Consider the following 72089-nt stretch of genomic DNA (forward strand, 5'->3'; position numbering starts at 1 on the left):
GACCACAACAAAACCCAAATTAAGGGCAAAAACTCCTACAGGCATCATACACAAACAAAGATATCAAGGAATTTCATCATTCACTCCCAGGTGACATTCTACAGGTATGATATCCTTTTTGTGTTGGCAAGTTGAATAGATACCCTGTCTTTTAGAAGATGAATTAAGAAAATCGGAACCGGAACCGGACCGTTTGCACCCTAGAACCGAATCGGAACCGGACCGTAAGAACTGGTGCACTTCAGAACCGGACCAAACCGTGCAGTTTGGTCGGTTCCAGGCCGGTTGCAGTTTGGTCGGTTCCGGGCCGGTTTACCGGTTCCATGTGCACCCCTAATTTTTGGTGAATCCCCACCTCCACCCATCCACCATGGGTCCCATCAGATCCTCAGCCTTGGTCACCAAGGCATGGACCTCACTTAAGCTCAAGGATACTATACTCACTTTGAAAGTGCCCTTGACAGAAACTAATTAACCATCTCCATTATCCACCATAACAAGAGACTGACTAATTTTACAGCTATATTTACAGACAGTAAGATCAGTATACAAATAAAATACAGGCACAAACTCGGCTCTGCTCCTTGTTAACTTATAAGCTATAGAAGGAAATAAAAAGGGAATAATTTAGAAACGAAAAAGAGAAGTTACCAAACAATGGATGAGCAGAGCCGAGCATAAACCAGGGTAGAATTACAGGGTAATTTTGGTACCGTTGTATCAAGTGCTTGTGGGAATCACAACTCCGATTTCATAAGCTTTACTGTGGGCAGGATATTGATATTGTTGAATGCATTTGGCTGCTCAACATGGATGTAGTCTTTTGTTTTCAGAACCTGCAGGAGAAAAAAAAAAAAAATCCCCCAATCAATATAGCACAAGCATAGTGTAATTAAACAAAGATTTTCAGTGTGTTGAAGAAAGGATGATTTCTGTGAGGAAATAAAATCAAAATTTGGATGATTTTGATGCTACAAGGAACAAGCCTGTCTGGAGATCTCTGGAGATCTGCACTAAAGTGGGGGCAAGAATGACAACAGAAAAGGTCTATCTTCAGAAGTTTGCAAGGTGTCTTTTGAATTGGTCTCAGAATGGGTGATTGAATCTTAAGTGATAGTAGCGGATCAGTTTCCTGATAATTGAGCAGCTTTGTAGCTTTTGTCTCTCTTTCATTTTGTTTTGTTTTTTTCTTGTATTCTTCAAGCTTTTGGCCTCTATGATATAAAATCATCACCGTTCAAAAAAAAAGAATGACAACAGAATACGGATCCATCTATGAGCAGTGGCAAATTGTGGTTGGTGGGGCCAAGCAATAATAACTTAGGTGTTTGGAGAGATACGGAAAACATAAGCCACAGCTTTTTTCGTGCTACTTGTTTCGCTTCTGTTCTCTCACTTGTGATTTAAAAGTACCACATTGTGTCCGACTAGGGATAGGTGAGTACCCATTTGCACCCTAATCTACTTTAGCTATGAAGGGCTGAGAATGGAAAATTTGAAGTTGCGCTACACCAAAAAGAAAGGAAAGAATAGCAAGATTCTGAAGAGGGAATGGCCCCATGAGTAGGCAGTTTCGTGTAACTAGTCATAACATTACCCGAGTGGGCATGATATCTGCCCAAAGTATCTTTCACTAAGCTGGTCATAGGGAAACAGACCGAAGAAGAATGATTGAAGGAAGCATCTGAATGGGCATTGGTACAGCAATTTTCTTACTTTCCCTTGGCAACCACAATCCATGTTTTAAACCCCGTCTTGTCAGATTGAAGCGTCTACGGCATGGATGAGAGAGACAGGTCTCATGACTTTGTATTCAGTGTCTATAAAAAGCCACCGTGTAGGATCACCGCACACATTGCACACATTAGATTCCAATGTTGTGCATGACTGGTAGAAATTATCTATTTTGGGCACACCAAATGTGACCAATGCACTGTTTGTGGGTGTGATCTTGTCACTTGGTGCACCTTTGTTACTCTTCATATCTAATGAATCAGTGGCATTTCAAATTCCAATTCCCTGAAGAGGTTGGAGCATGTGCACACACCTCCTTTTGAATAAAAACACCCAGAAATATTCACGTAGTTGGCTTCACCAAAGCAAAAGTGTAACGTGTAACATGAAATAGGCATACCAGAGTCTCAAAAAACATCCTCGATGCTTCCTTCCGAGTCTTGCCCACTAAAAGGTTGTCTATTGCAACATTTTTTCTTCCACGTCCAGCTTCATTGTCAAACAACGAGTGTAGGTACCTTGCAACAGCCCTATAACATTCAATAAGAAAAAAGTTAACAGGCTTCATTTTGTCAAACAAATATTCCAGGTACCATGCAACAGCTCTAGAAAGAAATAGCATGAGAAAAATAAGAAATTTTTCTACATATTTTATGAAGAGGAGCCATATGATCTGCAACCAAAGGATATACATGGCACAGTTGGATTATTAGTATGCACAAGTGGTGCCAAAAAACAGAGACCAGAGACGGCTCTAATAGGGATGGGAAAATAGATTAGGGTGGAAGGACCTGAAAATAGGATGAGAGGAACACCCGAAGAGGACTTGGATTGAGTGAGAAGTGATAAGAAGGCTTGTACACTTTCCAAGGATTGGGTCTTAGATAGGATTGACTGGCAAAATGGGAATCTTAAAGCCGACAGCAAATAGCTGGGACAAGGCTATGATGATGACAAGGACTTGGATTGAGGTGGCGGGGGTGATATGAAGGCCTATGAGCCTCAGATCACAGGATTGTTGGGCAAAATGGGATTCTTAAAGAAGACCCCTAATAGCTGGGACAAGGCAATGATGATGTTGCCGGTGGTGGCGATGGTGATGGTGATGGTGCCGGTGACAACTATGCCTATGGTTAATGATCTAGACCATTGATTTAACGAAGTGGCGAATATGGATGGACCATGCCAATAGGACAGCCATAACCTTTCAATTCGTGGCCGGGCAAATAGAAGGTTAAGAAGAGAAACTGTGACAAATTGACAGTCCAATTCAACAGGAAAGAGGCCAAGATTGGTAGCTTGAATGTTCCAATTGGGGAGATAATTTGGGGCACAGTCCGTCCAAAGGTGGGGCTTGACCTTGGTAACAGAAACTTCTGCTTAGGTGCCACTCCTGTTTCTCATCGGATGCGGATTTCCTGCGAAAGGCTTTTGCAGGAAGCTCCTGTGGTGGGAACCTATGTGAGCCTTCCATGATGTTTTTTATAAATCCACCACGTCCATCCGTTTTTTGAGCTCATTTTAGGACCAGAGGCCAAAAATGAACCAGATCCAATACTTAAGTGGGCAGAAAACATGAGAATTAAACGTCCACAGTTGAAATATTCGTGGGGCCACAGAAATTTTGAATGAGGCTAGTATTTTTGTTTCCAGTTCATCTCAGTAGGAATGACGTTATGAACGGTATGGATGGCATGTAAGCATCATTGTCGATCCCAGGGAGGTTTCAACGGTAGGAATTTCCCTACCCACCTTTTCCTTTACTGCGGCCCACTTGAGTATTGGGTCCGGCTTATTTTTGGACTTTTGTCCTAAAATGAACTCAAAAAACGGATGGACGTTGTGGATTTATAAAAACCATCATGGTGGGCTCCATGTAGGTTCCCAGCGCAGGAGCTTCCTGCGAAAGCCTTTCGCAGGAAATCCGCGTCCTTTCTTATCACACTTTGGACTTGCACACCTGCTCCCGGGGCAGTCAATGGGCCAGGTAAGGGCTGGGCAAAATCAATTTTTTGAATAGGCCCAGCCCATGAGGCCAGGCCAGAACAGTTCCAAATCCAGGCCAAGGTGAACCCAGGTCAGCAAGTCAACAGCCCTACCTGCTCTCACTTCCTAACCGTTCATCTGAAACAGACAATTCCTGGCTCCTGCACCATCTAGTGCCGCTTCTGTTCACACTACATGCAGCTATAGGCCTGATAGACCAATGGCCTTCATCACTAAACCATGGGCCTAATTGTGCACACCGAAAAGCCAAGTATGCTGTGTATATCCTGAGGCTCAAGATTGTATAATTCATCTTTTGCTGATCACAAGAAAATTTTCTATATTATCTCTTCTTTTTTTCCTTTTTTCTTTTCTTTTCTTTTTTCTTTTTTTTTTAAAATAAAAGGTCTAGTCTCTTTCATAAAAATACCCAAGAATAAACATAATGAAACTACATATACCGGAAGTAAGGAAATCAAAGGAAGAGTGTGAAGAGACACTACTATATGAAGGCTCCACAAATAAAACAGAAGCTATCAAATTGAGAACCCACCTTGTGCGAGAAGACCAACCACTGTTTTCGATAAACCGATCCTCTTCAGCACTTGGCATACCGTCATCCTCCTCTTCTGCAGGATCCACCTCATCATAATCATCTACGTTCAAAAATCCTGAAAGAAAAGCAGAGACCAAAACAAAACATTTAACTGTCAACAGAATACCACATAAGCATCTCATTGACCATCGGGTCCATCACAGTTCATCCCAGGGTAGGCCTGTAATGAATCCACGGTATGGATACAGTAACTGTAACGATTACCTTTTCCAGCAGTGTAGTCCAGTGGATTCCAAAAAATAAGGGGGCGCTGTTTGGATAGCAGGAGGAAATTCGAGATTCATTAGACAACATCACCCCGTGTCTCGCATTAGATAACTGCGCTATGGATAAAGATAATGATTACTTTAATCCATAGTCTTCTTCACAATCCAAACAGCAAGAAACATCCAATCAATGGAAAATGTTCTTTTCCCATGGATTCCTCATATCCAAACAGGCCTTAAGATTGAATAAAGAAATAAGTAGCTAGGAAAATAACAGATCATGGAATAGCTAACATGCAAATGAATCTGCAACCAATTGGCAGAGAAAGATGCAGCAATTATCAATCCTAAGAGAAATAACACACCTGTATCGTTCTCGTCCAAAATGTCGTCGAAATCCTGTACCACCAGATCAGAAATCAAAATGATTAGCATGAGAAAATTAATTTTGAACACACTTGAGAATAAAATATACTAAATGAAATAGATCGAATAATTCAAAAGAGACGAGACAAAATTCTCCATAAAGAGGCATAGCTTAGACACCAAAGCATGATGTTAGAGCTGCAAAGACGAGGATGTTGAAATGGATGAGTAGGAACACTAGGAAGGATAATATAAGAATGAGGTAATCTGAAGCAGCTAAGGCAACCACAACAGGAAATAAAATGAGGAGGAGCAGTTTGAAATGGTTCGGTCATGTGCTGTGAAACCACAGTAAAGAACATCAAGGTTGAGAGAGAGAGAGAGAGAGAGAGAGAGATCAGGGGAATAAGGACTTGAATCAAGGAAGCGAGAAGAGATTGAAAACTTCACTTACCAAGGAAAAGGCCTGATACAAAAATGGCTGGCATAGCAGGATTCATTAAGTTGAGCCTAAAATATAATGCACTCCTGGAAATATGAGTGTGGTCTGGTCACATTTGCATGTTTGTAGCTATATATGGATGCGGTATGGAGGTATGTTTTAGGAGAACCAAAAACTAAGAACAAAGCCCACTCAACATGAGATTATCTCTAGAGACTGATACACACCTTCATTAAAAGAGATTTGAAAGACTGAAAAAGGTAAAATCAGGAAAATCTCAGGAAGGTTAATGATAAAAGGAAATGGAGAATTATCCCAAGTCAAGACCACAACTTACACCAGAATCTCCTGCAGCAGCGTCTGCAACTGGCATTTCTGCATCGATAACATTTTCCTGAATTATTCCTTGACAATCTAAATTTACTCCATTTGAGGGAAGGTTTTCCAAGTCTCTACTAATTTGCAATGAACATGACGAATCCATTTGAGACCCTTCTGCACAAACAAACTGAGAATGACTTTCATCATCATTTGACACCTTTTCAGCACTAGGCTCACCCTCAACCACATTCTCCAACTCGCTGCTTCTGATTCCCTCTAGGCCATCTTTGACATTAGCTGAATCACCTGGCTCACTGCTTTCCACAACTACATCTGGAATAGAAGGATTTGAGTTTTCTACTAGGTTCGAGGAATCCATTAACATATCTGCTCCAGTTTCAACTGAACAGTTATCTAGCAAAGGAGTCAACATCCCATCATTAGTAATCTCTCGAACAACATTTTGACATTCTTGAGGCAAGCATGGTGGTACTGCCTCAACTGAAATTGCACCTTTGCTCCCCTCCACAATGGAATCATCTGGCACAATAGATGGATCTTCATCTTGATTCAAAGTTCCATCATTCACCTCAATGGTAATGAAAGCAGCATCTTCGGTCGTATCCACAATAAAAGCATCCTTTCCAGCATATATGTTTTCAGTTAAATGCAGTTTTTCATTATTCATTTCCACGAGCTCATCAACAGACAGAGTAACCAACTTTTGACCTGGAGACAAACATGATGCATCATTCTCATGAACTGCTTCTTTTTCATTATTTTTACCTGTGGAAGATGGTTCTATTCTAGAATCAGCTGATATATTACTACCATCTTCACATTGCTGAGCAGCCAATATGGGCATCTCAACCCCAGCAATCACAGCCTGATTTGCTACATCAGTATCTCCTCTCTCAAGCACATCTACTTCCCTAGCTGTGAACTCCTGCAACTGGGCATTTGATGAATCAGGTAGAGGTATGTTAGTTAGTGCTTGCTCTGGCATATCATATCCAAGGGAACTAATAGCTAATTCAGATTGCTGGTTTGTTGCTTCAGTGTGTTCCTGGGTGCCATCGTTTTTCAGTGGCATGACTGCAGTAGGCTCACCCATCCCTGCCACACCAGTTTCCTGGTTGAGCTCTGGTCCTTTAGAAAGCTCCAGCTCCTTTGGGACTCCAAGAGGAGAATTATTTGCATCAGTGAGGGCAAGCACTGTCTCAGCCTGATGATACATTTTCTTCTGTAAACCAGTCAGCTCTGCCGAGATACCTGAAAGAAGATGAACAAAGAGAACTACTATTAACTTCCATGTGTCAAAACTCTTCCATGAATAAAAATAGGCATGTGACAGAACATAATGAAAATATACAGTAGCCTTATATCTAACCCTCCTCAAAGGAGTTGCAGAAGATAGGAGTTGAAAAACAACGGAATACCAACGCAGCACAATTTGCATGATTACAAGCCTATTTGCATGTGCAACTAACAACACCAAACTACCTTCTTTCAACTATTCACCAAACATTAAAAGCCAACAGAACCTACAGATGAATGAGTTCATAATGACCAAGTTAATCTGATGTCATCATTAAGTGACATTATGAGTCTTCAATGAAGGATGGAAAGGAGAATATTTGTTTTTTGAAGGATGCGTGGGCAGATGGGGTTCCCCTTCAGGATTTGTTCCCAAGACTAGCGTGCACAGTGGTCAACAGTGAAAATTTTGTTGCTAGGTGCTCTCCGGTTAGCAGCAATTTGGTGGTATGCTCGCCTCCATGCAGAAGGAATTTAACGGAGGAAGAAACCAAAGACTTGGCAGGTCTCTTACTCAGAATTCAGCACTACTCTCCATCTTCGGGAGAGAGGAACACTATGGTGTGGTGGGTGGATAGGTCCAGCCAATTCTCAGTCCAATCACTTCATAAGAAGCATCAGGCTCCACAAAGGATCGTTAGTCAGGCTTGACTTCCATGGTATGGAACTATGGGGCCCACCTCAAAGTATCAGCTTTTGCATGGCTTGTTGAGAGAAATCGAGTGCTAACTATTGATAATCTCCAGAAACGTGCAATGATCATCCTTAGCATGTGCTTGATGTGTATGGGAGACGCTGAATCTGTGGGCCACCTGTTTATTCACAACCTGTTCACATTCGTGGTGTGGTCATGCTTTCTCAGCACTATGGGTGTGGATTGGGTGATGCCGGGCACAATGGCAAATCTGCTTAGTGCTTGGGAGGTGAATCTCAGGAAGAACGAGAGCGCTGAGTGGAGACTAGCAATGTTGGTGGTAATTTGGGCAAATCTGGGGGGAGAGAAATGGAAGATGCTTCAATAACACCAGCATTCCTGTGTTGCAAGTTATTCGTAGGGCAAAGCCTTCTTTAGCTGAGTGGGCCTCTTGCATAAATGAGTTAAAGGACCGTAATCTTTTATTTGCTTAGAAGGTTGTAGTTGGTGCGCCGTATCGGCTCTTTCAATAAGGGGGCGTTTGGCGCATGGTATTAGATGGGATCAAGTGGGATGGAATTGCATTTGGTCCCGTGCCAATTCCACTCAATGTTTGGGTAGACTGGAAAAGCTTGGAATTAGATTAGATGGAATTGCATCGGGTCCGTACCAATTCCACTCAATATTAGCAAGTTGTGTAGGTCCCACCATGATGTGTGGGCTATATCCACACCGTCCATCCATTTTTCGAGATCATTTTAGAGCATGGGCCAAAAAATCAGGTAGATCTAAAGCTCAAGTGGACCCTACCATAGAAAGCAGCGGGGATTGAATACCTACCATTGAAAACTTCTTTGTGCCCACATAAGTTTTGGATATGCCTCCTTTTTAGGCCCATGCCATAAAATGAGCTTACAAAATAGATGAACGGTTTGGATATAATACATGTGTTATTCTCAATAGTTTCAAATGATGGTGGGTATATCCATTAAATGTACCACCGTATTATAAACATAGCATGCAATTAAGCTTATACCATGGTAATAGGGAACAATTCCTGCCATAGGTAATAAATATGTTTTTTGAATGCCATCCCACCTAATCCTTACCAATACCATGCGCCAAACACCCCCTAAAATTTTCGTAGATTTAAAAAAAATTGAAAAAAAAGGCACACCATGCCAAGCTGCATCTTAGAAAGTAATCATTTGCATAATAGCTCACCAGTAAATAAGGGTTCGCTGAAAATTTCATCTTCCAACAAATATTTCTGAATCATCCTAATTTCGTGATGATTGTTGTTGGTGCGCCATCTCGGCGCTTTCAATAAAATTTTCATCAATTAAAAAAAAGGCACACCATGCCAAGCCAGATCTTAGAAAGTAATTGTTTACATAATAGCTCACCAGTAAATAAGGGTTCCATGAAAATTTCATCTTCCAACAAATATTTCTGAATCATCCAAATTTCATGATGAGTACAAGGAGCTTTCCTCCGTGTGCGACGAATGTCTTCAGTGTTTGTTAGTTGTTGTCGTATTACACTGAAAAGCAAAAATATAAATCAAGATGAATGCAAATGTATGATTATCAACACTAAGAAACATGACATGTGTTTTGAACAGCTTCAACTATTAACTGTAATGAATAAGTCATGCATGACAGCATTCAAGTAATGACCTAATAGGGTCTAAACTACAGTATGTACAAGAGCATGAACTGTGAAGTAACATATATATAATTAAGGAGCAAATACAGGAAAGGAGACATACTCGCCATGCAAGACCATGGTGTCATCCAAAAGCACCTTCCTCTTGGAAGTCCTGGGTGTCATTCGGGGGCGTTTTGAAGGAGGTGGAGTGGACCTCATTTTCAAGCCTGGAGTTCTTCTTCCAACTATAGAAACAAGTATCCATTTCAAGTCACAAGTATATTGCAACAGAAGCATAATATGGATGCAGATGACGCAATAACTAGATAAAAGAAAGAAAAACATTGACAAGAGACCTCAAGTACTTCTACCTTTCCATATTGAAAAATATTCATGTAATTTTTTATGCAAGCAAAGAAATGGTTAATACCTAAGATGGATGCCAACACATCATCATCTTTGGGAACATAATCCATACTTCTTTTAGATCGAGACATCCCAGATGGCTTAGCTGAAATGTTATTTTCCAGAACTGGTGTACTCTCCACAAAATGGCGTTTTCTTCCAGAAAGACTTTCGAACCTGTCAATAGTTCCATCACCTTCCACGGCAGCTTCTTTGTCCATGGCAGACTGTATTGCTAAATCATTTGGTAACTCAGGGACCCCGGCTGGGGCTAAAAGCAATGTCTCAGGTTCTGGAAACTCAGAAGTTCTAGGACTTTTTGAGGCCTCTAACTGAATATCTTTTGAAGTTACATTATCCAGGCACATATCTGACTTAGTAAGATCTGTCTCAGATAGCATGAGCCCTGACATTTGTTGTGATTCTATGTTTGTGGCTGTAACATCACCGGAATGTTTGTCTTCACCTGGACAATGATTAAATGTTAGCAGAAAACCAAGTACAGTCATTCATTTAATAATAGCCATCTTGCCCGCAAGGAAAATTCAAAGCATGTTAAACAAACCTTGCACCTCAGCTGAAGATACACCAGTATGTGATGCCTCCTTTCCTTGTGTCCCCGACATGCATAACCCAACTTCTGCGGATGATAAATTAAGTGTATTTTCTACTGATACACCACTTTCCACAGGTAATGGATGCAGTTGATTCAGAGATGAACTACATGCCTGAAGCACATGGGCGTGAGCACATGGGTTCTCACCAGGATCAACAGGGTTTGGGGGGCATGAATCCGCTGCCCCTGCAGGCTCCACACTTTGATCAACAAACTTGATATTTTGTGGCCCATTACACACATCATCATTCTGTAAAGGTTCCGCCTCCAGTACAAATTCCAATGACTGCTCATTTGATGTAGATAAAAGATTGTCCGAACACCCTGGTGCTGAAGAAATAGCTTTTGGTTCAGTTGAAACTGAAGTTGGTGAATGCACAGCCTGGACAAACTGACCTTCAGCTCCTGAAGGAGGTGGACCATCCACAGGTAGCTCTATTGGTATATTCTGCAGCATGTCACAAGGGGACTCATTTTCCTTGTCCTGAACAGGGTGAACATCAGATGTGGTGCCCTCGTTTAGAGGGAAGTCCATACGATTTGTATCTCCACCATGAGAATCTAACTCGTTTAGTGGACTGCCGAAGTTCTCATCATGCATCGGTTCTGTCGAATCGAGATCCATAGGTTCCAAGTGAGAATTGTCATTCATGTCAGGTGTAAGACCTTCCACGGCATCATGTAGTGAATTTTTCCTCAAAAGACTCAAAGTTGGGACTTCTTGAACACTGGCAAGGATTGCCCCTTCCATCAATCCAGGAGTAGATGGAGCCTGAGCACACTCAGCCAAGTCTGACAATGGAACATGAGCGACATTACCAGGAAACTCCATAGGATTTGGATCTGCAGATTGGCCTTCAATAGGTTCATAGGGAAGCTCTTCATTTAAATCTGGAGTTTGAATTTGGTCACCATGTACGTACACGGAATCATCAGCTCCCCTTGGATCTTGGACATTTGAATCAACATGGATTCTGCATTCACCAGAAAGGGGTTCTGACTGATCTTTTGAAGTTTCAACACCATCAATATCCATTAGGGTGAAAGTTGTCTCTGGTTGACCAGCTGTCTGAGGATCCGCACTGAGATGAGAAGAGTACATTAATATGAATGAGGAAATTCATGTCACTTAGGGCTATTGTGATAATGGCACCATTGGACACAGACTAACAAACAATAGACAAGTACATACATCATTAAAGCATTTTAAGTCCAAACAAAAACTGCCACCAAAGATCGTGCAACATGAAACTAAGAAATTTCAAAAGCATGTATATGAAGATGGAATAAATGACAGCATTTCTAAAAACCTCACCCAGACTGGCTGCTTTAACCTAGTACATAGAAACAAGGTTGGGAGGTTTAGCCTGCTGCTAATAGTCATTTTTGCAGTTTTGAGGTGCTGAGCCAGCCAGATAGATGGCCTGACTGGTTATATTCTGAACCGGCAGTTTTATCCAGTTTATTGAATTGGTAGATCAGAGTAATGATTTTTTTACCCTTTTCTGTTGAACTATAAAGGTGCTCAAGTTTGAGATTCCGGCCCCTCTTTTTGTCTTCTTTCTACAATTATTTTTATTTTTATTTTTTGAAATTTACTAATTTGCATTAGAGGGTTCCTGCTAAAGGACAATACAATCAGTTCAAACTTTCCTTTTAGCTACTTTTATCTTTTTGTAGATAAGGAGCACAATTTTTTTCTCACTACCTGTCTTTTCTTTCAAAATTTTCCTAGCTTCTATTGATCTTGATCTTTATTGAAGTTTATGATGCACAATAGAATTAGTAATAATTGGTATTGAACTATTCAGCCCGATTCTAAGATACTTGATTAGCAATAAACTAATGATTAATTTAAGAAACATTTATGATTTACTTCGACTTTGACAGTATATATAAAAAGAAATATTTTACTTCTCAGAATTTAAAAAAAAATTACAATTTTTTACAGGTTCAACTCTGCCATCAATTATTACTGCATTTTTTTATTTCATTGTTTTCCTTTTTCAATTAAACTTATCCAAATTTGTCCCTTCACCATTTTTCCGAACCAGTCCTAATTGCTCCAGTTCAATCTGATCCAACTGGACCGTTTTTTTCCAGTTTGGTGTCTGGGCCATTTAAAATATTAATGATTACCATCATACAATAAATTATAAGCAAAATAAGTATGCTCAAAAGTTATATAAGATAGTTGCATGCAGTGTTGTCAAAATCCTACAACTGACAATCGAATCTTAAGTAAAACAAGTAGAATCCCACCTTGAATCCCTTTTTATATGAATCTTATGATTCTATGATTTGACTCTTACAATTTACGATTCAAATTATACTTGTTCTCCTCTATTTTAAGCTTAACTTGGCTTTCATGTTATGTTTTTAAATTGGAGGGGGCTTTAAGAATCATTTAGAAAAAAACCTTTCAAAAAGATAGAAAGATGAATTGTTTAGAAGGGTAAATTATTTTATTTTGTTCTTTATAAGAGATTAAATAATATATATTCTCTTCAATATTAAATCATAGAGACCTTTTTTTTAATGATTTCTTACTTCCTAAATGGTCAAAACACCATAATGATGTATGACTTATCTAGAATGTTTTTATGGATGGTTACAATCATGTTGACTTATATGTAGTGTGGAATGAAGGTTAGAAATCAAAATATCTTTTTTTGTCGGTCTACAAAATCAAATGCCGCTTTTCTAACGTGATTCTACATTCAAGAAAGGCAACAAGAACATAAATTATTAAAGGATTGATGCAGACATCCGAGCACCATACCAGATGAGGGTTGACCCAATCTCCTTATTGCCAGACGACCATTACATGGGGCCCACTTGGCCCAATTCACATTCCTAGCTACGTTGAAGACCCCATGTGTATGTGCGTACATCTTTTAAAACCCAACACTAGGAAGATGCATGTGGGCTGCATATATGAGCTTGATGGACACATCTAACCATTGGATCGGATGGACACGATGATCGGACTGTTGGATCATCATCATTGAACATCTTGATCGTAGACCCCCATGGGTCACAAAATAATTTAGTTGTTTAGATTGTTTACATGCTTCGTTATTTTTGTATAGCCTATACTTATATTGAGATTAGGGAGTTGAGAACAACTTTTAATTTATTAAGCATATTTATGTTGAGAATCTTATCTGAGAGCACCTTTTTGTAAAATATCTTTTCTGAGACTAAAAGAGAAAGGTGGGTGTGTGGAGCCCTAATGCCATTATTTTGAAGAAAAAAAAGTTGCACTTTCTCTTCTTCATATGATTTGAAGAATACTTCATGTGATTTGGAGCTTGGGTGGTGTGATTTCATTCCCCATTCAACGGATGTGTGAAGCTTCCATTTATCATCTTCCTTCTCTCTTCCTATCCAAAAGAGGTATTTTCCCAAAAACTTCATCTCTCTTCTTCCCTTATTCAAATCATTTTTTTCTTCAACTTTTCATCATCCAACTTCAACCCCAACTGAAATTAACCATTGAGGACCCCAAAATCCCTAACTTCCATTCATCCAAAACCTTAATTCCCCTCTACCAATACCTAAATCCATCAATCCCCTTAACCAATTCACCCAATTTATTCCTAATTTCATCTTTTTCCTAAATACTAAAAAACCCTAATTCCAAAATTCTCAATTCCCAATTCCCATTAACCCTACTTTTCCAATTTTCAGATTTTCCTCTTCCTAACCCTAATCATAGAACCTGCAAGTCAGTCACTTGAGTGCAGAACGTGCATATACTAAATTGGAAGTTATATCCTTCCATCGGGCCAAAATTTAATTGATTTATGTGATTTCTTAGCATACAGGCATGTGATTTAGGTTAAATCAGATTTTATTTCATATTATTTACTCTTAATTATGTGGTGAGTTAGCATATTTTGTTAATTGAATTACTTTATAGACTCTTTCATAATCTCTATGTTGCATGCTAGAATTAAATCATGTGTCCTAAATCAAGGATCCTTGTATGTTTTTCAAGGAAAATTCCTTGAAAAACAAAACAAAAATTTCCTTTAACACTATCATGACATGGTATTATTTTGTGCATATTGATGGCAAAATGATGATTCATGAGTTTTAAATTTTTTTCTGATTTATTTATTTATTTTTGAAAGATTTTTTTCTGATTTATTTGTGTTTTTCATAATTTTCAATTTTCTGAGAAAATAAAAATATATATATTACGATTTACAATATGATTTGTGATTCAATACGATTCAACTCCTATTACAATTTGTGATGCAATAATGATTTTGACAACATTGGTAGGATGGTTATTCCAAAAGAATCGCTCCAAATTTTACCCGGCAATGTAGAACGTCAGAACATAATGAGAACTTTCCAAAGGCTTTAAGTAAAATTAATCAAAAAAAAATAGTAGATGATGTAAAATTGATGAAAGGAAGTGCAGCATGCGGTTGGCAATCAATCTTCAACTATCAAATGTAACCACAATAACTTACAAACCAAGTACCATTCAAACCAATAGAAGCAGAATAAGACTGGCATGGGAAAACTATTATATATAAGCAAGAGAGCTTACTCCTCTTCTGAGTCCAATGGGACGGAAGCATGTCCAGGTGAAGGAACCTTGTTCAAGAACAGATCCTGCTTGTAACCAGCCCAAGAGAAGGGAGAATAAGTAGCTAGTATGAGCAATTAAAAATAAATTAAAACTGTCTACAGAATTATCAAAACTGTTTCAGATACCAACCAAAGTGAAAATAATGGAACTAGCTAGTATCAGGAGTTACAGGATAAGGTAGTGACTTGGACTTTTATGTGACAAAAACACCAGAACAATGACCACAACAAGGCTGAGCATTTTAAACAATACAGGTGAATAACTTTATACTTCACATAAATTTCTCAGGGGAAAAAACTGTATTGGTTATACAAAAGATGCATCAGTGATATGCATTCTGATCCAAGGACGTGAACAAATATCTACATCTGAATGATTAAAGTAAACAAAACAACAGCCAATAACATTTGCATCTTTTTGGATGCTAAAGTCACTTACGAATAATGACCAATAACCACAGACGCACTGATAGGGAGGGACTGGTGGAGACACAGTTGGGGACTGAACAGGACACTGCCAATAATTACGATCAATAGTACAAACTTACCTCGTCGAGGTCTAAGCCAATTTGAGAAGCATCTCCATCGCCAAATCTCTCTGAATCAACAATAACAACATACATTTTTAACTACCTTCCGTGTGGACCACAAACTGGTCAAACAAATACCAACCATGTGATGCAAGCTCAGATAAATACTGACCATCCAGTCCAAACTGTGATGTTGAGAAAACCATGCCGTCCATAGTATCCTGCAATGTAATTTGTTCCCTTGTACTAACATGGTGGTCGACAAAATTACTGCACAATTTTCATCCATAATTACAAAAGGATAAAAAAGGAGCAACAAACTAGGACAATTCAGTGTACATAAACAAGATAAATCAGCTGAGATATTAAAAACGAACCCTTGAAAGAAGGCATTATCTGGAAGCTCGAAATCATCAAGATCAAAAGTCTCTGGAAGGGTGATGGAATGATATGGTGCAGTAGATTCCTCTGGTGGGAGATCAACCGCGGTGGAGCGAAAAGCTTGCTTGATCTTAAGCAAAGCCTCACTGCAGTCATGGAAAAGATAATTCACCTTTCGGGAATATATCCTCACCACACCAAGCAGAAGATGGCTAGACAATCGTAGTGCAATTGGTACTTCAGGGAAAAGGATCGAGTCTGTAATACATTAAATTGAATAACTGTCAGACAAGACAAGTGAAATTTTCAATAAATCAAAGACAGAATGCTGCAGATCAGAATTTGAAATGAATATCCTGAGTACACTATCCTTAGATTTCTTTCTTTCTTCATGAAAGAGTTATACTTTCTATTCTATCAATAAAGCACGTAATATGAATTTCTTCAGATAACTGAAAATGGTGCTTTCCAGTTAATCAATCATGCAACTCCATGTGCAGGACCAGCCATTTTCTTGTTGTACATATGCTAGAAGTAGAAAATAATGTACACATATTCCAATTTAGTCAATAAAATAATGACATTTTCTTATCATCTATAAAAACCAGAAACTAGTTGCCATAAAACATCTCTTCAATTGGCTGACCTCACAAAAATAATTTAACCCAAGTTGGAAAAAGCACAAAAGGGTTACAGCTATCAAAGCTCGATTGCCAAGAGACTGACCTGGGATGAACATGGCAGCTCGATCGCCACTTATCATGCATCTAACATGGCCCAAAAAATAGGCTATTAAGGACAAGCTGTTCTAAATTTTCAAAAGGGACAAAAAATGTGGTGTGGCCCACCTGAGTTTCAGAGTCTGATTTTTAGGCTCGGACCAAAATTGGAGGGCACACCTGATGGCTAAAGTAGATTTCAGGCACAAGTCCCCCCCTCTGTGCATGTGTGTGTGGAGAGCGACCGTGGTGTATGGCGTCCAACCCCTACAATTCTTGATGGTAGAAAAATTCAATTGTGGGGTATGGACAATCCAAAGCATCCGAAATATAAAATACCTAAGGATATCCTCCATCATGCCCACAACAGAAGATGGGGGTTTTGGACCAAAATCAACTGCTTTGAGCTCTGTGCTGCACCTATGATTCATCCAAAGGTTCAAAGTGCACCAAGGGCCAGACACACATAAAGAGGAAAAGCCAAACGAGAGTTTAAACAATAGATCTCCCCCTCAGACAGCAACTCAAGCCTCCAAGAATCAAAACCCTGGATCCAAGCAACTGCAGCATCTCTTGGGAAACAAATCAACTCTTTCTAGATGCCCTTGATCTCTTCGGGAAGTAAAGATCCATCAAGTGAAAGCATAAGCACAGCAAAAATAGTATATAACTGGTTGCGCAGCCAGAAAACTATCGCATGACCTCTGTTCTTGTAGGGAGCAGCCTGTTGCACAGCCAGGAGAGCAGGCACCATGAATGTGGAAACATGGCTCCCTCGCCTTCCTGTGCAACCAATCCACTCCTTTGGCCCATAAATAGAGGTCATTCCCATTCGAAAAGGGAAGACATTCGCAAAAAAGCACCCTGCCATATTGAATCCTTGAAGATCAGGGACCAAAGCAAGGAGCCAAACTGCAACCAAGTTCTCTTTTTAGTTTTTACTTTGTGATACAGTGTATCATGGTTTTGAAAATGAGTTACAAACTTATGATACACTGTTAACCATTTCAGCCTCCTCAGTTAAGCAACACAGGAGTGAACCAGTCTGTTTTTAAAAAGAAGAAGAAACAGTGGGGGCCTTATCAGCCAGTACACCCATATTGGCACTGATATGAGGTCGATACAGACATTAAAAAAAAAAAAAACCTTCTAACTTTTCTCTATTTTTATTTTTTTTGTTTTTAACTTCTTTCTTCATTCCAACCATCAAGGAAGCTTCAAAACTCACTTTATTCTAGATCTAGACTTATTTTGTGGATCAAAACACAAGACTTGAGTGAAATCCAGTAAATTGAAGCGAAATGAACCATTTTAAGAAAAATTTAGAAGGGAAAGTTGTCATTTTGTTCATTTTCGCATCTGCCTTTTTTTTGTATTTAAATCTATCGAGGCATGCTTGATTTCTGTTCAATTAAGACCTATTTGGTAGACTTTCAGCAGGTCAAGACAACAAACAACATTCTTACAAAAGAATGGTCTCATAGACCATTGAATATATGTTAAAAACATTTTTTTTTAAATGATAGATTCCAGTGTTTTATTTTATTTTTTTCCTAATTTCCTGATATTTTTTCAATTTTTTTAGGCAATGAAGATGTAAGCCCCCGATCATCCAATGCAGGTTGACACAGTCCAATTAGTGTTTAAATAACTACGATATACAGCACGTAGCTTACTCTACATAGCGTAGCTTAGCCCTAACACTATGTAGCTCATGAAAATAGCTTAAGTTGGTTGTAGCCTACGCTGCATGCTAATTTGCATATGCAACACACTACATAAGCTATGCTACATGCTACGTAGCTCACAATACAAGTTATTTTTCACTACAACATTAAAATCAATTAATGTGTTCAATGATTCATTACATTTTATATTTTCAATAAAAATTAGTTAATCCTTTCAATACTCACAGCAAAATAGTATAATTAACAGTACTAAATCAGTTTCATTACTCTTTCTTTACCTTTATACTTAATCATTGTCCTTTCCTATTACTTTAGGTTGTGTTTGGTTGAACCAAATATCATGAAATTTTGTTAAATTTCATTGTTAATCAGTCTGATTTGGTGCAGAATATTATGAGAATATTATGAAATTGGTGCAACCAAGCACAACCTTAAAAATCTAGAAATAGCACATAGCTTACACTACATGCTATGTAGCTTACGCCTTACACTTCAAAGAAGTGAATGCTAAGCCACACACTGTTCACTATTTAAAACACTTAATCCAAAAGGTCCTGTATTGTATCATCTTTGGGACTTGGCCCTGGTTGATACACTGAGTGGTACTGTTATTCAAAACCTTGATTGTAGTTGTGTTTTAAGTTTTAGGGGAGTCTAAGACAAGTTCACTCTCATCCTTCGATTAATCAAAGTGTTTAACTTGTGTGCAAGCCAATTGGGACTCACTTTTTAAAGGGGCTAGACTATTAAAGTTTATTTTCTTCTAATCTTCTCTTCTTCTTTCACTTTTAAGATCCACAGGATTTTTAAGCCCCAGAAGTTTGTGGATTGAAACCACGAATGAAAATTGGACGCCCTAAAAATAAGCCAATCCAACCATCAAGTGGTTCACACATGAATTTGGAGGTTTTTGAGTGGTTTTCCATTGTTTTCTATGGTGTGGCCCACCTGATGGTTGGTTGGCCTGATTTTTGGGCTGTCCTATTTCATAGTGGGGTGACCTTGCTGGATAGGTGAATACCATATGGCATGCCATGGTGGGAACCACCAGCAACTAATTGCATGAACTTTTAATCTACGACTAGTAGCATATGCCTGATATATTATCAAAATACCCTTGAAAAACATAAACTACGCAGGTCGGGATGGGCCAGCAAGCTTTTAGAGAAAACCAGAGCGAGGGTAGATCGATAAATAAACATGAATCTTATACTCAAGCATGGCCCTTGCGCTTGATATACCAACCGAACCTAGTGAAGCCTACCAAGCCCAAAAGCCCCATGGGCTAACCCCAAGGTATTCTGCAATGGTAACAGTGGCTGTGACGGCCACAACCATTACAATAAGAGCCATAACGACCGTTATGGTCTCTTTTACAAATATATATATATATATATATATATATGTATATATGTATATATATATATGTATATATGTATATATGTACGGGTGGGGCCGTAACGTTTTTTTTTTTTTTTTTTAAGATGAACTTTTATTAAGCCAACAAAAACAAAACACACAAAACCAAGACAGAAACTAGAGGGGAATTTTAAAATAATAATTAAAAAAAAATTCCAAAGAAAAGCAAAAACTAAACAACCACCAGCCCCACAGTTGGCTACACCCCAGGAAGATTCCCAGCAACTTATGGCACCCAATCCCTAAACAAACTCAAATCTCTGCTAAAGACCCCGGCTGCATATATTCTCAGATTCCAGAAGCAGCAATTGTTTCTCTCGAGTCAAATGGACCAGAGAACATCAAGAAAAAAGATGTGTCGCTTCTTTCTGCCTAGGAGACCTCCATCTTCCACATGCCACAAGCAAAAGAGACCCTCCACATCTTCTGGCATAACCCACGACAAGCCAGCCATCTGCACGACTCGGCTCCAAATCTCTAAGGAAAAGCAGCAATGAATGAAGAGATAATTGACAAATTCTTCATCTCAGAGACAAACTACGAGCATTGGGCAAAACCATAACCCTTTTCCGAAGATCATCAATGGTAAGAATACGGTTCTTTAAAGGAGCCAGGCGAAGGCTGCCACTTTAAGAGGGGCTTCATAAGACAACTATCCCCATATGGCAATTGGCTCCATTTGAATCAATCAAAGCAAGATAACTATAAAAATATTTAACTTAGAATACTCTCCAGCTCGTCAGATTCCGAGAAGGGATGTCTTCTTCAACGGGAGATGGGGATAAACCCTGTAGCCGAAAAAGAAGAGACATGAGATCCAAAAATTCCACATCAGAGAAATTCCTCCGAATAAGGGTAGTTTTTTCATAACGGCCGTTACGACCCCGTAAAGCGTAATGGTTGCCATCATTACCTTTGCGTAACAACCATTACGGTACACCATGGCCAGCCCAACTCATTGACAGCCCTACATGGGACCAGTGTATTAAATAGCGTGGTAGCATAGCGTGTAGCGTACGCTACATAGCGTAGCGTACAAAAAACGCTACGTAGCATATAAAATAGCGTAAATACGCAGTAGCGTACGCTACACATATGTAGCGTGTAGTGTATATTGCGTACGCCTCAGGACTACCATAAAAATTTTAAAATAAAAGTCATTTTAGTTAAAAACTTGTTTTTAAATGGTGGTGACTAGGCATCTTTCCTTTTGAGTAGGTGGTGGGGGACTCATATTAGAAGTCTTTTTTTTATATAACTTAAAACAATCACAATAGGGCTTTCGAACAGCCCTATTGCAATGCCGCAGCAGCCGCAGGTTCCCCATTTTTGAAGCTTTGATTCCAAGATTTCGAAGAGCTCTTTCTCAAATCCAATCTTGCTGGAATTTCAGGAGCATTGAAGCCCAAACAAGGGAGAAATCGGGTATCCCTCTTTTCGCAGCCGCGCAGACACGTAGCTCCCAAAAATCAATTTTTAGTTGATTAAATCTCTATTTAAGGTATGTTTTGGCCCTTTAATCATTGTTAATGAGTTTATTTTTATTTATGTGAAATGTTGTGTTATTTTTTCATTTTTTCAATTTTTTTTCTTTTTATGAGGGCTATGGTGTGTATGGCATGGATTTGACCCATCCAACCATCACGTGGGACACATGCGTGGGGTCCACTGTGGTGTTCTATGCCACAGCCCACATGTGTGGGGGTCCTCTGTGATGTTTTATGCCATGGCCCACATGTGCAGCCATGGCCCACATGCGTGGGGTCCATTGTGGTGTGTATGGCATGGCCCACATGCATGGGGTCCATTGTGGTGTGTATGGCATGGCCCACATGCGTGGGGTCCACTGTTGTGTGTGTATGGCATGGCCCACCCACACGCGTGGGGTTCACTGTGGTGTATGTATGGCATGGCCCACACGAACACCATGTCGTCCAACGCAGTCCCAAATCCAAAGGACAATAGGGTACCAGCGTTTGTAATAATCATTCCTTTTTTTCTCAGATTATCGATTGTCAGAACCTTCTTCTTCTCTCTCTCTCTCTCTCTCTCTCTCTCTCTCTCTCTCTCTCTCTCTCTTCTTTCCCTCTTTTTTCTTCTCTTCTTTCCCTCTTTTCTTTTTGGTTTCCCTCTCTGTTTTCTTTTTCAGGCGTACCGCACACCAGCTAGGGGTACATGTCACGCTAAGACGAGCGCTGACACTCCTCGAGCTCCGAGTTGTACGAACAGTTCAAAGGAGATCAAAGTTATATGGGCTCCACAGTGATTTATTGATTACATCTACACCGTTCATCTATTTTCAGAGATCATTTTAGAGCACTACCCAAAAAATGAATTATATCCAAAGATCATCTGGACCGCACCAAAAATAGCAGCGGAGATAATATTTTCACCGTTAAGCCATTCATAGGGCCCACGGTGACGTTTATTTTCCATTCAATCTGATTTGATTAGACCCGAGTGGGCCCATGATGTATATATTTTATCCATGTCGTCCATCCATTTTGCCACGTCATTTTACGTCAGGATCTAAAAAATTAATAACATCCAAATCTCATGTGGACCACACCATAGGAAACAGTGGTTATAGAATGCTCACCATTAAAAATTTCTTAAGGTCCATTGTAATGTTTATTTTCAATCTAACCTATTAATTGGGTCACACTGACGTGGATGAGGAGAAAACACACATTTCAGCTTGATCTAAAACTTTTGTAGCCCCTAATAATTTTTTAACGGTGAACGTTTAATTAGTGTTGTTTCTTATGGTGCAGTCCACCTGAGCTTTCGATGTGCCTCATTTTTGGGTTCATGCCCTAAAATTATTTGGCAAAATGGATGGACAGTGTGGATATAACACATTCATCATGGGTGGGGCCCAAAAAACTTTGACACGTGTGCTACACTTCACAATCCAAGTCCCGCCTAATTCGAGCCTTAAAAAATTGTACACAAGACATATATTAACTTAAAATTTAGCAATTAAATTATGAACTGCAATTGCTAACTCACAATGCCAAAACCAAATCGTTTGAATAGTTTTAATTGTTAATTTGTGGACTTTTATTTTTTAAAATAGGGTTTTTTGATTTTTTTCATGATTCACTATCCAATAAATGTCCACCAATTCATAAGTGGGATAATGACAATAAAGTGCATGAATTTGAGGCTGATTTGGTGCATGGATTGGTCCTCCAAGTCAGCCCCAAATTGGCAACGCCATCTACCTGAATTTAATTTCATTTTTTTAAAGAACTATTGGGAGAAATGATATCAAGTTGTTAAGTATATAAATTAGATATTTAGAAAATTAAATATATAAATTTTGTAGTCAAATTCAGGTTATCTGGTTCATAAATTCATTAGACAGTCCGATACAACTTCTCACCAAAGAGTGGACTGTTACACCACCATAAACATGTTCCAACATATAAATAAATGCATATTTGGAATGCTTAGAATATTTCGGATTTAATCCATATTTTTTTATATTTTTTTGGCAAAAAAAATTTTGCGCCGTTACGGCCCCGTATCGCCGTTACGCCCCCATATCCGTATCGGTTTCGGAGGGCACCGTTACGCCAACTGATACCGATACGGGACACCTTGTGTAGAACACTCAAAAAAATCAACAAACTTATGTAATTCTCCTCCCTCCATGTTCACACCAAACATCTTCGGCTTTTCAAGATTAACTTTGAGCCCCGAAGTTGCCTCAAAACATTAGATTATAGTGCGCATGTTGCTGATTTTATCGAAGTCTACCTCGCAAGAAAGGAGCGGGTCATCTGCGAACTGGATGTGAGATATTTGATAGCTCATGCCTTTGACCTTGAAGCCGCTAATGATACCTACGTCTTGCCCTTTTCTCAACATCCTGGAAAGGGCTTCCCCAACTATAAGAAAAAGAAAAGGGGATAGGGGATCCCCTTGTCGAAGACCTCAGGAGGCGCTGAAGAACCCTTTCGGTGATCCGTTGAGAAGAACGAAGAATAGAGCGGACCCGACGCATTCCTTCATCCAACCGTTCCACTTCACCCCGAAGCCCATACGATGTAACATATATTGAAGGAAATTCTAGTGTACGTGGTCATAAGTTTTCTCTATGTCGAGCTTGCAAAGGAGGCCCTTCAAGCCGGATCTATGGCTCGAATCCAAGCATTCATAAGCTATAAGAGCTAAATCAATAATGTCTACCCGGAATAAAAGCACTTTGAATGTCAGAAATGACGTTGTCTAACACCCCTCTCAGCCGGGATGCTAAGACTTTAGCCAAGATTTTATACAGGCTGCCAAGAAGACTTATCGGCCTGAAGTCTATTAGTGATTTTGCTCCTGAAATCTTTTAAATAAGAGCGATGAAAGAAGCCCGAAGATCTTCGAATAACCAACCTCGATTGTGGAATTCATTGAAGAACGCCATATCATCACCTTTTAGCATTTCCCAGAACGTTTGAAAAAAAAATTTTTATCAAAAAACTATCAGGGCCAGGAGCCTTATCACCACCCAGCGTGTCTACCGCCCTTTTAACTTCTTTAAGAGAGAATTCAGCTTCAATGGCACTGGCATCCTCATTAGATATGCGATCAAAGTGCAGTTGGTCAAGAGTAGGCCTTGTCCAACCTTCATTGTGCAGCAGCTTAGAGAAAATGCGGACAATTTCTACAAAAATATGGCCCATGTCCTCTATTCTAACCCCATTCACCATCAGACTGTTGATCCTGTTGTTTCTTGCACGGGCGCTCGCAATGCTGTGGAAATGTTTTTTATTTTTGTCTCATTTAATCCATTTAGTTCGATTTTTTTGTCTCCAGGAGATTTCGTCTTCGATCACCCTTGCTATGTATATTTGGATTAGTTGTAATCTTCTGAACCGATTATCTGAGGACATCGATTGCAACTCATGAAGGATTTCGATCGTTTGTCTCCCTTTTCCAAAGTTCTACCGCTCTTCACCCTTAATCTTCTCTTTAAGAAGTTTCAGTTTTCTGCATAACCTGAAATCTGCATACCCTTCTGCTTTGAATCCTGACCACCAATCTTTTATCGTTTAGTGAAAGCCTTCGATCTTCAACCAAGAGATTTTGAATCTAAAAGGCTTTGGACCCCAGTTTTGTATCTCTGCATCCAAAAGCAATGGACTGTGATCTGACGTTGGCCTAGGTAGTAAGGATTGCGAGATGAGGGGAAAGGCATCGATCCAATCCACTGAAACTAGGAATCAATCCAACCTAGCGAGAATCGGATCAGCCCTACCATTAGACCACGTGTCCAAGCCTATCAGCAGGAGATCCACCAATTCCTGAGCGTCGATCCATTGAGAGAAGGAACGCATAGCGGTTGAGAGTTTCCCTCCATTAGATTTGTCTTCCACATATCGAGTAATATTGAAATCACCCCCTATGCACCACGGCCCACTGAACTGCAATCTAGCCACATCCAATTCCTCCCAAAATATCTTTCTGCTATCATCTTGATTCGGACCGTAAACAGAAGTAATAAGGCATTTGAAATCAGAGCATACTTCTTTGAGAATAGTGGAAATAGAGAAAGATCCGGCCCAGGAATTTTCTAGAGTCCAGGCTGAAGATTTCCATGCCACCACAATACCCCCTTTACTTCCAATTGCATATAAAGCCACCCATTTCGCATCTTTTTCCTTCCACAACGTTGCCCTTAACCTATCGTTGAAATTTTAGACCTTCGCCTCCTAAAAGCAAATAACGTTAGCCTTACTTCGACCTGAGATGTCTTTGATGACCCTTCTCATGTGACTGGATCCCACCCCTCTAACGTTCCACGATAGAATCTTTCAACTAAGAAACCGACCTGCCCCGAAGTCCTCCTTTGACCTTACCTAGACACTCCCCGTTGGAGTAATTGGCCCTTGACTGAAGATTGTGAAGCTCCTTATTGGTGGTTGTCTTCATAAGAGATCTTTTTGGAGATCTAGAAGTTGTCAGGGGTCGACCATGAGATTCAATACAATGAAAGAGGGCTGCGAAATCTTTTGGGTAGTCACCAAAAGATAAACCAATGGTCCTACCAACGTGGTCCATTGCGTCCCTGATCCATTTCTTCTTTTAGATAATATTGACCAGCTGTGCCCTGCGTTCTGCATTGCCTATCTCAGGTAAATTGTCTTCCTCCATATCTTCTAAAGATCCTCCCGTTCTAATCTGAAGAGGCTTTATTCCTTCCCTAATGTCTTCCTAGAAAAGAGCTAGAAGGGAATTATTGGAGAAATCTTCGTCCTGTGGCGTGGGTCGAGGCGAGCAGTCAAGAGAAAGCCGAATATCAAAATACTGTCGGATGGAGTCATTGTCGGCCATAGAAAAATCTTCTTCATCAAAAAGGACGATGGGGGAATCAATTGGACTGAGCAGTCGTAGCGAATCAGAAGAAACATATTTTTGAAGAGAGAAATAAGGCATGGAGATAGATCGGCTGAGGCTTCAATGCGAGGTTCGACTCCACGTGTGATATTGTCTAACCGGGAGTTATCCGAATCGAGGGGTGGCTGGTTCTCGAGAATCGGTTCGGCGACCGTATTCGAAGGTTTCGAAGCGCCCGAGGTGATTTCGAGGCTATTATGAGACTCCCGAAGCAGAAAAGTCAGTTTCCGCGCCTCTCGAAAGTCGCCCCATGTCGTATCCTGCTTGCTGCAAGCATTGGGAAGAGATAAAAGTCTGACTGTCGTCCTCTGATCTCAGGAACAAAGGTGTACGTGGCAGAATCTCCATCGTCTGAGAGTCCCGAACCTCCCAATAGTCGCCACGCATCATCACCTACCTACCGAAGGCATCGGGAAGCGATAGTACCTGACGGCCATCCTCAAATCTCGGGAAGTGGGGCATATGTGTCAAGACCTCCGTCGTCCGAGAGAAGATGGGAGAGTTCCTTTCCTCAAAGACTTGACACGTGGAGTCCGCAGGGGGCTTGCGTGTTGAGCTGGTGTGAAGTACGTCACCCTCGATGACAAAGTAGTCCACTAGAACACGGCACGTAGCCTGAGAGTGGTATGGTACTCCCATAGCGCAACCTTCGTTTGAGACTCGCAGGACTTGTGTTCCTGCAGAGCATGGGATCCGAACACCTTTGTCTGCAGCTCTAGCTACCTTCATATGGGTCGGCAACCATTACGTAATCTTTGGCACGGCTATTGCATAAATCGGTTTTTAATACCTTGATACCAATCCATACACTAAACAAAGGGTTATGCCTACGGGTGCAAATGGATCAGGTCAACTCAACAGGTCAATTGACTCAACCTTATAAATGGGTTTGGATCTACAATTTGACTCACTAGGACAAGTTTGGGTCCAAAATACCACCCAATTATCAAATAGACCAAGTTTAAATTCCAAAACCTCTCAAACTTATCGAATGTAGGTCACCTTGGAAGTTTTTAATGGGTCAGTTTTGTACTGCCCAAAATAGACTAAACCCAAACTCGACATAGATTCATAGAAACAACCCTTCATCATCATCATCTAAACCTTATCCCAACTAATTGAGGTCACCAACACAAAATCCTATTCCGCCATTCCACTCTATCAAGGAACCTAATTTTAGTTAGACCATAGGTCATCAAGTCATTTCTTACTACCTCCCTTGCCCTTTTAAAGCCTTCAACTTGCACGTCCTCACTCCCAGCAGGTGCATTTCTTGATCTCTATTGCATATTACTAAACCATCTAAGTCTACTTTCCCTCATCTTATTACCTATTGGTGCTACTCCTGAGCTCCCTCAAATGCATTCATTTCTAATTCTATCCTTCCTCAATAACCTCATTTCAGCTACATTCATGCCATGAACATGTTGTTACTAAATTGCCCAACACTTTGTCCGAAAAGCATGTCTGGCCTTATAGCTATTTATAAAATTTCCCCTTCAATTTGATTGGTACACAACAACGACCATATAAAACCCGAGAGGCACATCTCCATTTCTTCCACCTATGTTGAATTCTACAGGCAACATCCTTCTTGTTCTCTCCACTCCCATGAATCCTCAACCCAAGATAGCGAAAGTGGTAAATTTAGGATACTTCTTGGTTAGCAATCTTAACTAATTCCTTGCTTCCGACTTTTTTTTGTTTTTTGGTTTTTGAACAACAGCTTCAATCAGAATAATTGTAAATCTCTAGATTTTAAAGCATCCATCCATAAATCTAGCTTTGTGCTTAAGCCCTCCCTCGTCTTGTCAATCAAAACTATGTTGTATTCAAACATGTACCATGGGATCTCTTCTTGCAAATACCTACTTAACTCATCCATAACCAATGTAAAAAGATATAGGCTCAATGCCAAGCCCTAGTGCAAGCGTACAACAATTAGGAACTCACTCATCTCTCCACTAGTAGTCCTCACATTTGTTATTGATCCCTTATACAAATCCTTAATCATGTCAATATATCCTCTTGATACTGCTCCCTTATACAAATCCTTAATCGTGTTGATATATCCTCTTGAAACTCATTTACCAACACCCATCAACTCTCTAAGGATTATATCGTACTCTTTCTCTAAGTCAATAAAGATCATGTGGACATCCATCCCCCTAGTGTATTTCTCCATCAATTTTCTAAATAGGAAAACAACTTCAGTGATAGATCCCTTGGCATGAAACCATGCTTTAGTCTTTGATCAATCACTCTCTCCCAATCTTCCATAGTATGGCTCATAAGTTTAGTCTCAAGATAGTTAGTGCAACTCAATATGTCTCATTTAATCTAATAAATAGTACCACGATACTTTCCTCCATTAGCTGACATTTTCTCTGATCTTACGATCTTATTGAATAACTTCTCAGCCAAACTAACCAATTTCTCCCATGCACTTCCAAACCTCTATGGGTATACCCAATGTTTTCCATATCGTTATTGCGTAATGTATCACACCCTTGGGATACAAATACATATCATTTATCACATGGGATATATTGGTTACATCACATAATGCATCGCTATTGTTGACAAACATGGGGAAACATTGGGAAATTAGTCGATTTTTTCAACAAAACTTCAGGGATTGTTAAAAAATGACATCAATACACACCTAGAAATCAAAACATCACAAAAAACAAGTTCACATAATTGGTTTCCTTTTTATAGGGTCCTAATCTCTGTGTTGTCTAACTGAACTAATGCAAGTATCTTCAAAGTCAATTCATATAATTTACAAATGCAAGAAGACATGTACGGAAACACAAGCAATACATTCAAAAGTAAATGGAGTAGAAAACTAGAAATATTCATGTGAATGATGTGTGCGGCTATAGCTTAGACCCACATAGAGTTGCGCATACATTAGCAATAGAATTTTGAAAGAAAAAACTATGAAATGGGGGTTGATTGACTACTCATTGAAGTGAAATTTTGAAGAAAAAAAAATTGTTTTATATTTTTAAATTAAAAAATTATTTTTTCTAAAAAAATCCCCAAATTACCAAGAATCACTAGATCGGGTTCCACAAATGTTTGACTTCATGTTTAGATACCGAGATTGCAACTGATTTGGGAAATTTTGGGAAAGTTTTGATTTTTTTTTCAATTTTCCACAAATCGATCAATCTTCCCCAAGCTCCTCTAAAATTAGAGTGTATGTGACGATGATTTCATCAAACACTCTTAAATACTCTGAAATAAGGGGCCAATTGACCGTTGATCTAAGTGAAATTTTGAAAATTAATATATATATTATGTTTTTTAAGGGTAAATAATATTTTTAGTTAAAATATTTTATATTTTTATTTTAAAAATATATTTTTTCTGAAAAATCCCCAAATTACGAAGAATCACTAGATCATGTTACTTACAATTTTGATTTCATGTTTGGACAGTACAATTACAACTAATTTGGGAGAAATTTGAGAAATTTTAACTTTTTTTCCTAATTTTTTGCAAATCAGCCAGTCTCTCCCAAATCTTGAAATCAAAGCTCAAAATCCATGATTCTCCATGCATAACATGAAGAATCGCGGATTTCTAACCATTTAACATTGATTTCACATTATTTTACAACAAAAAATGGATCGAAACTTGAATATGCTAATTGGATCGAAAATGTTCCCAAATGAACTTGAATTTTGATTCCGACTCGAAATTTGTGTTTTTATTCAAAGGGATTTAAGAGGAACGGTCGAAATCTATAATAGATCTAGTTAGAATTGAAGAGGAATCAAGAAAAAGAAATTTAGAATGCATTTTTTTGAATTTTCTAAAGAAAGCCCTGGACTTCCCACGTTTATGTGCAATATCAAAAATTTTATAAAAGAAACTATCTTGCGTTATTTCACAATATCTGAGATAAATTGCGATATCACACAATATCTTCTGTGATACGAAGAATTTCAAATACTAACTTGGGGTTTTACTTCGCCCAGATGGGATACAGAATATATCGTGGGATGTATCGGCCGATATTGTTGATGTTGAAAACACATGGTATACCATTAGTTCAAGAGCTTTTCCTGTTTTCCTCTTTCTCAAAGCTTCTTTCACTTCAAATATCCTAATCCTATGAAAGTACCAATGATCTGTGACATCATGCGATTTATGGTTCCTTCTCTCTCTCTCATAGCATGAAATTAAAAAAGGTCATGTATCGATCGTTACATAACAGTAACGATGGGATCCATTACACGTTATAGGGCTATAACGCCCATTCTAAACAAAATAACCCATAAATGGCCTATAACAGCTGTGACAGCCGTTACTGGCCTATAACAGCTGTGACAGCCGTTACTGGCCCATAACAAGCCAATACAAGGGCTTAACGGGCCAATACAAGGCCTATACAGTTTCTTCCTTACAAAACAGCCACCACTACCATTATTGAAAACCTTGTCTCATAATGGTTGTCATTTAACAAGTTTTGAAAATATCTTCTCCACCTTTCCTTGATCTCATTGTCCTTGCATAGTACCCTATGGTCTAGGTTGATTAAAATTAATGATTTGATCTAGAACCCACCCTTAAATGATTTAATTGAGGTAACTACCATAATTGACTAATGTAAAGATTGGCCAGAAGAGAGAGAGAGAGAGAGAGAGAAAGAGTTTCGTGCTTAAAAGGAAATATATATTAAGTAGAAAAGAGAGAGAGAGAGAGAGAGAGTTTCGTGCTTAAAAGGAAATATATATATATATATATATATATATATATATATATATTAAGTAGAAAACTAAAATTAGACCAACACAACTTAGACCCTACCCATGGATAAATGGGCCCTGTCTAGATTGTCTAGTCTAGACCCAACCCAAACCCAGCTTATTTATTTTAGACTTGAACCCAATCCATATGCTAATGGTTCAGGTTTGGGGCTGAAATTTGGACACTATTATTAAACCGGTTGCAACTGGAACTCCCCTCAACCTGATTCAACCTAAGTCCCTGACCCATTTGCAACCCCAGTTTTGCCTTAACAATTTCCTACAAACGGTGAACATTGCTAGCTGTGTGTAAATTGAAGTGGTATCTCTATGGCAGAAAAGGGCATAACGCATGGTTACTCACTGGGGCAAAGATGCAGGGAAAGATGAAACTGAGACTACGCATGAACTACCAGATATCATTGCGACATAAAAATCAGGTTAGATATATGGCCAAAATTTATATATCAAAGCTGGATCAGCATGATTAGCTACACCGTGAGACAAGTACCAGTTTTTAGAAGAGGCAACAACAGAAAATCTGAACTACTTGTATGCACTCCTTTGCCACGACCTTGAGACTATGCAATTCACAAATCGCAGCAAATTCGTAGATGTGAAGAAAATGGTCGAACAGAAAACATCTAATTCACAAATTTGGGTGGAAACCTAACTGAAACAGTAATCAGAATCGTGCCTTTGTGATTGACCAAACATGTCCGCCACCCCAATTCGAGATAAAGATCTTTCAAGAATGACCAGTTTCACGGGCTCGTGCACGTCCAAACAGGCCCTACCATTCTAATTTTCAAATATTGGGTTTTACATAAAACCAGAAACAAATCCCCACCAAACCAGTTTTCCCCCAATAATAATTTCACCATAGGTTCTGAAACTTCAAGTTTCAGCGCCAAAAACCTAAAACTAAAACAACTGAGTAAATGACAGAAATTCCAATTCACAGCATAAAAGAAAGCAATTTTAGACAGAAAACAATACCAACCTACTGAGACGCCGATATCTGTATCAGCAACCTGATTCTTCCTTAGCTTCCTCTCCAAATGGGCCGCGATCCATATCGTCCCCAGCGGGCCCTTCTTCGCCAATATAAACTGCGAATAAAACATCTTCTTCTTCTTCTTCTCTCTTTCTCTCTCTCTCTCTTCCCCACCACCTCTCACTCAAAACCCATCCAAAACCCTAACCCTAATTCGACTCAAAACAACCCTATCTCGGAAATTCACGATAAGGCCACAGAACCCTAGAAACACAATCCTCTCACTCAAACGCATCAAAAAACCCCAACTTCAGCTCCAACAAACCCTGGAAACCCTAATCTCCCAAAACCAACACCATTTCCGAAATTTTACGAAATCGCCACGAAACCCTAGAAAGGCAATTCCGGAAGCTCGGAGCTGCTTCAGCTAATGATCGACAGTCCGTTGGCGAAATTGAGGAGAGAAATCTTAGCCGTAGAAACCCGATCCGGTCTGGAATCTCACGATTCGAGATCGGGAAATGAGAATTTGGGCGATTTTCTTCTGAAGTCTACGGGAAGAGAAAAAGGGGGTTTCTCGAGGACGAGGGAGAGCGAATCTGCGGGTGTTAATATTAAATAGCCGAGAAAATCGGGAATTTGAAATTTCGGAATCTTCGCGCGAGAAATAAACGAGATATCGGGGAGCTGCGAGTTGTTGAACCTTCGAACAAGAGAAATGGTGGGTGATTCGATATACTCTGGCTGCGTATGACGCTTGATACACAGCCACTTAGAACTTGTACACGTAGAAAATATTAGCTTTAAAAGATCACTTATCCTGCGGAACCCATCTTAATAAATTCAAATTATGCTGTATAAGACTGTTCAAATAATCGTATCCTCTGATCCGTGGACACTTGTTTTGTGAAATAAGGCCATTGGAATTTATTTTTTTAACCGTCCCATAAATATCGAGCAATCTAATTGTTAGATAAGCAAATAAAAGTGGTATTTTTCGTACATAATAGATCTAAACTTTTAAACATATTTGGACGGTTTATTAAATTAATTGCATGCCACGTATGAAACTGCTCATGACTGACTGTCTATCATCCATCACACTCTGCCGGAGTATTTCTCCGGAAGAAAGCCTGCCCAGGATCACGTGGTGGGGGCAGCGGATTGCGTACCGAGTAACTCAGCACGCCAACCGTATTTAGTAAACTCGGTGGGCCCAAAGTAATTTATATATTTTATCCGAGCCGTCCGCTCCTTTTACCTGATAATTTTACCCCGTTAATCTTAAAAATGAAAAATATACAAATCTCAAGTGGACCGCTTGAATGTCTACCATTGAAAATTTTGCAGGTACTATAAAATGTTTCGTAAAAAGCTGATATCTGTGTTTTCACTTCGTTCATTTACGTGGGATCTTATGAATGGGAAACGGATTGCCTACTCCCCCTTCCACTAGCCCAGTGGCTAGCGGTCGGTGCTCTGTGGGCTCCATCATGATGTATGTGTTTCATCTATTTAGTTCATCCATTTTTATAAATTATTTTAGGCCTTGATCCCAAAAATGATAGGGATAAAAATCTCAGATGGACTACACCACAGGAAAACAATAGTGATTGGATATCCACTGTTAAAATCCTCTTAAAGCCCACTGGACTGTTTATTTGACATCCAATCTGTTAATTAGGTCATACATAATCGGATGAAGGGAAAAAACAAAGATTAGCTTGATCTAAAACTTTTATGGCCCCAAAAAGTTTTTAATGATCGACGTTCATTCAACACTGTTTCCTTTAATGTGGTTCAATTGAGATTACTCATTTTTTGTCTCATAACATTAAATGATTTCGAAAAATAAATGGACGACATGGATGAAACACAAACATCATGGTGGAGCCTACAGAGCACCGACAATCAGCCATTAGCTGGTGGCAAGGGAGTAGCCAATCTGTTTCCTGAATGAACAGGATTACATTTATGGTGGGCCCAACAAGGTTAACTCGGTATGATAAAAGCCTGCTGAATGACTTAGTACGTAATCCAATTTCGTGGTGGGGGGACCACAGGTGGGCTATCTGCTTCCACGTAAGCACGTAATGGGTGGGACCCACTTGGAAGTTTGCTGGGAATGGACTTTTTTCTGGCGAAGGCTAGGCCGGTTTTAAATAGGGGCTAAACATCTTGATGATGACCTGTCAGATGGAGAAAGTGATGAGTTGGAGAGCTAAGATGAGCAGATGCAAGGGATTTTTGGGGCACGCATATCTGTTAAGTGGCCCACTAGATCAATCGGTTATAAGTCGGGCCTAGACCAAGAACATAAGGACCTAGAAACGGACAGTCATGGCTCTGCAGGGCCTACCATAATGTTTATGCTTTATCCACGCCGTCCATTTATTTTAACATATTATTTTAGGGCTATACTCCAGAAGGAACTCAGGTGATAAATACCACGAGAAGGAATGGTTGGTGAACTCCTGCACTTGAAAGCTCCGTAAGCATACGATCATGTTTATTTGCCATCACACCTGTTCATAATATCACAATACGATCCATGCTCATAATAGTGAAGTGTGATCTAATTCTTTAAAAATAAAAATAAAAACACCTTATGTCACCCAACTAAGTTTTCAATAGTAAACTTCCAATCTCCATTGCTTCATGTGGTGTTGGCTGGTGTGCGTCCCCACTGCTTCATGTGGTGTTGGCTGGTGTGCGCGTGTGTCAAAATGATGTATTTATTATATCCACACCATTCATTCATTTTTTGACATCATTTTAGATCATTTATCAAAAAATGAATCGTATCCAAAGTTCAAATGGACCACACCAAAAATAGCAGCAGGATAATGATTTTCACCGTTAAAATATTCATAGGGCCCAACATAATGTTTATTTTTCATCCAATCTGTTTATAAGGTCACAAAGACCTACATGAAGATAAAAAAAACAAATATCACATTGATCCAAATCTTATGTGGCCTCCAAAAGAATTTCAACGGTAGATGTTCAATACCCCACTACTTTTTGTAGTGTAGTCCACTTGATATTTAGATCTGTCTTATGTTTCGGCTCAAGCCTTAGGATGAACTCACCAAATGAATGGACAGTTTGGATATAACTTGTATCTCATGATGGGACCGACATAACTTGCTGACAGCGGCACCCCAACTATATATCAGTGTTTGGTACACCAACCAATCCGCTTCCCTTATCCACTGCGGGATTATTTGATTTTCCAATTCAGTGGTAAATGCAGTGTAAATGCGTAATAATTATTTCTTCATGTATTTACCAAATTATTACCTCATGTATTTACCATCCTTGTATCTGATTTGATACACCATCCCTGTACTTGATTTGACCGTTTACTTTTTTGACGTAAAATTTGAAAAAGCTGTAAAATATGTGGGTCCCACCATGATGCATGTTGCTTATCCACATCGTTCATCCATTATGCCAGATGAATTTATGGCATGAGCCAAGAAATGAGGCATATTAAAAGCTCAAGTGGACCACGCTACAGAAAAAAGTGAATCAAACGCGTACCGTTAAAAACTTCTCAGGGCCACTATTTCTTTTGATGTGGGCTACTTGAGTGTCGGATCTACCTCATTTTTTGGCTCATGTCTCAAAATGTTGTGGTAAAACGGATGGACGTAACAGATATGTCATATCCATCATAGTGAGGTCCAAGATTTTAAACTAACACTTTTAAACTAGTTTTCGAGGTAGAAATTCTTAAGGATTTTCGAACAGGTGAAATGGTAATTATTATCCATTTACAAGGTATTTACACCAACATTCAAAAATCAAACAAGCTAGGGAAGTGGATTTCCTAGAACTCAAGTGGGGCCACTATGATGTTTGTGAGAAATCTTTCCCGTCCATCCATTCCGTGAGGTCATTTTAAAACATGTTTTAAAAAATGAACAGTATCCAAAGCTTAAGGGAGCGAGGCTAAAGGAAAATGTGGTTAGGGAAATTCCCACCATGGAAACCTCTATAGGTTCGACATTTATGTTTTCATGCCATCCATACTGTTAATAAAGTCATTCCTACCGGAATGAACTGAAAACACAAATATTATCATGAATCAAAACTTCAATGGCCCCGTGAATATTTCAACTATGGATGTTTAATTATCACGTTTTCAGCTTACTTGAGCTTTCGTTATGGTTCATTTTTGGCAACATGTCCTAAAATGAACTCATAAAAAGGATGGATGGGAAGGATTTCTCAAAAACATCACAGTGGGCCCCACCTGGGTTCCCAACACAGGAACTCCTTGCCAAAGGCTTTTTTGCAGAAAATCCGCGTCCGCTTTAAGTCAGGTCTTAGGTTTTCCGTAAGTGGCAAATGATATGTTTCCTTTCAATCTGCATTTGATCCTGCATACTAGATGTAATCGTACATGAGTTTTAGATTTGAGAAATGCCCTGTGCTCTAAAAGCATATAAATTCTAGTGCTTCTACTTGTATTGAAAGACTTAGTCAATCCAATGATTTGGACGGTTCATTAAGTCCAACATATATTCATGGGCCATCATGCAAATATTATATTAATCTAAAAAAATATTAACCATTTGAACCTGGATAACCAAGACCGTTTACACCGTCCATTATAGACTGCTTATGATATGGAAGAATCACTTTTTTGTCAGGGGACTGACCATCCCATCATTAGGGCCTTTTTGGCCAGCTGCATTGAGTGGGATTAAGGTGGATGGAATTGTAAAAGTACAGTATATGCATGTATAAGGTATTGTCCTTGGATTGGGTATATCTCGTGTTTTCTAATACTATGTTTGGAATGTATGCGTTGAAAAATAAATCCCTGGATTTACTTTCAAATTGAACATGGATGAAGCAAAAATCCATCATCCATCTAATTAGTAAATTCATCTCACACTTTCCAACACAAGGCCCTAGCCTGCAAAGTTAATTTTAATCCCATCTCACACTCCTTTCAAACATGTCATTTCCAATTTCAAAGTGGGATTAGTAATGCAATCCCATTTAATACAACTTAATACCACTGTCCAAACAAGCCCACATGAAATTAATGGCCTGGAGAAAAGATGGATGCACAGCGAGAGCAAGTCAAGGATGGATTGAATCATCTAATGAGTGCAATTTTTTCATGTACCCCATGGAATGTGTCCTAGACTTAATAAACAGGAGCAGATTAGCTGTAACCCGGGTAATGGTTTACAGGGTTTAACACTTATAGTGTGGGGCCCACCTTAATGAATTTATTTCATATCCACATCATCCATTCATTGTCCAGCTCATTTAGGGCCCGTTTGGGCGGGTGGATTGGAAAGGATTGAATGGTACTAGGGTGGATGGCATGGATTTCTAGGTAATGATGGTGTTGTCAGTGGATTGTCTTGAGATCCATGGGATTGCTCTATCCCTGGATTGCTATATCCTGTCTGTTTGGCACGCCTGGCCAATCCCGGGATTAAACCTTCCCATCCCTTCCAATCCCTTGAACCAAACACGTCCCAGGAAAATTTGAACGGATTAGGGTGAATTGGAAGGGATTTAAAGGTAATGATGGTGTTGTCAGTGGATTGTCTTAAGATCCATGGGATTGGGATCAGATCACTGACTATGTTTGGCACGCTCGGCCAATCCTAGGATTTAACTTCCAATCCCTTCCGATACCATCTAATCCCTTCCAATCCGACCGGCCAAACGGGCCCTTACGGATGTTATCCCAAAAACTCCAAATCTCTGGCAGACCACAACACTGTAAAAAGTGGTGAATGACAATAAAAAGATTTATTTTTATTTTTTTCAGGTTACAAAAGTTTTAGATCAAGCTAATCTTTGTATATTCCCTATATCCCATTCGGGTTGACTTTTATCAGCAGGTTGGAAAGTAAATAAACACTACAGATCTAGTTATAGTGGGCCTTAGGAAGTTTTTAATGCTGAGCATTAAGGTATCACTATTTCTTAGGGTGTGGTCCACCTGAGATTTGGATATGCTTAAAATTTTGGATTGTGTCCTAAAATGCACTGTAAGAAGGGATGGCTGGAGTGGATATACAACATATGATCAAGGTGGCCCTACAATAAGGGTAACGCTAAGATGTTACCAAGTAATACCTAATCCATACCCAACGTACACCTATGAATAATTGGTTGGATTGTCTAATGGAGATAGGATCGCTGTAAGTGCTTCGAGAGTGCTGGATCATTTTCTCTTTATAGTTAATTAGTTGGTAGCCTTAGCTCAGCCATGGCTTTAAGAGTCTACCAATGTTGGATTTCAAACCTAATTCAATCAAGTAGGGTAAAGTTGTTTGTGTTTTATCTCAAATTGCATGGATAGTCTACAACGGTATGTGTAGGAACTTGGTAGAGTTATAAAAAAATGGCTATGTTCTAGAGTGAGGGTGAATAGAACCAATTAAAATTCATGTCAATTAAAACATAAATTGCGTAACTAAGTTGATTTACCAATTAAAACTAATTAACAGAATTTATCACTAAAGCTTACAAGTCAAAGTGGGTCCAATCACATAGACTACAAATGATCTACCAATCAAGTAACTAATATATAAACGATTGTGTACATGTATGTGGGATGTGTTAACTATTCAGTCCCTAGCATTCATCTAATCATGCATACATATAATTCAACTAATCAATTACATAAGCATAATTAAAATTGTATATAAATGACAATCTCAAACACAAGTACGTATAGTTGTTCGGTTTTCCTACTCTACTCCTGACGGACGCACTCTCTTTGAGTGTACCAATATTCACAATCGGAGGTTTTTAACAGGTTCACCTTAAACATTTTGCAACCATACACAAAGGACTTAGGTTATACATAAGAACCTAAAGTACATTCCCACCGGAGGCTCCCGAAAGAGACTTCAACTAATTTTCTATTGACTAACCAACAATCTCGATCATAGTCGAGTTTACTCCCACTGGAGGCTCCCATGGATACTAACACATACGTACCCATGCCCGGTGGATTCGACTCTAGACAAGAGCCTAAGTCATATACAAGAACTTATCAAGTTTGGGTTATAAAATCTTACCATCAATCCTACACAGGGAAATAGAGTATGGATTCATACATGACATTTACGTATCAGATTAAGCCCATTTGATGTGTCGTGCTTAAGTCGTTTCTTCAAAGCTCTCTCATGTTTGAATCCACTCCTCAAATGTTCTTACGTCCATTGATGCCGATGATTCATCTCCATGAATAAACACCTTACATGCGATGCTCCGTTTAAGGTGACTAAGGTAATGGGAGGGTGATAAAATCTCTTATAACTAATGAGGTAGTTAAAATCCTAGAAGATTCACCTAAAATGGTCTTCTAAAGGATTTAGGCAAATGATATACTAATAAGGTTAGATCTAATCTTTAGAAAATTGTAGAGTTCAAGTTCATATTCTCATTGGAGGTTGGAATCCTCATTAGAGTGTTAAAGCTCGTAAAGATGACTTGAAACTCATGGGATTAGATAACTATGATGTGAAAAATCAACGTGGAATCACCTAGCCTTCTATTGCACCAAAAACCCCACTAAAAGTCCAAATGTTGCATGTCCTTTATAAAGAGTTCTAGATCTAATGGTTTTTTTTTTTTTTTTTTAAATGCCAGATAACTACTCTATCAATGACAACGAGCTAGTCCTTGATGGCGTCAAAAAACTCCGATTTCCAGCTAAAATATTGATGGTCGCCAAGGCACTTCATTACATGTCCTTCACTTCCTTGATACTGTAGTCCTCACGTATCTTCAATCTACAGTTTTCAAGGGTTCAACCAACTCCCTGACACACCAACGCACGTGATTGACAAACAATGTGTACGAATAAGTGCACTGACATTACCCACCCCTTCCATCCATTTCGCCATCTTATTTCAGAACATGAGCCAAAGAAATGAAGTAGATTCGATGCACCACAAAAGCCCCACCATGATGTATATGTTTTAGCCACGCCATCCATCCATTTTGCTAGCTCATTTTAGGGCATGAGCCAAAAAACGAAGCAGATTCAAAGGTCAAGTGGACAACACCACAAAAGCAGTGGGGATAATGACGTCCACTATTAAAACCTTCTTAAGGCCCACTATGGTGTTTATTTGTCATCCGACTTGTTCATAAAGTCACATAAACTTAGATAAAGGGAAACACAAATAGTAGCTTGATCTAAAACATTTTTAGCTCATAAGAAGCTTTCAATGGTAGGCATTCAACCTCCACTACTTATAGTGTGATCCACTTGATTTACCAATTTTTAGGCTCATGGCCTATAATGATATAAAAAAATCGATAGATAGCGTGGATAAAATACGTACAATATGATGGGCCTAATATAGCCTTTTTGTCACTATTGAATGACAACCCAATTCACTGAGGCTCTAATGTGGCGAGATTTGATTGGTCCGAAGTACATGTGAGACATTGGTACTTAGACCACTTTCAACATGCTTGAAATGGCTGCATATCTCTAAGTGTAGCACATGGCATACCTCATCATGTCAAACTTCACCAAACTGGGCCTGTTTGGGACATGGGATTAGGTGGGACGATAACAATAAGGATTGGGATTATGTGGGATGGAATTGTATTTGATCATATGTGGGATTTTAGGTGGATTTTAAAATTCACTACATGTGGCCCCACATTGATGCATGTGTTTTATCTACACCGCCCTTTCATATACGCCCTTTACATGTCATTCTAGTAATACACTTGCATAAGTGACCAACATCAGTTGTGAATTTGGTCTGTTGATTACAATGTCATGGTCCATCAAATAAGGTTTTGCTTAATGTGGTGTTTTTCTTCGGGGAAGAAATTGATACCAAACATGGGAATTGCATGGCCAAAATACCATGGTATGCAATAATGATGTTAATCCCATCTAACACAATCATTGTGCAATATGGATGTACAGCGTGAATAAAACATGCCTCAATGTGGGCCCCACAAATATAGTGGATTTCAAAATCCACCAGAAATCCCACATGAGACAAAATGTAATTTCATCCCAAAAAATCATAATCCTTCTTATTATCTCCAAATGCTTAATGGAATTTGAATGAAACCAAATACAATTCTATCCCACCCAAGCCCACATATCAAACGGGACCATGTTTCTCCAGCCTCACGCTTCCGTTTGTTGTTCTAAATTGGGCCACGTAGGAGGATATATGCATCCTAACCCAGAGTCCAATGAGGCAATTTTGGGTGAGGTCAACTCTGAAAGATTGTAGACTATACTCATTTCTATTATGGGCTTAGACCTGGCCCATTTGGTCTAATTTCATACAAAAGGCTTTAGTTCGGCCTAATGATTATTCGGATAAACCCGATCTCATTTACACCCTGAAGCATAGCATATCCTTATGAAAATTTAAAGCTTAAGTGCAAGTGATAAAAGTATAATAAAATAAAATAAAAATTAAAAAAGAGGAGAAGAAAAGAAAATGTGATGAGTTGAGATATTTCGAGAATTCAACCTTGTTAAGCTAGTGATATGTGTACAAGTAGAGCCGGGCATCGAGTCGAGTCGAACTGAGTTATGGCTGACTTGACTCGATCCGATTTTGAAATAGGCCTGACCCAAACTCGATCTGACTCGATACCGAGTCCAGCATGCCAAACTTGATCCGAGTCCGATCTAGCCTGAACTGATCCGGACCAAGTCTGATTCAGTCAGAAGTATCGAGTCGGGTCGAGTTGGCACCGAGTCAGATTGAGAGATAAGGGAAGGAGAGACTGAGAGAGTGGAGAGGAGAGAGAGGAGGAGGAGGAGGAGGAGGGTGATGGCGGTGGGTGGTTGCTGGGCTTGAAAGATGAGGAGGATGAGGAAGGGAGGGAGGGAGGGAGAGAGAGAGAGAGAGAGAGAGAGAGAGAGAGAGAGAGAGGTCGGGCTTGGAAGATGGTGAGGATGAGGGAGGGAGGGAGAGAGTTTGAGATCGAGTCGAGGTAGGGTGCGGCGGGTAGGGTTAAAGGTGATAGAAATCAGGTTATATATATAGAACATTCACACACACCCAAACCTAAGTCGAGTCGGGTTTCGGATCGAGCCGAGTCTAACCGGATCAAGTTTCGGGTCGAGTCGAGTTAAGTTACTTGGAAACTCGAACTCGACTCAATTTGAGTTAGGATTGGGCAAAGCCTACTCGATTCGGACCAACTCACCCATTCGGTTCGGGTCAAGTCAGATCTGAACAAGTCGGACCAGTCGAGTTAGCCAAATTGAGTCATCCTATGCCCACCTCTATGTACAAGGCTGTTAATGCACCCGCCACCATATTGGCATGTAATCCAAGCCATCCATTAGGTGGTTCTGTTCATGTAGATAATCTCTCGCAAAAATAAATTTTTCCTATTCAAAAGGTTGGTGATGGGCCACAATGTCAAAGAATTTTTTCAACTATAAATTTGTTTTGCAAACAGTGGCCCACTTGATGGTTGGATTGGCATGATTCTTAGGCAATAACATTTAAATGGTGGCACCCATATAATGAATGGAATAGATTTCGTACCAACATGGCAAGCTGGCACATGTGGTGGTGTGTTAGTAGCCTTACAAAGGTGTGTGGGATTAGTAAAGCTCTTGAGAATATCTATTGTCTACAATGCCATGCGAGAAGTGTTTGGCCAATTTTACACCTATAATTGATTTGGAAGACAAAATTTAAAAGGATGCTCATTCACTATATTTCAATTATTTACTTTCTTCCTTAACTCTTAAGTTGAGCATCCAAATATCTTAGACACAAGTGATTAATCAATTTTAATAGATACATATGAAGAGGAGTTATTTCCCATTACTTGGTAAAGTAATGACTTGGGTGGGCCCCACCATGGTGTTTACGTGAAATTCAATCACCAATTGGGTATTATCCCCACCGGGACTTGGCTAAAGACAGACATTCCTATCAGGGGCTTTGTAGGGCCCACTGTAATGCACATGTTTATCCACACCTTCCATTTATTTTGACAAATTATTTTAGGGCATGAACAAAAAAGGAGGTAAATCGAATGCTCGAGTGGACCACACCACATGAAGCAATGGGAATTGAATTCTTATGGTTAAAAATTCCTAGGGCCCACCATGATGTTTATTTGTCATTTAACCTATTCATATGGTCATATAGACCTGGATGAAGGGAAAACATAAATATCATCTTGATTCAAAACTTCAATCACCCGCAATAAATTTTGTAGGCTTTGAATCCCTACTTATTATTGTCATGTCGTTCACTTGAGATTTCAATTTGCCTCCTTTTTAGGCTCATGCCTTAAAATGATATGTCAAAATAGATAGACGGTGTGGATAAAAAATATACATAATGGAGCAGGACTATTTATATCTACCGAGGTCTTGGTACGGGTAGTACCAATCCACGCCCTCCAAATTCACTCGACCACTAGTTGTGTTACCCCATATTAGGCCTAGGACCCAAAAAGTTTGCCCCATCCATGCTTTAGGTGGGTCACATGATTGAAAATAGTGTACATGAAACATTCACCCTCTAAGCTATTTTCCTTCATGTGGCTTACTTGAATCATGGATCGACTTAATTTTTGGGCCCTAGGCCTAAGTTTTTGTGTGACATCTAATAGTTGGATGGATTGCCTATAATCATTATGATGGGCCCGATAAAAATTAAGGATGGATGTCTCTCTTAACTTTTTCCTTTGATGGCCCATCTCCCTGACTTTTTCCTTTGATGGCCCACTTGAATTACAAGTTAGCGCCTCTGTTTTTTTTTTTTTTTGGCCATGAGCCTAACATTACACATCGAACGGTTGGAGTGTGTATCACATAACGTATAGTGGAGTCATAAAAAATCAAGGCAGGCATCCCAAAAATCTTTGTTTTTCAGGGCCCGCTCTTTATTTTTTAGGGGGCCTAATATGATGTGAGCATGAAATCCACTTAGACCGTTTGATGCATAATTGCATGTTAAGATCAAGGCAAAAAAAATAAAATAATAATTAAGCCAAATTGTGATTTTGGTGGGTCACATCAAAAGAAACAATTGGGAAAGAGACCTTTACCCTTGATTTTTACATTGCCACAGTGTAAGAAACTTAGGCCTGAGGGCGAAGCCCATTCATAATTCATATGGGCCATGCCAAGGGAAACAATTTGGAGGCAAGCGTTGCCCTATACACTATTCTAATAATCTAGTCCACCCGAATTATGGATGTTGGTGATTTTTTTCGCCATGGGCCTAAACATGGTGTGGCGGATCAGGTAGTCAGGTGGATTTCAAATAAAGACCAATGTGGGGCCCACCTAAGCGTCCAACTCTTTTTTCCAAATATCGAGTGAAGTAACTTTTTCCCTCATGTGTTTATTATTATCAATGATGTTTAAGTTGGTTGAATGTTTAACTATTGAATGCGTACTGCATCCTACCTGTAACGCCCTGATTTTCAAAACCTAAGTATACTACTCATTTTCCAAAATCCCGGGTGTTAGTCTTTAAATTTAACCCATTTTATCATTAATCAGAGTTAGCAACAATTATACGTGGAATAAACCATGCATTGAATAAAAACTTTCCATTCATAACCAAAAATCCAAATGTAGTGCCGAGGACTTATACAACCCAAATGCCAAAAGCTCATTAAACAAAGACAAAAATCTATCATATAATGGCGGAGCTCAATATGGCCACAGAGACCCCATCTAGCCCCTCAGCTATCTGATCTACACCTGCACCAACTGATATGTTTTGATAGCATCAATAGCTATCGCAGTGAATACCATTTAAGATTACACACTCATACTTCATAATCCAGTATAGATTACAAGACATGAGAAGATATATATTGAACAATGCAAAACAAAATTATGATCATATACTCAGAAATGAAGTCAATCAACATAATTTCATTATTAGAAAAATGTAGCAGCAATCACAATAAAAGTAAATATGTCCAAATAGTCAAATAATCATCATACAACCTTACATTACACCCAAAAATCATATCGTACTTGAACACTGCAAGATTGCTAGAAAATCGATAAGGGCCTGTTTGGATAATGGTATTAAGTTGTATTAAATGAGATTGCATTACTAATGCCACTTTGAAATTAGAAATGGCATGTTTGGAAGGAGTGTGAGATGGGATTAAAATTAACTTTACAAGCCTTGGAAAATGAGCCTAGTGTTGGAAAGTGTGAGATGAGATTAAAATTAACTTTGTAGGCCTTGGAAAATAAGCCTTATGTTGGAAAGTGTGAGATGAGATTACTAATTCCACGGATGATGGATTTTTGTTTCATCCAGGTTCAATCTAAATGCAATTTGAAAGTAAATCCTGGGATTTATTTTTTAATGTATATATTCCAAGCATAGTATTAAAAAACAATGGATACACCCAATCCAGGGACAACCTTACACATGCATTTATTGTAACTTTTATAATTCCATCCACCTTAATCTCACCTAATGGCCAAACAGGCCCTAAGCGAACTCCAGCTCCACTTGGAAATCACAATACGACTAAATTCCACAAGATAAATAGAAAATCAACATTCAAATATCTACACCATCTGAAAATCATACCGTATGTGAACACCGCAAGATGACTAGAAAATCGATAAGTGAACTTCAGCTCCACCCAGAAATCACAATACGACTAAACACTGCAAGATGACTAGAAAACAACATTCAAACATTTATTTAACCCGAAAATCATATTGTATGTGAACATTGCAAGATGGCTAGAAAATTGATAACCGAACTTCAACTCCACCCGAAAATCACAATACGATTGAACACTGCAAGATGAAGAGAAAATCAACATTCAAGCCTCTACTTCACCCGAAAAATCATATCGTATGTGAACACTGCAAGATGGGTAGAAAAATCGATAAGTGAACTGCAGCTCCACCTGGAAATCACAATATGATTGAACACCGCAAAATAAAGAGAAAATCAACATTCAAACATCTACTTTATCCAAAAATCATATCGTAGGTGAACACCGTAAGATGACTATAAAATCGATAAGTGAACTTCAACTCCACCCGGAAATCATACGACTGAACATCGCAATATGAAGAGAAAATCAATATTCAAACATATACTTGACCCAGAAATCATATCGTATTTGAATATCGCAAGATGATTAAAAAATCGATAAGTGGACTTCAACTCCACCCAAAAATTACAATACGACTGAACACTATAAGATGAAGAGAAAATCAATATTCAAACATCTACTTCACCCGAAAATCATATCGTATGTGAACACCACAAGATGGTTAGAAAATCGATAAATAGACTTCAGCTCCACCAAGAAATCACAATATGGCTGAATACCGTAAGATGAAGAGGGAATCAACATAGGAACTTCGGCGTCATTCCAAAATTGTATGAACATCGCATAGTGACCCGAAAATTAACAAGTTTACACAAATATAACCAACAAAGCCATAAAAGGCGCCAATATTCTATTAAAGCCGCGAATGACAAATATGTGATCCAAGCCGCATAAGGCAAATATATGGTCCAAGCCATATAAGGTAAATATGCGATCAAAGCCGCTAGGTCAAATGTGGATAGTAAGATGATAAGTCCATAGCAAGTTCCATTTAAACCATCAAATAATCGCAAGTAGTAAACATATAATCAATTAACAGGTTGTACAATTAGAAATAGCATGTGAACATCAAATCATTTATGCTTGCTAAAATTAAAGAGACATGTCCATTATTTAACATAGGAATCAATTTTGCAACAAATTAGCATATTCGCATAGTAAGATAAGTAACTCAATTAGGTAAATTAGAAAATACTAAAAGAAAGAAATTAGAGCATCATTTATGTCCAGATTGACAAATTTAAGTGGGAAGCTCAAACAGTGAGTCCTCACCTTGATCAAGCAACCTAATTGTGTGACCCGCTAATAGTATGACTGCAGCCTAGTAGAGTCAAATCTAGTCGATAAACATGCGACTACGACCCAGTCAAAACATTAAGGAAAATGGTTAATACTTGGCTTTTATGGTCAGTATATTCAGTGAAAACAAATAAAATGAGTTTCGATTTACCATGACTTGATAGTCTATCTTGACAACTCGACACGAACTCAACCAAACTTGGCCGAATTCAGTTAAAACCAACCGAGTCAACTCAATCATGACTTGGATGCGTCTCTTCTCTCTCTCCCTATTGGGATTTCAATTGGACCTAGACTAGACCCACGCCTAGCTTGACATAGCTAACTCAGCAATGAGTCAGCTCACAACTTGAGCCCAAACTCTTTCTCTTCTTCTCCCTCGTTTCTCTTCCTCTCTCCGTTCCTTCTTTCTCCTTTCTCTCTCTTCTTCTTAGTTTCTCTTTTTCTTTCTTTCCCGCTGGAACTCCAGCAAGTCTCCAACCCGAACTAGGTCCAAGCCCAACTCGTGTTCAACTCAACCGAGTCTGGTCGGTGCAACAGCCACCCGTATTTTCTCTCCTCTCTCGTTTTTCCTTCTACTTTCTCTCTTCTTCTCTCTTCTCTTGCTTCCTCCCTCTCTCTCTCTAGACTTTCACTAAGTCCAAACTCGACCAGACATAGCCCAGCCTTGAGATGGCTCGATGCGGCACAGTCGAAGTCAAGCCCTCCCTCTCATTTTCTTCTTCTTCCTTTTCTTCTTTAGTCTGCATAGTGTTACAGAGATGGCCCAGCTGGTGAGTGAAACTGATCCAAATTTAAGGGCTCTAACGGGAGCTAATGTCGATCTTCTAATAAGGAAAATGACTCGCCATTAATGGCAGATCATGAACACACATGTCTTTCTTCAAAACGATGTTTGGGGATGGTCCAGACAAGCCTATGGGAGCTTATATCATGGTCAGAGTGAAGCTCTAGGGAGGTTTTTCTAGTGGGTTCGAGCTTGGAAGGAAATGACAGATTACCGAGCGTAGCCGCCATAAACGGAGGAGCCCCTGTTGCTCGATCCTCTCCCTTTTATTCGCTTACCCTAATATCTCAGAACCGTCAGATTGATAACAAACGATCTAGATTTGATCTGGTTGAAATGCGATTGATAATGCAAAATCGGTTGTTGTTTTCATTTTGCTACGAAAGAAGGCCTAAGTTGAAGGGCTGAGATTGCTTGAGATGGACGGCTATGATTGGGGGAGGAAAGCTTGTGCGGATTGCCAACTTGGTAGGGTGTAGGATGAGTTTCCATTTTTTGGAATACTACCGCATGTAACTCAACTTGCATGCGAGCTTGTGTGCATGCACATGTGTTGCATCATGTGAAATTTATCAGGTTGACGTGAACCCTCTACCAGATGGACGGTTTGGATCTTTCATTAGGGCGATGGAGGTGGGCCACCATCACACGCATATGTTAATAGTCCGTTTTAAATGATTGTAGGCGGGAAAAAGGGAGGAGATGTTATCCTTCTTCGGGAATTCGCCAGGTCAAGCCCAGTTTGACCTAACTCTATGTTCAGTGTATCGTGGGTGCACGTAATACTTATGCACACTCAATCTAATTGTGGGTCCACAGTGATGTGTGAACCGATCTACTCTGTCCATTCATTCCTATTTGCATAAATAGGATATTTGTCACGCATTAAGGTAAATCCATAGCTTAGGTGGGTCATATTTTAAATTTCAAGTTCTAATTATGGATTTTCATTAATATGATGGTTAGATCATTATGAATCTGAACATCGACGGTTACAAAGGCGCTAGGGTCTGCCTAGATAAAATCTAAAGGTTGAATTAGTGGTCTGATGGCCTAAATGTTATAATCAGGTGGTAAAACATTAAATTGGATGGTGTGGATACGATGAATGGTGATTTGCTGAGTCAGATCCCGAAACTGATGATGTACGGTTCAATTGTTCTAATTGAGCGTTATGTGAAATTTTGTCGCGATCGAATTCCCATAATTAGGTCTTTTGAGGTTTGACATCGATCCCCATATGGTACGAAGGTTCATCTCAAGCATTAACGGATGAATGGCTTAATATATGGGTGGGGACTGCTTTTTCAACGGTCGGATTTATATTGGAATAAATGTGGATGTGCAAGTGAGTTAGGTTAGTATTTATACTAAGTTAGATTATACAGTAACGGCCAAGTACTAAAAAGTATAGGGTGTTACACTACCCCTCCTAGAGGGAATCGATTTAGGCATGGGCTCTCCAAGGCATGCTGTGATGTATGGGGTTTATCCACGTCATTCATTCATTTTTCCAGATAATTTTAGGGTATGAACAAAAAAATAGGCAGATTGAAGGCTCAAGTGGACCACATAATGGGGATTGATCGCACGCCATTAAAACTTCGACGGCCACAAAAGTTTTTTGGACCAAGCTGACATTTGTGTTTTCCCATCATTTAGGTCCATGTGACCTTATGAATAGGTTGGATGGCAAATAGACATCACGGTGGGCCCTAGAAAGGTTTAAATGGTGGGCATTAGTATTGTTGTTCCTTGTGATGTGGTCCATTATAACAATGGATCTACCTCAATTTTGACATCATACCCTAAAAAGATTGGAAAAAAATGTATAAATAGCTTGGAAAAAAATCCATACATCACAATTAAAGATGGACACGGAGTTGAGCTTGGCCCAGCTCGGCTCGGTTTGGTTAGTAGCCATCCTCAACTCGAGTTTGACTCAGCTTGGTGACCGAGCTCGATTGGCCAGCTTGACTCATCTTGGTATGCAACTTGGGTTAGATCGAGTCGAGTTCGAGCTCAAACTTTTGAGTTGAGTTTGAGTTTTCAAGTTAAGTTCAATTCAAAGTCTAACTTTTGAGTTCAAGGTTGTACATATAACATAATATTCAATCAATTACATAGTAAAACTGAAAATAAAATAACTTACAAACTAAAAAGTAAAAATATTACAATTACAAACTTACAACAACATTAGAAGCGTTTCTTTTCTGTTGTTATTTACTATCACATATGAGATTTATTTGTCAAGCTCGAGCTGTTATCCAATTATTCATATATGTATCCGTTCACCTCTATTGAATTATAAGGTGGAGAGAGTTTTTCATTATACTCTTGTATGATTTGAATTAAATTGTTCAAACTTTCTTTGCGAACAAATTTATATCTAGTTCCCAAATACCATGTAAAATGCACCAATACTTGAGAGAAACTTGGATGGTTTACTACTCTTATTCTTTTTGTTCGTGTAGCTTGATCTTGTTTCAACATCATATTGCCTTGAAGGATATCATTGATGTCTAAAACCCTCTTTTATACTATGTTTCAAGGCAACTTGTAATTATTTTTATTCCTATACTAATAATCTGGCTTCCTCCTCTGCCTTGGAAAGTTTGGATGGAGTGAAAGGTTTTTTATTCGAATCAATAAATGTCTGAAAAAAAAGTTGGACATACTTTGGTGCTTTAGAACATGATTTTGCATCTCCACCCCGACATGATAAATGTAACCTAGTCGATTAGTTTTGTTAACAAACTTAGCCCCATATAAATGATACAAAATCTTCAAAATTTCAAACTTTGGAGAGTGAACTAAGGAACTGTAGTCCCAAACATCGGTCGATGGTTCAATTAACGACATATCTACAATCTATGTGTTGGAAAAATTAGTATGTCGACAATAATAAAATATGAAAAAAATAAAAGCAAAAAATGAAATATGATAAATAAAAAATAATAATAAAATATGAATTATAAGAGTACATTGAATGTACAAAAATGGCTATAACAGAGTTCATGTTATTCATATTAATAGCTACTCTAAGAGGATTATTTTTATGTGGTGCTAATGATTCAACAACTATTTTTATAGCTCCATAGTGTTTCAGTTTATGCTCCTACCTATTATCTAGATATACCAAGAGAGATATACATAAATAAACACATAATATGAAAATGAAATAAAAATCATTGTTGCATTACACTTATAACCTCCATCAATATTACATCTAAGTACAAATAACACATTGCACCAGTTTGAAGTTTTAACAAATTAACAATAAATTTAACCTAATTAACCTCCTTTACATTGTTGTTGCATGTGTAACCTCGTCTCGAGAGTTCTTCTCCTCATCCTCCTCCTCAATATGAAAATTATTACCTCTCTAAATCGGATGCAACCAATCTTGTGTATAAATTAATGTTTTAACTGTTTTTGGTGAAAGAGAGCTTTGATGCTTGCTCATGACCCTACTCTTCATGTTAAAAGTAGATTTTGATGTCACTATTAAAATTAGAATAAAAAATATGTCTCGTGCCATCGTCGATGGTGTAAGGTATTTCCTTAAATCTAATATTCTACTACTCCAAAACATCGAAGTTTGAGTCCTGATCTTACGATTGGCTCTTTGAGATACAAGTCTAGCTCTAATTCATTGATCTCATTATATGTATCTTCTTGTGCTAAGAAAGACATGTATTCATTATCGAGCATATTGTTATCGCTTGTAAAAATAACATAAGCTATAACTTCTTTATTACCTGATATGGTTGTATGTAAAGTATAAATATACAAAGTGTACAATTCTTTGATTGCATCACGAACCTTTGAGGTTTCAGTTATCGCCATTTGATTAGAATAAATCTTCATAAAAATGAAATTAACATAACTCATCTTGTACTAAGAATAAAAAACAACGGTTAAGGCCATTAACAAATGGCATTCATTCTTTGCATACCATGTACTATCAGTTGTAGAAAATCTGAACCCTCACTGGCACTTTTTCTTAAGTCTTTCTTGATCTTATAAATATATGGAAGAAATATATTTACTATAAGATATTTATTTTCAAAAAATATCTTTATGCAATCATAAAAAATATTGAGAAACTTGTGAACTTGTTTTGCTTTGCTCCAATCATTTTTAGTAAGCTACCAAGAGTAAGTTTTATCACGAGCCACATATTCTGAAAATGCAAGTTGCAATTACATGGTTGAATTCAATATTTTAAAAGTCGAATTCTAACGTGTGCATACATCTAACTTCAACTTTTTTTTAGCATTCACATTAAAACGTTAAATTATATTACTACATATACTTAATTTTGAAGGTAAACCCTCTTATATATTTTATACTCTCTTATGTTATCTATAAGTCAATTGTTTTTTTATAATTCTTTTATAATTAAATTTAGTATGTGCGCATAACACCTAACTTAAAATATTTTTTCCCCAAAAAATGAATTATTGGTTGCCTTGAACTAGTTACGTAAGAATGAAACTATATTTTCATTTGCTTAAGGATTATCTAAATTTATTGAAGAGATTTTATTTTCAATGTCTCAATTTCATATACAGTTATAAATACAATATGAAATAACCAAATCAATACGAGGAAAAAGGTGACGAAAGTTCAAAATTCTCTTGTAAATTTTTTAATATTCATCAACATAGTATGTGGTTAATGAAATGTATTGAGACTGATGTCAAAACTGCCTTCAATTTTATTTTTTTACTAATGTACATTTTCATGTACTCCCTCTTCATAGTGGCGTGAGAGGCATTCTCAAATTGATGATTAAAGAATTTACTGTATCCCATGAAAACTTTGTTCTCTATCATTCTAAATGATTTTTCTTCAACAATTACGAGTATTGCATACTACTATTTCAGTATTTTTTTTGTCAAACTTATAAGCGAAAAATTTACATTGAGGATTATCCCCTTTAGACTTGATAAATGAAGGTAACTGTTGGCTTGAAATTAGAAATTTTGATATCTTTGAACAACTTTGTACATATCTGTTTAAACGAGTAGTTGGACACCTCATGATTCTTACAATATAATGTTTGCAGTGCATAAATCTAATATTCACCATACTATTAACTACAACTTCTTGAAAATCATCCCACACAAGTGATCTTTTCTTTCCTTTACAGCTGAAGACCTTTCTCCCTCCACAATAAGAAGAGATGTGCTCGACGCATTGACACTGATGGTAGTTGAGACTTCCTCACTAGCCATTTATTAATATAAAGATAAGAAACTAACTTTTAGACATTATTAACATAAAATATTGTCTACTTAAATGCTTTTTAAATTTTTTAGAACTGCGTAAGTGTCTAAATCAGTTACCTATTAAAGGTTGAATAGACTGTAATGGTTTCATTTTTCAATTTAAATTCCACGGCAAAATTTCAGCAGCATCTCCCTTTATTTATCTGGATATATTAATCATGTATTTGATTTTAAAGCCATTTATTTATACGAAGTGTAGATATATGATTATGGAAACAAATGTAAGAAATATATCCAGAGAGAATATGAAAGATGAACCTGAACAAGCAAATACATTTAAATTAAAATAAACGAAAGCAATCTTATCTATCTAATTTTAAATTGTTAAAAATGGGGATAATTTGATAATTTTTATACCTAAAAAAATACACTGAATTTATGTGTGGCAAAATAGAAATTCTTAAATGGGCAACTAATTATCTTATACTAAAACAATAAAAAAAAAACTGATTAAGCAATTACAAATTAGTAATAATAATAACATCAATTTAACATTAACATTAACAATCTAAAATTGACAATACCAATAATGATAACAAATTTAACATTAATTTAATAATGTAATATTCACATTCTAGCAATAACATATGTGAATGTTAATTAACTTTCATATATGGCATAACTAACATTAACAAATTAATATTAATATATTATAATATATTTATTACAATATATATATATATATATATATATATATATATATATATATATATATATATATATATATATATATGGGAAAAGGTACTATGCGCTCGAGCTCACGATAAGCTCCCATGAGGTCAAGCTGTGTGGGTCCCATCGTGATGCGTGTCGACCATCAACACCGTGCATTTGATGGGTCCCTTTTAAATTATGGGATATCCCAAAAATCAGCCGTATACGGAACTCAGGTGGGCCATACCATCTAAAATCATGTGAAGACATGCCAAAAACATATAAAAGCACTTGGTGGGGCCCACATGAAATTTGCATGCGTCTAAAACTTGGTCTGAACCCTCATCCAAGTGGGACACACATAATGGATGGGCTGGATTTGCAAACCACATCTCGGTGGGCCCAAAAAATGATTATGAATGTTTTAATGGTGCACAGCCCCTCTCAACTTCTGTATGTGGTGTGGCCCACACAAGTCATGGATTGACTTGATTTTTGAGACCTAGGCCCATAATGGAATGATGCATCTGACTGATGGGGTAGATGTTCGAAACGCATCACGGTGGGGCCCACACAGCTCGACCTCATGGGATGTTCCCATCAGTTCGAGCGCATAGTACCTTTTCCCTATATATATATATATATATATATATATAAAATTTAGATTATACAATCATTTCATACATCTATACATTTATCAATTTAGCCATCCATCCCATCCATCCATGTTTACGAGGTTTTAGGGTTTTATATATATATATATAGGGAAATGGTTCTACGTGATCAAGCTCATGGGAAGGGTCAAGCTGTGTGGGTCCCATCATGATACGTGTCGAACATCTACCCCATCAGTCGGATGCACCATCCCATGGTGGGCCACAAGCTTAAAAATCAAGTCAATCCATGACTTGGGTGGGCCACACCACATACAAAAGTTGAGAGGGGTTACCCTCCCATTAAAACATTCATAATCATTTGTTGGGTCCACCGAGATGTGGTTTACAAATCCAGCCCATCCATTATGTGTGTCCCACTTGGATGAGGGGCCAGACTAAGTTTCAGACGCATACAAATTTCAAGTGGGCCCCACCAAGTGATTTTATATGTTTTAGGCATGTATTCACATGATTTTAGATGGTATGGCCCACCTAAGTTCTGTATACGGCTGATTTTTGGGATATCCCATAATTTAAAAGGGACCCATCAAATGCACGGTGTTGATGTTTGACATGCATCACGGTGGGCCCACACAGCTTGACCTCATGGGAAGTTCTCATGAGCTCAAATGCATAGAACCATTTCTCATATATATATATATATATATGAGGGTTTTTTTTTATATGTATAATATATATGTCTTAGATTTAGAATTTTTATTTAATAATTAATAATTAATATATATTTTAAAATAATATAATATATAATATATATTTATACATTTTGTGTGTATCCGATGGCATTATTGTACAAATTACAAAAGAGTCCAACTAAAAACTTTTACACAGCCACCATGATATCCATATTACATCCATGCAGTCCATTAGTCACCACGGCTCATATTATCACATCACCCTAAAATTGAGAAGATCTAGAACTCAAGTGGCCCACCACACTAAAATATAGTAGAAATAGGGGAGCAGATTAGGTGAGACTCGAAATCCACCGATGTGGGTGAAACCTCTGATGTGGGGCCACTATGATGTATATGACTACATCCACACGGTCCATCCATATTGAAAGCTCATTTTAGGGCATAATCCAGAAAGTGCATTTCCAAATCCCCTGTGAACCATAGTATAGGAAACAATGGTGATTAATCATTAAAAGCTTCTTATGGTCCACAAAAGCTTTGGATCAAGATGATATTTGTGGGGTCTTTTCTTCTAGGTGTTTGTGACCTTATCAACAAATTGAATAGAAAATAAACAATCTGGTGGAATATATCGAGTTTTTAATGATGGGGATTCAATCACAACGGTTTCCCGTGGTGTGGTCCACATAAGATTTGAGTCAGCTTCGTTTTTTCGATAATGCCCCAAAATGTGCTTTCAAAATGGTTGGCCAGTTTGGATTTAAGGCACACACATCATCGTGAACCCATAGTCAAGGTTACATCCACCTTGGTGCACCCAGGATCTCACCTAATTTGCTCCTTAGAAAGTTAGAGTGTCAAGTCTTGGACTGGGCCGGGCTATAAGGCCAGTCTTATCCAAGTATCTGTATTTGTAAGCCCGACCCGGCCCATTAACACCCCTGCTAAAAACTGGCAAGATGCAGATATCTAGTGTTGAAACCTCTATGTACGTTAACCCACATCTAACTTGTAGCCACGTAATCTCCTTCGGATTTAGGTGAGACCCTAGCCTCACCCAAGACGGTGCGGCCCTTACCATGGGCCTACCTCGATGTATATTTTCTATATCCACGCCGTCCATTCGTTTTTTCATATAATTTTAGGGCATTATTCCAAAAATGAAGCAGATCCAATTATCAGGTGGGCCAACCATAGGAAACAGTGGTGATTGAACTCCCTACTATTAAAAGCTTCTTAAGGCACACTTCAATATTTCCATGGATTGTATTTTCAATCCAATCCGTAAAAAAGCAAAAAGAAGCTTGATCCAAAGCTTTTATGGCTCATTATTAGTTAATGGACACTTTTTCCAAAGGTATGGTTTGGGACCATCCCCTAAAATTATTGGAAAAAATGGATGAACGGTGTGGATGCAGAATATATACATCAAGGTGGGCCCCACAGTAAGGGCCGAACCGTCTTTGGTGTGTCCGGGGTCGCACTCAATCCGCTCGTCTCTTCTCGTACGTTGCACATGCGCTGCCCTCGGTTTTACAAATGGATGCCACGTGAATAATGTTCACAGGCACCTCAATGGAAGATGTCTTCCATTCTCCTTTGCACACACGTGCTAGTATATCACACGTGTATGACATCGAACCTGTCTAACATGAGGGCCCACCCACGAAGCCAGTCTAATGGAAAAATGGACGCGGATTTGCTACCAAAGGGGGGACACGGATTGCGTCCTACCCCCGCTCTGACGGTAATCCGCCCGGGCAGGGTTCTGTGGGGCCCACCGTGATGTAAGTGTTTTATCTACGCCGTTCATCGCTTTTCTCAGATCATTTTAATTTATGAGCCAAAAAATGAAGAATATAAAAAGTTCCAGTGGACCAAATCAAAGTAAGCTATAGTGGTTATGACACCCACAGTTGAAACCTTTCTAAGGGCGACGGTGATTTTTATCCTTTTTACCATATAACCTACTCATAATGTCATGCAGACGTGCATCAAGTGAAAGTAAAAATATCAGCTTGATCCGAAACTTATCCAGCTCCCAGCACGTTTTTAACGGTGGACGTTCAATCTCCTCTGAAGTCTTTGACCTGCGTTTATTTTTTTTTTGGCTCATACCTGAAAATGATATGGAGAAAATGATTAACGGCGTGGATAAAACACTTACGTCATGGTGGGCCCCATAGATCCCTGCCCAGCCGGCTGTCCGGGCGGGGTGGGACGCAATCCGCGTCCCCAAAGGAGGTCCAACGCTGGAAACTTAGGTGGGGCCATTGTGATGTTTTTAAGAAATTTATTATGTTCATCTAATTTTTTTTAAGCTCATTTTAAGATTTGAGATTAAAAATGAGCAGATCCAAGACCCAAGTGGGCCGTACTAAAAGAAAAGGTGAGTAGTGAAATTCTCACCGTTGAAACCTCCCTGGGATAGACAGTGATGTTTCCGTGCCATCTGTTGATGCAATGTGTCTGGTTCGTCCTCCTGAACCCTTATATGCCTGCACAGGAAGAGGACAAAGGAGACCCTGGCTTGAGCAGGGGACCCTCCGATGCCAAAGTCAGGCCTGGACTCGGGGTCTCAAAGTATTGAAAGGTTTTTAGAGGGAATTTGTTTCGTACCTCTCAAGGTGACAGGGGTCCTCCTTTTATAGCTGCTGGGGTCCTCCTGATATTGAGCGCGGGATCTTCTCCTGGTATCACGGAGATAGGATCGTGCCCGTCTTGAGCCGTCATCCGATCCCGTGAGCTTCGGGGTCGGAGATCTTATCCCAAGATATCCGGGATGAGATCTGACCTAGCGACGGTCGGTCTTGCAAGGTGGTCCGCCCGACACATGCCCGGAACGCTGATAAGTCGTCCGAACCGACTCAACCATTGTCTCGGTTTAGCGAACCATGTCTCGGATTTGACACATCCTTCGGTGACCCGAGGTATTAAGTCCGAGTCCCGAGGCATTAAGTCCGAATCTTCGGACTTGTATTTTTGCCCCCAACAGTAAGCCCCCTTACTCCGTGTGCTTCATATGACACTGAGGAGTAGCGAGTTTGGAGTCGGTTCGTAGCTTAGTCCGAGATGAGTCGTGGTCATTAAATGCATTCCGTGAGGCCTTTGATGGGGGACGGTTCAGCTTCTGACATCGCATGCGCCGTCAGCCGTCAAATCACACATCCCGCCAACGAAGATTGGACACGTAGCAAAGGTATTATTGTCGCCAGTCGACGTGCGCCACGTGTCGAGTGAGGGAATCGATGCAGGCGTCGAATCATTTCCCCATTAATTGTCTCCGCCGTATGACGACCTTATATAACGTCAGGGGCCCCGCACTTTAAACTTTTACTGCTCTTGCCATTCCCGCTCCGCATTTTCTTTGGGGTTCGCATAGCCTTTCATCTCCTTCCTTTCCTTTCTCTTAACCGTCGGTGCCTCTTTCCGCCATTTCCGTTTTCCTTTCTCCCTCCGGTGAGTTTCTCCTTCCTCTTTATTAGGTAATAATGGCGGATAGGAGTTCTCAAAGTCCTCAGGGGGAGCTTCTGGAGACGAAGGCGAAGCGCAACGTTTTTGGAACGTTGCGGAATCGCCTTCCTTACTGACGGAGATAGCAGTGGACGCCAACACTGCTTGTCTACCGGAGAGAGTCACCGAAGCTCGGCGGAGCGTCCAGCTTCCGTCGTTCCTTCTCGGGCGTCTCTATTAACCCGCCCGGGAAGGCCTAACTTGCCAAGGGACATGGAGGAGGATGAGGAGGAAGAAGATGAAATTTTAATCGCCGAAGGAACCCCTGATCTTGCTCCTGTTAGTGAGTCGGCGCAGGCCGAGTCTGAAGAAGAAGGATCGGGGGAAGATTTAAGCGGTCCGGTTCCCTCAGTCATGACTGAGACGGATTTGGACAAAATCCGAGTCGGGTACCATATTCCCGAGTCGGTCATCACCTATCTCCCCCGTCCGAATGACTTGCCGGATCACCCTCCGGCCGAGGCAGTCGCGATTTACCAAGTGTCGATGCAATGCGGCTTGCGTCTGCCCCTTCAGACCATCGTCCGGGGAGTTCTGTCTCGCATAAAGATTGCCCCGGGGCAGATAGTCCCGAATGGGTGGAGGAACTTACTCGGATGTGCGGTGTTGTGGGCTGAGATGGAACAGCCACCGCTTACAGTCGACGAATTTCTCCACTTGTATCAAGTGCGGGTAAATCCGAACTATCCCGGCTTCTACGTTTTCGCTGCTTGGCGAGGCGGAGGCGGTTCCCTGATAACCGACCCTCCCACTTCCAACAAACACTGGAGAGAGCGTTGGTTTTGGGCATGTGGTTGCTGGGAGACGGATGAGTCCGGGTCCTACGAGGCTCGTGTCCCTCGGGCGTTCCAAAGAGCAGGTGACTTGGGTCTTCTCTCCCTCTCGCCCCCCTTTTTTTTTCTTTTTTTTCTTTTTTTTTTTTGTAATATTCTGAGTCTGACGGGCTTGTGTTTGGCAGATATTCCAAAGAAGCGGCCGAAGCTCGGCACCACTGCCTCGGCTCGGATCAAAGAGTTGAGGTCGTTGGATCCGAGGGACAGGTCTTGGAAGGTGCTTCTACAGCCGGAGCGCCTTCATCTTGCAGGTCTGGACTCGGAAGTTACAGGTAATTGAGAATGAATCTTCTGGATTTTCCAAATTTCCCCCGACTTACTTCGCCATAACTTATTCTCTCTTTTTTTTTTTTTTTAAATTTTACAGATCTGCCCGAAGCTCGTCCCAACCTTAGGATTGTCCCCGAACCGGAGATGACTGGAGCTCGTCCTGCCCTTAGGCCAGTCACGAAGTTGAAGGCTCCTCCACGGTCAGTTCTTCTTTCGGAACCTCGGCCGCCGAAGAGGCAAAGGGTGCTGCGGAAGGAGAAAGAGCCAGTGAGCTCTTCTGCCCCTTCCGTCGTCGTGATTCCCGACCCGGACGAAAGGGCGGAAGATACGGCGATTGCTGCTTCGGAGCCTCAGGCGGCACCTGACTCGGCACGCGTTGAGACGGCTGTGCCGAGTCGGGAAGAAGAGGCCGGGGCCGCGTCTTCCAGAGGGAAGGGAGAGACGAGGACCGCGTCCTCCCGAGGGGAGGAGACGGACCAGGAGGGGCCGTCAATCCTGCAGCAAGTGGTGTCGGGGATGGTTCCTTGGGCCCTGGCCCGCGGGTGTGAAAGAGAGTTCGTGAAACTCTACAACGCCCCGTCGTCGCAGACCGTCAGCCACGCTGCCCGGATGCTTTTTGAACCGCTCCTTGCTTAATCAAGGCCAGCAAGGAGCTATCCTCAACTCATCGGCTGCAGGCTCTTCTGTCTGAGGCCGAAGGTCGACGCGAGGAGGCCGAGATCCGGGTTGGCGTCCTGACAGGCGAGGCGTCCCTTGCCGGAAAGCTGCCGAAGACGCGGGGGCAGAGGCGGCTTCCTCCAGAAGAGCCCTGGACGAAGCGAAGGCAGAGGTCGCTCAGGCACTGGCTCGACTCTCCAAAGCTGAAGAGGAGAATCAGCGAGTTCTAGCAGTCCATGCTTCGTGTGCGGATGACTTAGCTCGGGCTAAGCTTGAGGCGGCGGAGCACATTCAGCAGGCCGTCGAGAAGACTCGGGAGGCTGAGAAGGCTAGGGACCAAGCCGTCCAAGCATTCCTTGAGTCGGCGGAGTTCGAGGATGAAAGGAACCGCTTGTTCCAAAGCGGATATCTGGAATGCATCAAGGACATAAAGAAATCCTTCCCTGACCTTGACCTTTCAGAAATCGAGGGTGGAGCAGCCTCGGGATCCGAGAACCCGGACGCCACTGCTGAAGATACTGCTGGGGACGAGGCCGGTGCATGAGGACCGTTACCGGGGCCCTTGGACATATATTTATTTTTTTTTTACTTTGATGTAATCGCTTGCTTTGTACTTACATATGTTTTGATGAATGAAAGAGAAATGCCTATCTTTACTTATTCGACTTGGCTTTATCCTTTCTTAGTTCAGAGTCTTTAATCGTTGAAGACAGAACTAGGGATAGTAGACTTTGAGGTGTTCAGCGTTCCAAGGGTGGGGCAACGGTTGTCCGTTTAGGTCTTCTAGCTGATACGTTCCCGGTCTAATGGTGCCCGAGACGATGTAGGGTCCTTCCCAGTTGGGTCCCAGTGTACCCGAACCAAATTCCTTGGTGTTAGAAAACACTTTTCGAAGAACCATATCCCCCATTCGAAATCTTCTAATCCTAACTCGGGTATTGTAGAACCGAGCCACTTGTCATTGCCGCGCCTCCGTGCGCAGCCGTGCCACTTCTCTTTGTTCGTCCAGAAGGTCGAGTCCGAGTGCAAGGAGTTCTTCGTTTACTTCTGCATTGAATGTGGTGATCCGAGCCGAAGGTAATCCGATTTCAACGGGAGTGACGGCTTCCGAGCCATAGGCTAGTGAAAATGGGGTCTCCCCTGTGGCTGTTCGAGCGGTGGTTCGGTAGGCCCAAAGAATTTTCGGAAGCTCTTCGGCCCACGCTCCTTTGGCTCGGCCAAGCTTGGTCCGAAGATGTTGCTTGATAATCTTATTAACCGCTTCAACTTGTCCGTTGGTTTGAGGATGATGAGGCGAAGAGTAAACGTTTCCGATTCCGAGGTTGTCGCACATCCCGCGAAAGCTTCATTATCAAATTGCCTTCCGTTGTCTGTAACAAGGTACGGGGTACACCGAATCGGCAGATAATGTTTTTCCATACAAATTCGGTGATCTTCTGGTTCGGTTATTTTAGCTAATGGTTACGCCTCGACCCACTTCGTGAAATAGTCCACCGCTACCACAACAAATTTGGTCCGACCTTTTCCCATAGGGAGCGGTCCTATGATGTCGACGCCCCACTGTGCGAAAGGCCAGGGACCGGTCATCGGCGTTAGTGCTTCGGGTGCTTGCCTCGGAATTACCGCGAACCGTTGGCATCTGTCGCATTTTTGAACGAGCTCGCGAGCGTCGTGTTGGATAGTGGGCCAGTAGTATCCCTGTCGTAGGACCTTGTAGGCGAGGGATCGCCCTCCAGAGTGGTTTCCGCAGATTCCTTCATGAATTTCCCGCAACACATAGTTTGCCTCGCTGGGTTTGAGGCACCGCAGCAACGGGGCGTAGTAACCTTTCTTGTAGAGGGTTCCGTTGAATATGGTATAACGGGAGGCTCGAATCTTAATTCGTCGAGCCTCGGCACGATCATCGGGCAATTTTCCTTCGTCAAGGTATTGGCGGATTGGATCAATCCAGGAAGGTTCCGAGTCGATTGTATTGACGGCCTCGCTAATCGGCTCATCTATGCTTGGCTTGTCAACGTATTCGACAGGGACGGACCTGGGTATTTCATCTTCTTTGGCCGAGGCGAGCTTCGCTAGCAAATCGGCTTTGCTGTTTTCCGTGCGAGGGATCCGAGTCACACGACAGAATTGAAATCCGTTGATAAGTTCTTTCGCTTTCTCCATGTAAGCCCTTAGCCGGTCTCTCCGTGTCTGGTATACACCGGTAACTTGGTTAACAACCAACTGAGAGTCGCTGAAAACACTTAGGTGCGTGACTTCCATGCTAGCGGCGAGTCGGAGGCCGAGTAACAACGCTTCGTATTCCGCCGTATTGTTCGACGTTTGGAATCCAAGTCGTAAGGCATACTGTATATAGGTATGATCGGGGGTTTCCACCCCAGCCCCACCGGCCTTCGAGTTGGAAGAACCGTCGACATACGATTCCACAGAATAGGGCAAGGGGAAACGGTTGAGGTCGGAACTGCACCGTCCTTGGTGTATCATTTATTGAAAGTTCGGTTGAAGACGTTCCTCGGCGATAAAATCAGCTACGGCTTGCCCTTTGATTCTGCCTTTGGTCGGTATTGAATATCAAACTCACTCACTCGATAGCCCATTTGGTGAGTCGGCAGGAAGTTTCTGGTTGCAGTACCTGGCGAAGCGGAAGGTCGGTCATTACAATGATGGTGTGGGCATGGAAATACGGCCTAAGTCACCGAGAGGAAGTTATTAAAGCCAAGGTCACTTTTTCCAAGCTTGGGTATCTCGTTTCTGCTGGCAATAACGCTTTGCTGACGTAGTAAACCGGCAGTTGCTTTCCTTCAGATTCTCGTATCAAAGCCGAGCTAACCGCTGCCTCGGATACGGCTAGATAGAGGAGCAACGACTCCCCCGGTTCAGGTTTTGATAAGAGAGGTGCAGAACCGAGATATAATTTTATTTGCTGGAATGTTGCTTCACACTCTTCCGTCCAACCCATCGCTTGTCTTCCTTTCAATTGTTTGAAGAAAGGGAGACATTTATCCGTTGCTCTGGACAGGAATCGATTAAGTGCTGCGACTCGTCCGGTCAACCTTTGGACGTCCTTAATGGTTTTGGGGGATTCCATATCAATCAGAGCCTTTATCTTCTCAGGGTTTGCCTCTATCCCTCGCTGACTGACCAAGAAACCGAGGAATTTTCGGGAGCCTACTCCAAAAGCACATTTACTTGGATTTAGCTTCATCCGGAACTTCCGCAGGATTAGAAACATTTCTTCCAAATCATTCACATGATCTGCCGCGTGTATGCTTTTGACGAGCATGTCGTCGATGTATACTTCCATGGTTCGGCCTATAAGCCGAGCAAAGATTTTGTTAACTAACCTTTGATAAGTTGCGCCGGCATTCTTCAGACCAAACGGCATCACTCGGTAACAATAAAGGCCTTTGTCGGTGACAAAGTTAGTTTTTGATTTATCTGTTTGATGCATTACAATTTGATTATATCCCGAATATGCATCCATGAAGCTAAGGAGCTCATGTCCGGCCGTACTATCTACTAGCTGGTCTATCCTCGGAAGCGGAAAGTTATCTTTGGGGCAGGCTTTATTTAAGTCGGTATAGTCAATACAGACTCGCCACTTCCCGTTGGACTTCTTTACAAGCACGACATTCGCGACCCACTCTGGATAGTGTATTTCTTCTATGAAATTAGCTTGGAGTAGTTTGTCGACCTCTTTCTCAATGATGGCGTATCGTTCGGGGCCGAGCGGTCGTCGCTTCTGTCGGATCGGTCGATATGATGGATCGACGTTAAGTCGGTGAGTCACCACGGAGGGGTCGATCCCTTGCATATCTTCATGACTCCAAGCAAATATGTCGGCGTGCCTTCGGAGCAGGGCGATCAGCTTTTCTCTCAAAGGGGACTGCAGAGATGAGTCAATTCGTACTGTCTTGGATTCATCTGTTTCTACTAAGGGGATTGAGACAAGATCTTCGACCGGCTGTCCTCGTTCATAATTCTCGCCCCGAGGGTCCAATGATTCGATTGTTAATATGTTGGTCGGATTCTTGTCGGCGGCTCCTTTTACAGCTATCATGTAACATCGCCTCGCGTCTTGCTGGTCTCCTTTGACAATTCCGACTCCTGACTCGGTCGGGAATTTCATTGTAAGATGGTATGTGGATACCACGGCCTGGAGGAGACTCAATGAAGGTCGGCCGAGTATCGCGTTGTATACCGAGGGTTGATCGACGACCAGGAAGTCAACCATCATCGTCGTCTGATGTGGGGCATTGCCAGCAGTGAGTGGTAATGAGACAGTCCCCTCGGGCAGTACTTGTCCTCCGGAAAAACCGATCAATGGGGTCCGAACCGGGCGTAACGCGGATCGTTCGATCCCCATTTTGTCGAACGCCCCAGTAAACAATACGTCTGCAGATGATCCTGTATCGACGAGTATTCGGAACACTTTTCGGTTAGCGATCGCCAAGGAGACGATCAACGCATCATCGTGGGGGTGATGGATACCTCGGGCGTCTTCCTCAGTGAACGATATGCAATATTTTTCTCTTTTCTTTTCCTTTGATGGCCGATCTATAATCATGAGCTCGGACTGAGGCTGACTAAGTTTTCGTGCATGATTCTTTCGCGCGTTGTTTGAGTCGCCCCCACATTGTGGACCGCCGATAATCGTCCGGATTTCTTCCATAGGCTGACTCTCGGTCGGGCGCGCCTCAGCTGCCCCAGCTTTGACCATATGTTCTCTGAGTCGGCCGTCTTTTATGAGTCGTTCGATCTCTTCTTTTAAGTGACGGCAATCACTTGTGTTATGCCCGTGATCGCGGTGATAATGGCAGTACTTATCCTTATCCCGCCGATTAGGATTACTCCTGAGCTTACTGGGCCAGCTAACATCGCCTTCGTTTTTATTTCCATCGGTACCTCTTCCCGAGTCTTATTCGGGAGTATATGTGGAAAATCTTCGATCCGGCCGTTTTCGACCTTCGCTCGTCACGCGCTTGATCCTCTTTGCGTTTCCTCCCTCCGGTCGGCTTTCTTTTTGGCCGACTCTTTGGCCAAGGTTTTAGTTTCACGCAGATTCGCGCTTCCTCGGCGTTGGCATATTTATCGGATCGTGCCATAAACTCTCCGAGTATCGGGCGGAGTTTTGTCTAGAGATGCCAGGAATGGCTTATCCCTAACTCCTTGCATGAGCGCATTGAGGGCCGTTTCTTCCGAATGTTTTCGAACTTGAAGGGATTCGAAATTAAAACGCTTGATGTAATCTTTCAATAGCTCTCCCTGCTTCTTATACGTTGTTCAGATGTGCCGGGGGCTTCAATTTCTTCTTTCCGCCGATGAAGTTGGTGAGGAAGGCGTCGCTCAACTCAACGAATGAACTGATGGACTTTGGTTTCAGCTGTTTGAACCACAGTCGAGCTACATCAGTCAATGTAAGAGAAAAGGCCCGACACATTACTGCATCCGAGGCATCGTGAAGTTCCATATAGGTTCTGAAGCACTCGATATGCTCGGTCGGGTCGGTCTTGCCGGTGAAAGGAGTGATTTGAGGTAATCGAAACCTCTCGGGCAATCGGGCCTTCAGTACTGAGTCCACAAAGGGGGATGCCTTCGCTTCGGACCCGGTTGAATATACATTCTGGCCGTGCTTTATGTCCGCCATCTCTTTTGCCATCTCTTCCCGCACTTCTTTTTTGAAATTTTGAATGTCGGCTTTCCAAGGTTCGCTGCTTTCTGCCGTGCCTTCCATGGAAGGGCGATTGCGCCTTCTTCGCTCTATTTCGTGCCGAAGATCAGTCGGGGGCAGGGAAGCGTTGGCTGACTGCGCCGGAGATGGTTCTGATCCGCCTTGGGGTTGGCTTGGGCGGACAGACTGCGGCGCGGGAGGTTGAGGATCAACCGCCGTAGCCGTAGCCGGAGCCCGTGCCGTCTCCCCTTGAGGATGAGGGAGCGGCTGCATTTGTTGCTGATACATTCGTTCCAGCATCTGCTTCATCATATTCATATCAGACCGGATTTCTTGAACCTCCTTATCCAACCGTCCATCGTCGCGATCCCGCTGATTGTTGCTTGTCCGGGTCGCTCCTCGTTGGAGGTTGTTAGGTGGGTTCTGGGCCGCGGGGGCCGCGACTGGACCCACCGGTCCTTCAATCTCATTTAAATCTTCCTCTGGGACCGTCCTTCTAGTCATCACCATTGGAATCAATATAGTGATATGAGATGGCTTTCTTGCACGGTTCCCACAGACGGCGGATGCAGTTTCCAGCTCACCCTTTCTCTGATCTCAAACACATGCACAGAAGAGGACAAAGGAGACCCTGGCTAATGCAAGGGACCCTCCGATGCCAAAGTCAGGCCTGGACTCGGGGTCTCAAAGTATTGAAAGGTTTTTAGAGGGAATTTGTTTCGTACCTCTCAAGGTGACAGGGGTCCTCCTTTTATAGCTGCTGGGGTCCTCCTGATATTGAGCGCGGGATCTTCTCCTGGTATCACGGAGATAGGATCGTGCCCGTCTTGAGCCGTCATCCGATCCCGTGAGCTTCGGGGTCGGAGATCTTATCCCAAGATATCCGGGATGAGATCTGACTTAGCGACGGTCGGTCTTGCAAGGTGGTCCGCCCGACACATGCCCGGAACGCTGATAAGTCGTCCGAACCGACTCAACCATTGTCTCGGTTTAGCGAACCATGCCTCGGATTTGACACATCCTTCGGTGACCCGAGGTATTAAGTCCGAGTCCCGAGGCATTAAGTCCGAATCTTCGGACTTGTATTTTTGCCCCCAACACCATCCATACCATTAATAACGTAATTCCTACTGAGAGGAGCTGAAAACACAAATATTAGCTTGATTCTAAACGTCAGTAGTGCCACGAAACATTTCAACTGTGGACATTAAATCTTGTCAGTTTTGGCCCCATCTCTCTCTCTCTTAAAATGATTTCAAAAATACGGATGGACAGGTGATTGTCTTAGAAACATTATGGTGGGCCCCACCTAGGTTTCCATGGCAGGAACTTCACCTTAAAGGCTTTCGTACGAAATGCTCCTTCTGGAAAAATCAGGGCCGTCCATCCCATCCGATGGGTCGTACATATATGTCGAGTCAAACCATCAGTGTCCATGCCTCATGGAAAAATCAAGGCCGTCCATCCAATCAGATGGGTCGTACATGTACGTTGAATCAAACCATCAGTGTCCACTGTTTTTAATGGCGTGGCCACCTGATGGGTAAACCTACCAGATTTTTGGTCCAGATCATCTTCAATGCGGAGGAAACCTCGTGTACAGCGCAGTGGATGTATGAAAAAAATGGATGGACCGCGTGGATAAAACACATCCATCATGGTGAGGCCTACATTGTATCGTCCAGTATCTGGCAGTGTTAGTATCCGATCCGCGTCGCAATAAGACAGTAGACGCCAATTAGCTATGACAGCGTGAGTAGCGAGATTTGATACGTAAGTAACGTCACCGAGTTTTGTGGGCCCCACAATCATGTATGTGTCATATCCGCACCGTCCATAATTTTGGAGAGATCATTGTAGGGCATTAGCGAAAGAATTCGGCAGATCCAAAGCTTGACTGGACCCACTACAGAAAACAGAGGGGATGGTAATGCCTACCGTTGAAATATTCCTAGGCCCGTCATGAGGTTTATTCGAGATCCAACCTTTTAATAAGCTAACAAAAACATGAACGAAGGGAGAACATAAATATCAGCTTGATCAGAAACTTCTGTGGCCCTAAGAAGTTTTTAATGGTGGGCATTCAATCACCACTGTTTTCTATGGTGGAGTTCACTCAAGCTTTGGATATTCCTCATTCTTCAGTTCATGCCCTAAAATGATCTCTCCAAAATGATGGACGGTGTGATACGAAGCATACATTATTGTGGGGCTCACATAACTTAGTGACGTCACTTTAACTCGTTTTGAATCTCGTCGTATATGATAAGGGCGAATATGGTTAAAAGCAAGCGAGAAATAACCGAAAAAAATGGCCAAAATCTCGGGAAAATGATGGGGCGGCACAGGTGGTTCGCACGCGTAAGCCTCGAATGGTGGACCCACTCTAACCGAAAATTGTGCTGAAAATATGATTTTAACTAGCCCACTTGTGCACAACTAATAGCCGTGAAGATAAAAGACAGTAGTACAATGGCTCAAATTCAATGATCAAATTTCCATTAAATAATCATAGGTCAGGATCATCTGATCAATTTGAATTTTGATGTGCGGTCAATCTACAGCAGATCCCACCATATGGGCGGTTGAGATTTGAATAAATTCTATGTGCTGCAGCGGGCGTTCATGCAGGGTAGCAACCGTACAATGTCAGGGAGGCCGGTACACTAGCACGCTACCATTTCCAAGAATCGAGAAATTTCCAACTGTACGACTCATATAAAGCCCACTCGCTTTTTACCTCCCAAGAATAAGCCCCAGTTGTACGGACGAAAACGGGCTTGGTTTTTCGGCTTTTGAATGACCTTTAGTGACGGATTATAACCGTAGCTATAGCCTCAGCCATAAACTACCTATTACAAAATGGTGGATTGCGAGTTGGGGTCCACCGGGTCACTATCCCCTGACTTGGCCGACCCCAACTTGCTATTCCATCTTTGTACTTTTTTTTAAAAAAATTTTAATTTTTTTAATTTTTTTTAATTTTTTACATGGAGAAATTTTTCTCTCCTACATTTTTCTTTAATACATATTTATATAAATATGTATATATAAGCATATTTTTTTTTTCTCTTTTTATTCATTTCATTCTTTATTCATTTAATAAACATATCTCTTAAACCACAATGAGTTACTTGACGTACTATATAGGATTTGGGGGTAGGAGATGCTACTTTAGCTAACCAACTTACTTATTTTCCAAGATTCCATCAGGTTGATGATCGAAAATTCATTTCATTCACTTCGTGGCCAATTTAAATCAGTTCTTGGTCAATTTCATTCATTTCATTCACTTCGTGGCCAATTTAAATCAATTTGTGATCAATTTCATTCATTTCATTTCACTGTCAATTCCCTTCACTTTCACGGTCAATTCGCTTCACTTCACGATCAATTCCATTTATTTCACGGTTAATTCGCTTCACTTTATGGTCAATTCCATGCAATTCACGGTCAATTCCCTTTACTTCACGGTCAATTCGCTTCACTTCACGGTCATTTCCATGCATTTCACGGTCATTTTCGGCGATTCTGTGTTGATTCACGGTCATTTCCATGCATTTCACGGTCAATTCCCTTCACTTCACGGTCAATTTGCTTCACTTCACGGTCATTTTCATGCATTTCATGGTCATTTCCGGTGATTCTGTGTTGATTCATGGTCATTTCTACGCATTTCACTGTCAATTCCCTTCACTTCACGGTCATTTCCATGCATTTCACGGTCAATTCGCTTCACTTCACGGTCATTTCCATGCATTTCATGGTCATTCTCGGCGATTTCGTGTTAATTTACGGTCATTTCCACGCATTTCACAGTCAATTCCCTTCACTTCACGATCATTTCCATGCATTTCACGGTCATTCCCCGCAATGCATGGAACATTTCACAGTCAATTCCCTTCACTTCACGGTCATTTCCATGCATTTCACGGTCATTCCCCGCGATGCATGGAAATGACCATGAAGTGAAGGGAATTGACTGTGAAATGCGTGGAAGTGACCGTGAATCAACACGGAATTGTCGGGAATGATCGTGAAATGCATGGAAATGACCGTGAAGTGAAGCGAATTGACCGTGAAATGCGTGGAAATGACCGTGAAGGGAATTGACCGTGAAATGCATGGAAATGACCGTGAATTAACATGGAATCACCGGAAATGATTGTGAAATGCATGGAAATGACCGTGAAGTGAAGCGAATTGACCGTGAAGTGAAGGAAGTTGACCGTGAAATGCATGAAAATTAGGGTTGAAAGTCGAGTGGGTTGGGTCGAGTTGGTACTTAACCCTAGCCCAACCCAAGGTTCCTATACCTCAACCTTAACCCAACCCAACCCAACCTCAGGTTGGGAATTCTCAACCCAAGCGGGCTCGGTCGGGTTAATCAGGTTGGTCTGGTGTATGCGTGCTAATATTTTCTTTATTACATTAGTTTATTATATTTCAATATAGGACAACTACTCCTTTAAAAGTCATCCAGCATAGCATGCAATCTATTTAGAAAAAGAGAAATCTGGCATATCTTATTCGCTTGAGCAATTAGAAATGACGTGGACAAATAAGACCCAACATTACTAGTGTGCCTTTGACACAAATGATCAATTATAATTTATAAGTAACTTATATATTAATCGGGTTCGGGTTGGGTCGGGCAACTCGAGACCTCAACCCGAGCCCGACCCAAGTTTTATCGGGTTGGTGTTTGTATAGCCCAAGCTTGAGATCGGACCCGATACATCCTACCCGAGCCCAACCCAATTTCGGGTCGGTCATGAGTCTGTCGAGTTGAACCCGCCCAACTTTTAGCCATAATGGAAATGACCGTGAATCAACACGAAATCGCCGGGAAGGACCGTGAAATGCATAAAAATGACTATGAAGTGAAGGGAATTGATCATGAAATGCGTGGAAATGACCGTGAATCAACACGGAATTGCCAGGAATGATCGTGAAATGCATGGGAATGACCGTGAAGTGAAGCGAATTGACCGTGAAATGCGTGAAAATGACCATGAAGTGAAGGGAGTTGACCGTGAAATGCGTGGAAATGACTGTGAATCAACATAGAATCGCCAAAAATGACCGTGAAATGCATGGAAATGGTCATGAAGTGAAGTGATTTGACCGTGAAGTGAAAGGAATTGACCGTGAAGTGCGTAGAAATGACCATGAATTAACACGGAATTGCCGGGAATGACCGTGAAATGCATGGAAATGACTGTAAAGTGAAGGGAATTGACTGTGAAATGCATGTAAATGACCGTGAATTAACACAAAATCGCCGGGAATGACCATAAAATGCATGGAAATGACCATGAATCAACACGAAATCGCCGGGAATGACTGTGAAATGCATGGAAATGACCGTGAAGTGAAGCGAATTGACCATGAAATGCGTGGAAATGACCATGAAGTGAAGGGAATTGACCGTGAAATGCGTGAAAATGACGGTGAATCAACATGGAATCGACGGGAATGACCATGAAATGCATGGAAATGACCGTGAAGTGAAGTGAATTGATCGTGAAATGACCATGAAGTGAAGGGAATTGACCGTGAAATGCATGGAAATGACCGTGAATCAACACGGAATCACCGGGAATGACCTTGAAATGCATGGAAATGACTGTGAATTAAAGCAAAATGATCGTGAAATGCATGGAATGACTGTGATGTGAAGGGAATTGACTGTGAAATGCGTGGAAATGACCATGAGTCAACATAGAATTGTTTGGAATGACCGTGAAATGCATGGAAATGACCGTGAATTGAAGCGAATTGACCGTGAAATGCATGGAAATGACCGTGAAGTGAAGGGAATTGGCCGTGAAATGCGTGGAAATGACTGTGAATTAACACGAAATTATTTGGAATGACCGTGAAATGCATGGAAATGACCGTGAATTGAAGCGAAATGACCGTGAAATGCATGGAAATGATCGTGAAGTGAAGGGAATTGACTGTGAAATGCGTGGAAATGACCGTGAATCAACACGAAATTATTTGGAATGACCGTGAAATGCATGGAAATGACCGTAAATTGAAGCGAATTGACCGTGAAATGCATGAAAATGATCGTGAAGTGAAGGGAATTGACTGTGAAATGCGTGAAAATGACCGTGAATCAACACGAAATTGTTTGGAATGACCGTGAAATGCATGGAAATGACCGTGAATTGAAGCGAAATGACCGTGAAATGCATGGAAATGACCGTGAAGTGAAAGGAAATGATCGTGAAATGCGTGGAAATGACCATCAATCAATACGGAATTGTTTGGAATGCCCGTGAAATGCATGAAAATGACCGTGAATTGAAGCGAATTGACCGTGAAATGCATGGAAATGATCGTGAAGTGAAGGGAATTGACCGTGAAA

The 72089-nt window shown here is 40.6% G+C and overlaps 1 protein-coding gene across 1 annotated transcript; it reads right to left on the minus strand.

Moving 5' to 3' along the window:
- Positions 1-463: 463 nt before the first annotated feature.
- Positions 464-32391, minus strand: LOC131240223 (sister chromatid cohesion 1 protein 4). Its single transcript, XM_058238348.1, has 14 exons — positions 31801-32391; positions 15809-16070; positions 15604-15701; positions 15450-15499; positions 14861-14925; positions 10243-11375; positions 9703-10143; positions 9394-9517; positions 9029-9165; positions 5688-6943; positions 4908-4941; positions 4274-4391; positions 2135-2264; positions 464-836 (listed from the first exon to the last, which is right to left on the minus strand). Exons 1-14 carry the CDS (start codon positions 31922-31924, stop codon positions 738-740), a joined length of 4071 nt encoding a protein of 1356 aa, XP_058094331.1. The 5' UTR covers positions 31925-32391; the 3' UTR covers positions 464-737.
- Between the last annotated feature and the right edge of the window lie 39698 nt (positions 32392-72089).

The sequence above is a fragment of the Magnolia sinica genome, chromosome 3 (genome assembly GCF_029962835.1).
Source record: "Magnolia sinica isolate HGM2019 chromosome 3, MsV1, whole genome shotgun sequence".
Taxonomy (NCBI): Eukaryota; Viridiplantae; Streptophyta; class Magnoliopsida; order Magnoliales; family Magnoliaceae; genus Magnolia; species Magnolia sinica.

Excerpts from the sequence above, each read along its gene's own strand:
- LOC131240223 (XM_058238348.1), bottom strand. The coding sequence starts at position 31,924 with ATGTTTTATTCGCAGTTTATATTGGCGAAGAAGGGCCCGCTGGGGACG. Across the intron at positions 15,702-15,808 it reads GATAATGCCTTCTTTCAAGG|TAATTTTGTCGACCACCATG; the intron begins GTTCGTTTTTAA and ends AAAATTGTGCAG. Across the intron at positions 2,265-4,273 it reads GGTTGGTCTTCTCGCACAAG|GGCTGTTGCAAGGTACCTAC; the intron begins GTGGGTTCTCAA and ends TGAATGTTATAG.